Here is a 54,205-nt window from a genome sequence, read left to right on the forward strand (position 1 = left end):
TTCCCTTTTCTTCCTCATCTTCCTCCTCCTTCTCTTTCTTCTGCCTTTCCTTCTCTTCCTCCTTCTCATTCTTTTTTTTTCAACTGTCTTTCCTTCTCTTCCTCCTAATCTTTATTCTTTCTTTGCATTTCCCTCTCCTCCTCCTCATTAATTTGCCTTTTCTTCCTTTGCTTTTCATTCTCCTCCTCAATCTTCCTTTGCCTTTCCCTCTCCTCCTTTTTCTTCGTTTGCCTTTTCTTCTTTTGCTTTTCATTATCCTACTCATTTCTTTGATTTTCCTTCTCTTCGTCATACTTCTTCTTATTTTTATTCTTATTATTTAGTTCTTTCTCATCCTTCTTCCTTTTCTCTTCAGCTTCAATATCTGGTGGATAATGCTCTGCATTATACAATTCCAACGCCTTGTCCTTGTCTTTATCATTCTCAATATTCATTATATTTTGATACCTTTCATAACGCTCATATATATGGGATTGGCAGATAGTTTCTCCAATAGTCATCCCATTGAACGACAAGGGGTTTATTGTCTTATGAGCTTTAGTCATTGCTAGCCTGCATAACACATTAATTTAACCATATCATTATATGTTACAATCGCCTCTCAAAGTATATAATATTGCAAATTATCCCATTCGTTAAACAATCACCAACATTACAAATCATCGTAATATTTGACTTCATAAGTAAACATTGTTGTAAGATTTAACAAACTTAAGTACAAATCAAGGTAACTTCATAAATACACATCGCTAATGCTTTAAATGTATAAATTGTTGCTGGTTCAAACTTATAAATCGTTGTAGAAATTGCAACCTTCATAAGTACATATCGTCGAAACGTTTGGGATTCATAAGTAAACATTATTGTACGATTTAGCAAACTTAAGTACAAACAGTGGTAACTTCATTAAATCGTTACTGCTTCAAACATATAAATCGTTGTTGCATCAAACATACAAATCGCTATTGCATTAAATGTATAAATTATTACTGCATTCCAACATATAAATCATTATAGAAATTTAGCTTTCATAAGTACACATCGTTGTAATGCTTAGTTTTCATAAGAACAAATCACACTAATTGTTTTTCGACTTCCAGAAGGTGGATATGTACAAATCGATTTGTTTCATTATGAAAATAGGTCTTATTTGGCATGAATAGTACAACTAGTTGTAAGATTTAACATTCAAATTTACAAATCGATTTGTTGAGATAACAAAACCTTAGACGAAACTCACTGAAACTCCATGAGTTTTGGTAATTCGACAGTGGAGGAGAAACACCCAGAAAGTAGATGCAGCCGATGGTGGCAACAATGCTCCAATTGCGCAGACGACAATAAAGGGTGTTTCGACGACAACAGACAACAACAAGGGTGCTCTGACGACAACATACAACATCAAATGGTGCATCATGAGAGGGAACTCTTGTTGCAAGAAATGGTGCAAACATTAAGAGCTTAGGACGAAAATGAAACGTTTGGACTTTGAAGAGTTAACATTATCCTCCCTTTTCTGGATGGATGATATTTTTATCATTTTTTCGAACCAGTGTTTCACTTTTCTAGATGGAGGATCTTGATCCGTCGTTTCACTTTTCTAGATAGAGGATATTTTTGTCCTTCTCTTAAACCATCGTTTCATGGTGAAAAGGGTACTTAAGTCTTTGCAATCACACCGAGCTCCGACACTAAGTGACGCCGATACACACGGGGATACAAGCCCCACATTCTTATATACATGGCGCTCATTCGCCCCCCCGAACTTTGCATGTCATTGCGACATAGACCATGAGTTCCAACTTATAAGCATCACAAGTTCGAAACCCAAGGGTGGCATCTCTTCCCTAAGGGCAAAGCTGGGTGGCATGGTCAGTAGGGGTGGCAAAACCTGACACGACTCCCCAACCCGACTCTTAGGCAGGTTTGGGTTGGGCTTAAACTAACCCGTTTAATAAACGGGTCGACCCGCCTAACCCGTTTATTAAACGGGTTAGGTTCATGTTAGGGGTATGCCAACCCGACCTGCCAATCCGTCCGCCAACCCGTTTACCCGTCCCAACCCGTTTATTAAAGGGGTTGACGGGTCGTGTCGGGTTACCCATTTAATAAACGGGCCAGGTTCGTGTTTGCCACAGCCGACCCGTTTAATAAATGGGTTCGGTTTCAGGTTGAGGTATGCTGACCCGATTGCCACCCCTAATCGTCGGTAGTCAGGACCCACAAGGGTTTTTACCAACCCAAAACCAGTCAATATGCAGTCTAGGATGGAATAGTTTTTTCTCTAAAAAAAAAACAAGTTTGACTTTTGCGCTTCCCAAAACAGCTTCCCTACGTTCCCACAAAATTCAGGCAACCATGGGGTTGGGCAACCAAGCAACCATGGGGTTGGGCAACCAAACGCCCGTCATAACTTGGGGGAAACTGGAAAGGATTGAATAACAATATGACGATGACCAACACGTATATAGAAACAGTGTTTGAGGGACCCACAATTTGTGTGAGGCGTTGCGGACGACGACCAACTCACCACGGAACCTCTTTCCATGTATATACTACAGTCTCAGGGGTTAAATAAATACGTTCTCCCTCACGCGGCATGCTTTCCCGCTCTCCTGGCTGGTTGGTTTCTTTCCTTATAGTGAGAATTGGGGTCGTCTTTGAGTAAGATAAGACGAAAAAAAGAGAGCCATGGCTGCTGCTTCGAGGCTGAAGCCCGTGGCTGCGATGATCGCAGTGGCGGCAGCGGGGACGGCGGGCGCGGTGGCGCTGCAGCGCGACGAGAAGGGCGTGGTGGAGAGCGATCGAGGGGAGAGGGCGAGCGCCCTGGAGAGCGTTAGGAATCGGATTCAGTCCGCCGACGGGATCGTCCCCAGCAGGGAGGTTCAAGTGGCCTCGCTCATGGGCAGCAGCCGGATCAATCCGCTCGACATTCTCGTCGTCGGAGGTGGTGCCACCGGGTGCGGCGTCGCCCTAGACGCCGCCTCCAGGGGCCTCCGCGTCGGCCTCGTCGAGAGGGAGGATTTCTCCTCGGGGACCTCGTCCAGATCCACCAAGTTGATCCATGGAGGTCCGGTGTACTTTGCTTTGATAGTTGATCATGCTCCGTTTTGTGTTTTTTTTTTCCAAGGAAAATTGGAATTCGCATGTTGATCTCTCCTCGATGATTCTTCGCAACGTGTTTCTCCCCCTTTTCGTTTTGAATTATAGCATGTTTTGCTTCGTGTTTGGAGCATCGAGGCCAATTCTCTCCGTTTGGTTTATTGGGCACATGAGTATTGATTCTTACTGGGTCCGTGTTGATTGAATTTCAGAATTTTGGCTGCTTTAAATGCTTTACATGATGTGCCTATTATTGTATGGAAGATTAAGAAGAGGAAAGAAAAAGAACAAGATGGTATCATAGACAATCTCTTTCTCCATTACTAGAAACTCGAAATCCTGCATTCTGATATAAGTAATCATAGCTCTTGATTTTGCTGCATATTGGCAGCAAATAGCTTCTTTTACCTGATGGCAAGTTGACAAGCAAATTCACACCCACTAGGGAAGTTACTGTCTGGTTGTCGCGGGAAGTTGCTTTTTAGTAGTTGGGGAGAGGGCTAAACTTGTTTGGCACGTATATACAGACTCCTATAAATACAGAAGGGCAGGGGCGTAGCTAGGATTCATGTGAGGGGGGGGCAAACAGTGGTGTAGAAAAAAAAATTATTTGTGTGATAGTCGGGGGTTTGGGGGCAGCGCCCCCGAAAATTTTTTTTTTGAGATAAAATAAAAAATGGCTACAATTATTAATAAAAATCTATTTCATATGGACAAATCAAACTATTTGCTGCAGTAAAGGCTGGGCTAGGACTGGGCTGGGCTAAAAAATGGATAAAAATCTATTTCATATGGAATCAGGGCAGGGCTAGGACTGGGCTTTTAAAAAAAAAAAAAATTTAACTGTTTGGGGAGGCAGGACTGGGCTACAGCCCAGTCCTGCCCCCCCTAGCTACGCCCCTGCAGAAGGGCATTATATTTAATTTTATTAATTTTCTTTGTGCATATATATAGTAATTGTAGCGCAGTGAATGAGACTAAACTTATCACTTAGAAACAATTATTTTGCTCAATTCAATTGATGAATTTTCTAGTGTTATGTCGTATCGTGGAAAGAACTATTGGTGAGGTATCTTGATGCTATGCGAGATGAGTTACTTGATGTCTAGTCCTAAAAAATAAGCGAATGACAAAATTTTATGCAATTATGACTTGGCAATTTGTTTGTTGTCTTTGTCACTGAGAACTCTTTATATTTGTTTAATAATGCAAAGTTTTTAGCTGTTCTGTGATTTGTTCAGGTGTACGCTATTTGGAGAAAGCTGTATTCAATCTTGATTATGGACAACTTAGGCTTGTTTTCCATGCCCTTGAAGAGCGTAAAAAAGTTATCGAGAACGCTCGACACCTGTGCCAACCTTTGCCATGCATGACTCCATGTTTTAGCTGGTTTGATGTGGTGTACTATTGGTCGGGGTTAAAATTATATGATTTGGTTGCTGGTCCCCGCATGCTGCATCTATCTCGATTCTATTCAGCCAATGAGTCAGTGGAGCTGTTTCCTACTCTTGCAAGGAAGGGTCACAGTGGAAACTTGAAAGGAACAGTTGTGTATTATGATGGACAGATGAATGACTCTAGACTGAATGTTGGGTTAGCTTGTACTGCTGCTTTGGCTGGTGCGGCAGTACTTAACCATGCAGAGGCAATTTCATTTCATAAAGATGTGGTTTCTGAGCGGATAACTGGTGCTCGCATTCGAGACAATCTAACAGGTGCAATGAGATTTTTGCATGAAATAACGTCAAATGGTGCATATCATTCTAATTGAGAAGCCAACTCTTTTGCTCCATTGGTTCAAGTTGATCTACACAACTTCAAATTAATGAAATCATTGTATTTTACTTTGCATTTGTTTATCCAGTGCCCTTGTTTCCTTTTTCTAGGCCATTCAACAATATTATTATTAGGAGGTAACAATTTCCTATCTAACAACTAATTTCTTGTTGCAATTAGTAAAATAGTGGAATAGGAAAAAGATTTTTTTTTTAACACTGTGGTAGTTGACCTACACAACTGCAAATTGGAGAATATTATTTTATTTTACTTCCTTTGAATTTTAATATGGGCTAGTGTCCTTGATTCTTTTTTTTTCCTAATTGCTGTTCAGCATATATTTTGTTTGAGCATTCCCTAAAGAAAGCAATTTACCATTAAACACTATTGTTATTATTATTATTATTAGGAGGTTACAAGTTCATGCGTAACAACTAATTTGATATTGGAATTAGGAAAATATGGTACTAGGAAAAATATTTTAATTTTTTGGCGCTGTTGTATATTAAGAAATGCTAATCATCATGATATAATACCTTTAAAATTGTTTGGAAAGTGATTGCAATAACATTGCAATATAAGATATACTTTGAATATCCATAGAAAAAATAACAACATTATAGGAATAATACTTTTCAGTTCCCGTAAGCCTACATACAAATGCTGGAGAGTTTGGATTGTAATAATTTGAACTGAGATATCAAACAAGATTTTATGAGAACTCTATGGTTTGACCATATGACTTTGTTGCAAATATATTGATCTTTCTAAGTGCTCGTGCAGAATAGTTATAGTTGGTCTCAAACTGTGTTATTCTTTTATGAAACTCTAATTTTTTCTTTTAGTTATATGAACAAATTGAGTGCCTTCATAAAATGGAGCGGGTTGGTCAAATTCTATGCATAAAACATGGAGCGGGTTGGAACAAATTGAGTGCCTTTACTTGGGCACATCACATAATTTACATAAAACAAAAAAATAAAAAGAATAAAAATACACAGTCGGCCCCTAATGGGCTGATACCTATTACAATGTAAAGTGACCTGAATGACCTTGATGGGTATTCCGGTTTATATATATATATATATATATATACATACATACATACATACAAATATATATATTAGAGGGCTAATCTTAACACTCTAAATTGTGAAAGCTGTCATTTTGTCCAAGGAACTTCTGTTGCTTTTTTTTTCTTAAGTTCTTCAGATGCATGTTTTGATGTCAAAGTGAATATATTTTGTCTTGGTAGGAAGGTATTATTCCACACCTCTCCCAGTAGGGCTTCATTTTTACATGTCTTCATATTGCTCACCTTATTTAATAATTTAATCCCAAATTACATGTATGATCAAAGCAATGTCTTGGCTGGTATCTATTAGTAGTTAACGTGACCTATTGTGATCGTTACGTGGATGTTTTCTGATTTTTGAGTTTGTGCAATGTTTCCTTGTGCATCATTTCAGAATTGAGTGTTTCATATCAACTTTTTGATGCCTTTAGCAACTAAAACTCTCTCCTGCATTTGTTATGGTCCTTACCTTCTGACAGTACTTCAGGCAAAGAGTTTGATGTATATGCAAAAGTCATTGTAAATGCGGCTGGGCCATTTTGTGATTCTGTTCGGAAAATGGCTGATAAAGATGCAACACCAATGATATGTCCTAGCAGTGGAGTGCATATAATTCTTCCTGATTATTATTCTCCTGAAGGAATGGGCCTAATTGTTCCCAAAACTAAAGATGGTCGTGTGGTGTTTATGCTACCATGGTTGGGACGAACACTTGCAGGAACAACCGACTCCAGTACTACAATAACAATGCTTCCAGAACCACATGAAGATGAGATACAGTTTATTCTAGATGCTATCTGTGATTACCTTAATGTAAAGGTGCATATAACATAGTCCAATCTGTGATTACCTTTTCATGTTTAATTCACAAATCATGAACTTTCTGTTTCTATGTTATAATGTTTAAAAGGAACCCCTTCTTTTTTACTTCCACATGTGATTCAGTAATCTTTTTCGCATGAGTTGAACTAATTTTGTGTTACGGGTTTTTATATGCATAGTTTCATTTCAACTGCTATAGTGTGAGCACAGGATTCTTCCCTTGTTCTTTTTTCACATTTTCTTCTTTTTCTGTTTCTGTTCAAGAAAATGCAACTAATTATTTTCCTAGTGTTAGAAGTAAAATAATAGGATGTAAACACGTAGAATGACATTATGGATTCCACATAAAACTTAGAGGAGATAAACTTTGACTTACATCTTTTATTGTTTAAAGAGAAAGCAGTAAGCTGTTCCTTACATTGTTTATTAACTTTTGTTTCTAGCTTTGTTATAACACTTTCATTTCTTTGTTCCTATAAAGAAACAAGAATCTTCCAAACACACAAAATATGTCCTTCAAGGATCCAAGAGAAGAAGAAGTGTCCATAAAAGGGCACACTACCAAAACCCACACAAGGGGTATTCACAAGAACACTTAAAAAATAAATATTTTATTCACCCACTAAAATTCTAGAAGCATACATTTGAAGAGGGGATGGCCCCTATTTATATACATGAGATGAGAGGGAAAAGGAGACTCAAATAGAGTCATTGGAGCTAGTCCAATGACTATTTGTAGCCGTTGGATTAGCTCCAACGGCTCCAAGACTAGACAACTTTTAGTTGACTTGTCAGCCTATCTAGTTCAAACTGAACTAGATACAGAAAATAATAAAATAAAAATAAGAAATGATATATATATATATATATATATGTTATATACATATTTACATATGTACATTTTAACACTCCTTAAACTTATGGTACAATAACTGAAAGTTTGTCTAAAAGAAAGTGATATCTGGGAGCAGTGAGAGGTTTGATAAAGAAATCTACTAACTGATATTCAAAGGTCACATAAGGCAGATCTATAGTCCCATGAAGATACTCATCTCGAATATAGTGACAATCTATTTCAATATGTTTAGTCCGTTCATGAAAAGTGTGATTGCTGGCAATATAGATCGCACTCTTGTTATCACAACATATGTGTGAGGCATCAATTATTTGAACTCCCGTATCAATCAACAACCTTCTGAGTTAGACCACCTCCGTTGTTGTAGTTGTCATTGTTTGATATTCAGCTTCAGTTGATGAAAGAGAAACCTTATGTTGCTTCTTACATCACCACGAAATTAGTGATTCACTTAAAAACACACAAAAACCAGTGGTTGAGTGTTTGTTATTGGGATCACCTCCCCAGTCAGTATTAGTGTAAGCAATTAAATCTAGTGAAGATGAAGCAGACAAAAAGTTCAATAAATTTTTAATATATCTAATAATACATAGAACTGCTCCCATGTTAACAGAAGTATGAGCGTGTTGAAATTGACTAGTTGTGTGTACAACGCGTGTTATATCAGGTCTAATAATTGAAAGATAAGAGAGTGCTCCAATGAGTTGACTGTAAGGAGTAGGATCTTCAAGAGTTTTTTCATCATCGATTTGCATTTTGGTGTTGGCAATCTCAGGAGTATCAACTTTTTTATCATCCGTGATTCTAGACTTGGAAACAATATCAAAAGCAAACTTAGATTGAGATAACAAGTACCCTCTAGGAGATTAAGCAACTTCAAATTCTAGAAAATATTTCAAGAGTCCTAAATCAATCATTTCAAAATATTTTTTGAGATTTTTTTTAAAACTCCATGTTTGTCTCCTCTGGTGATGATCATATCGTCCACATAGATAAGTATGATAATAATACTTGCATTAGAAATCTTAATAAACACGATAGCATCAGTCAAGCAAGATCTGAATCCAAAATCAATCATAACATGAGTAAACTTGTCATACAAAGCTTTTGTTGCTTGCTTAAGGCCATAAAAAACCTTTTTTAGACGAAGAGCTTTACCCTTAAGAACATTTATACTAGGAGGTGCCTCCATATAGTCTTCTTCAACTAAGTTTCTATTAAGAAAATCATTTTTAATATCCATTTGAAATATACACCATTTTCTAATCGAAGCGAAGGCTACTAGAGTCCTAATAGTGGTCATTCTGGCAACTGGTGCAAAAGTTTCCTCGTAGTCTATGCCATATTCCTAGGAATAACCTTTAACAACCAATCTTTCAAGAGTTCTATCACTCTTGGTTTTGATTTTATATACCCACTTGCAACCTATAGGTTTCTTTCCTTGTGGGACATCTTGGATGATCCAAGTATTAGCCATTTTTAAAGCTTCTAACTTTATTCTCATAGCCTCGATTCACTCAGAATGTTCTTTGGCTTAAGCATAGGTTGAAGGTTTTATATATAAGTGAATTAATGCAATGGATGCTTTACATTTTGGGGAAACAGACTCATAGGATACTTTTCAGGTAGAGATCCTATTGAACTTTAGATTGTTTAGCATACTTTTCTAGTGCACATGGGTGATTAGGATCCTTGCGTCTGGAATACTGCAAATAGTTTTGGTTCCTATGGGAATTCTCTTTGTTAATTATAAAATCATTATCAAGATTACACTCATCGATTATATCAATACCATAATCAAGATCACATTCATGATTACGTTTTTCATAATTTGGAATCAAATAAAATAAAAATGAATACTTAGTTACTTCCTCAACTTTTTCAAAATCAAAGAAACTTTTCCTTTTTAAAAAGGACATATTTCTTGAAACATACAACTTTCTACTTTTGGGATCAAAGCACCGATAGGCGATAGCCTTTTTTGGTTATCCGCATAACCTAAAAAGGCACAGGAAATAGCCCGAGGGGAGATTTTATCATTTATGTTAGTAAAAACAAAACATTTACATCAAAAAATTCTCAATCTAGAGTAATTGGGAGTTAATTTAAAAAAGTTTTTCAATTGCTGTTATGTTTTTCAGAGAAGAAGATGACACTCTATTAATAAGATATGTGACATTTAAGGCTGCTTCAACCCAAAAATCCTTTGGTACTTAATTTGCTATTAGTAAAGTTCTGGTTGTTTCTATAATGTGTTTGTATTTTCATTCAGCCAAACCATTTTGTTGTGGTGTGTGAGGACAAGATTTTTTTATGTGTGATGCCATGCAGGTTTAGATAATTTTTAAATTCTTTTGATAAAAATTCTTTCCCTAAATTAGTACAAAAAATAGAAATGTCATTTTTAAACTTATTTTTGACTAAGTTATGAAATATTTGAAAATATAAAAAGACTTCAGATTTATGCTTGAGGAAGTAAATCCAAGAATGTCTAGAGAAATCATCAACAAAAATCACATAGTAAGCATATCCACCTTTGGACACAACTAGTGTTGACCCCCAGACATCTGAATGTATTAACTCAAGTGGTCTAGAGAAAATAAAAGTTTTTTCATGGAATGGTAATCTCTTCATTTTACCAAGAATACAGTAGTTACATTTGAATTTTTTAGAGTTACAATTTTTTTTCAAATTTAGAAAGTATTGAATTTTGGATACATTAGGATGGCCAAGTCGTTTGTGCCATAAATCCAAATAAATCTTTTGAACATTGTAACAAAATGGATCGTTGGTTATTTCCAAAAAATCCATGTAGTAGAGGCCTCCTTATCTATGGCCTTCCCCAATCAGTTTTCCTGACTGACGATGTTGCACCCAACAACCATCATAAGAGAAGGAGTCATTACATCCGTAGTCAAATATTTGAGAAACAGACAAAAGATTTAAATTTAATTTATGAATATACATTACTTTTGGAATAATAAACCTTTAAAAATCTTACAAAGTATTTTCAAAATTTCCAATTTCTTTTATTTCAAGATATGTACCATCGACTGTAAAAACATTTGATATGCTTGAATTAATATGACATTCGGATAAAATGTTGTGATTGAGGGTCATATGAAAAGAAACACCAAAGTCAAGAAGCCAAAGAGTTTTACTGAGATTGGAAAAGGAAGAAACCACAACTCCACTTGAAGAAGATGCACCTTTAAGTAAATATTGGAGCATCTCCATAAGTTGTGACATAGATATGGGTTCATCATGAGATTTGTTATTTTCACTTGATTCTTGAGTCAATTCAATCGCCACCTTCTTTTCTTCTTTCTTTCTAAATCTAGGACATTGAGGTTTAGTGTGTCCGGGCTGATAATTGTGACAAATAAATTTTTTCTTGTCATATTCATTGCCTTGTTTCCAATAAGGCTTCTTATCATAGCCATTTTCTTCCTTACAATGAGGTGGCGTGTAAGGACTTATGTAGTTTTCGGGCCTAGAGACAGCTAAAACAGAGTCGTCTTCATTTTTCAAAGAATGCTCTTGTAGCCTATTCTCTTCCATACTCAACTCTTCAATAGTGTCAACAATAAAAGGAAATTTTCCTCTATTGATGAGCCAAGACACAATCTTAGTATGCCCCATTCTTCACACTTTCAACTTTTTCTCATAACTAGCTAGTGTTTTAATCTTCTCACTATTAGAATCATTTGTAAAACCTGTATTGAGAGAAAGAGAGAAGAATAAAAGAAGAGGGGTTGCGACTATCACGATTTGAAATCGTGACCTAAAGACATATATTTATATGTTTTGGTATACAGAATGGATCTGAGTCTGGTATAATATCCAGACCCAGAATACAATGTACACTAGAACCCATATGGACCCGGGTCGGGTATATGATACAACTTTTTCACCTCCTCTCAAGTTGATCATGGTTTTGAACCATGAACAACTTGCCTTTAAGCATCCAAAAGCGATCTTTTGTCAAGCCCGTTGTAAAAATGTCTGCAACTTGTCTTTCAGTATTAACAAATTCAGGCTCGATCTCTTTTTCTTCAATTTTTTGTCTCACAAAATGTTGGTCGATCTCAATATGCTTAGCGCGACTGTGATGTACTGGATTAAATGACATATTGAAAGCACTTTGATTGTCACACAACAAGGTAGACAAAGCGATCGTTTCTCCCACTTCAGTTAGTAAATGCCTGACCCATGTGACTTCGGCAGTAGCGGCAACCATGGATCTATACTCAGCTTCAGTGCTTGATCTAGCAACAACCTTTTGTTTTTGACTACTCCAAGAGACTAAGTTTCTTCCAATAAAGACACAATATCTTGACATAGACCTTCGTTCATCAGGATCTCCTGCCCAGTCTGCATCACAATATACAGTAAGTTCACGCACATCCTTGCCAGACGACTATGAAGAATATATCAACCCATCTCCAATGCTCCCTTTCAGATATCTGAGTATCCTCTACGTGGTGCATGCATAAATTGAGACACTTGATTGACTGAATAAACAATATCAGGTCGAGTAAAAGTGTGGTACTGCAACATCCCTATTAGACTGCGGTACCTGGTGGGGTCCTCACACAGATCTCCATCATGAGTACTTAATTTTTGGTGGAGCACACTTGGAGTTGCCAAAGGTTTGTAGTCTTTCATACCTGCCTTGTTGAGAACATCGATTGTATACTTGTGCTAAGTGAGAGTCAAGCCATGAGCCTGACTATCGACTTCTATACCAAGAAAATAGCGCAAGGCTCCGAGATCTTTTATTTTGAACCTTTGACCTAATAGTTTTTTCACTTCTTTGATGTGATCTTCAAAGTTTTCTGTGATAACAATATCATCAACATAAATTAATAATAAAGTGATCACATTCTGACTTCTAAAAATGAATAATGAGTGATCCAGTAGAGAGCGTGAAAATCCATGCTTTTGAATCTCAAGGGAGAAGCTGTCAAACCAAGAACGAGAGGCTTGTTTTAGGCCATAGATAGCTCTTTTTATTCTGCACACATGTGTTTTACAATTTTGCTCTTGATATCCAGGGGGTTGTTCCATGTAGACTTCCTACTTCAAATCCCCATGCAAGAATGCATTTTTTACATCAAGCTGACTCAGCTTTCATCCATGTTCAACAACCAAAGAAAGAATAATTCAGAGTTCCCATTCGCACCACAGGGCTGAAGGTCTCATCATAGTCTTGCCCTGCTTCTTGAGTGAACCCTTTTGCCACCGGTCTTGCCTTGTATCGTTCAAGGTTCCATCTTATTTATACTTTATTTTGTAGACCCATTTGCATCCGACAACATTTTTGTTAGGTGGTCTAGGAATGATTTCCAAGGTTCAACATTCATGTAAGGCTTGCATTTCATAATTCATGGCTTCTACCCATTTGGTAGAAGTGGCTGCCTGATAGTACCTAGTAGGTTCATCTTCCTTATTCAGGGTAGTTAAAAAGAATTGAAAATCCAAGGAGAAATTTATAGCTGACCCACCTATCAATAGGATGTCACATGCGATTGGATCTTCTGACCTCAAGAGTATGAGAGGAAGTAGGTGCAACTGCTGAGGTGTGATTTGAAAGGTCTGACGCTGTCATTCTCTGTCTAGTATAGCAAATGCCCTTGTATCTGCCCGATACAGATGGTATTTTTTCCCCATTCTGTGATCCTGATGTGCCAATAGTCTCGGGCATTTCTTTCCCCATTCTGTGATCCTGATGTGCCCACAACTTGGAGAATAGACTTTATTGGAAATAGCAAAAAGTTCTGAATTCAGTCAAGGGTAATAAACTTCGGTGGTGGTAGGGGACATATCCGTTGTTCCAGCTTTGTGATTAAAATTTTGTTCATCGAAGATAACATTTCTTGAGATTCTGATACGTCTGTTGGCGGGATCATAACACCTATATCCTTTGTAGTCGTCTGCATATCCCACAAATCTACACTTCTGAGCCTTGTTCTGAAACTTGTTTCTCAGGGACCGATCAATGTGCACATAACAAACACATCCGAAGGCACGCAAATCACGATAACTAAGATGAGCTCCAAAAAAACAGTAATAAGAAGACTTATTTTCCAGAACAACCATAGGCAATTTATTTATCACATATACGACAGAATGAAAAGTTTCTGTCCACAGATTGATGGGAAGATTGCTGTCATGGAGCATACTCATGGCACTTTCAACGATATGCCTGTGTTTTCGCTAAGCAATCCCATTTTGTTGAGGGGTGTGTGGACATGACACCCTTCTTCCTATCCTATTATTTTGAAGAAAAGAAATAAAGTTACTAGATGAGAACTCCCCACCTCCATCACATTAGAAGAATTGAATGGACTTAGAGAATTGATGTTTTACTAAGGAAAAAAAAATTTGAAACAAAAGAAAAACTTTTGACTTATTTTTTATGAAATATATCCAGGTGTATCGAGAGTAGCTATCAACAAAGATTATGTGGTATTTGCTTCCAGATCCAGAGGCAATTGGGGCAGGTCCCCATACATTAGAACATATTACCTCAAAAGGCTTTGAAGCTCTCTTATTAATAGAGTGAAAAGGCAATACATGACTTTTGCATAAAAGACAACTGAAACACTTCTGACTTTTCTCATCCACATTGAGACTTTCTTTTGGAATAAGATTATTAGAAACAAGTTTCTCAATAAAATGACTCCCACAATGTCCTAATCGACTGTACCATAAGAAAGACTTATTAAATTCAGAAATACTAAAAACATTTGCTGAAGAGAAGGAACATGACTCTAATGAAGACTTCAAATCCAGATGAGTAGGGCGGACGGGATGACATAGAGCTTCTTCAAAGACATACATATTGCCTCCTCTTTTTCCTTCAACGAATGTTTCCCTCGTGCGAAGGTACTTGACCTGCACAGAGAAGGGAGCGAATTCGACTGAAGCATGATTATCATCAACAAGTTTAGAAACAGAGACAATATTTTTCTTGATATTGGGAGCATGAAGGACATCAAAAAGTTCAAGAGTAGAACGTGATATGGGAATGACAGATTTTCCAACATGGGAAACAAGATGGTAGGATCCATCTCGAGTGACAATTTTACTTTTGCCAAAATAAGGAATAGGTTTAGAAAGTTTACCTGCATCGCCAATCACGTGAGTAGCTACCCCTGAGTTAACGAACCAGGTGCCTTGATCATTCTACTTTAATTTCAATTCTGACAAGGTGGATATCAACAAATCTCTAATCTCTCCACTGTCTCCGATATTGTTAGACTTTCTTTTTGGTTTTGTCTGTGGAGTCTTTCTTTTATTTTCAGGATTGTGCCAACAATTTGCCTTGATATGCCCTCTTTTGTTACAAAGGAAGCAAGTGTGAATAGATCTTTGTCTCTGAGCATGAGTCAACATATTTGGGGTGTGAAGCAATCCACGTCCTCAGTGTTCATTTCGCCCTTGTCCCCCTTGCCCTCGTCCTCGACCATAAGTTACCCCTGTGGCAAAAACTTTTTGGGAATTTGTATAAGCATGAGTTTCTTCAGAAAATCCCTTCAGAGTCATTTCATACTGAATTAATTTAGCTTGCAACTCATCAAAAGTAGGAAGGGCAGGTAGACACAGTAGTGAAGTGGCGATCTTATTGTAGTCGGATCCCAATCCACTCAAAATTTGTTGCACCATATCACTGTCACTCACTGCACATCCTATAATTGCAAGTTGGTCTGTGATAGTCTTCATCTTGTTTAGATATTCCATGATTGTCATGAAATCTTTTTTCAGCAACTGAAATTCTCTCTTGAGAAAAACCATCATCGCCTGTGAAACTTGTGAATACGTCTGAACCAATCTCTCCCAAAGTTGCAGGGCTGTACAATTGTCGGGGATTGCAACAAGAACCTCTTGAGACAAGGTAGAAGTGATGTATGCAACTACTGATTGATCTTTTCTTTTCCAGTTGAGGTATTCTGCGTTTTTGACATACACAATTGAACTTGCCCTTTTATCATCTTTGAAGCTTGCGTTGCTTTAGCTCCCATATCTGCTAGCAATCGTCTGAGCCAAACAACCTCCATAGTGGTGGTTGCCATGGCTCTGTATTCAGCTTCGGTGGAGGAAAGAGAGACTTTCTGCTGCTTCTTGCACCTCCACGAAATTAAGGTTTCACCTAGGAACACACAAAAACAAGTAGTTGAGTGTCTATTATTGGGATCACCTCCACAGTCAGCATCAGTATATGCAATTTAATTTAATGAAGATGAAGCAGACAAGAAGAGTCCTCGTGAAAGAGAGGATTTTAAGTATCTAATAATACGCAAAATTGCTCCCATGTGCACGGAGGTGGGAGCATGCTGAAACTGACTGGCTGTATGAACCACATGAGTTATATCTGGTCTAGTAATGGAAAGATAAGAAAGAGCTCCAACAAGCTGTCTATAAGGAGTAAGATCATCAAGAAGTTCTCCATCATCAATTTTCATTTTAACATTGACAACTTCTGGAGTGTCTACTTTCTTATCATCTGTAATTCCAGACCTGAAAACGATATCAAGAGCAAATTTAGATTGAGATATCAAATACCTCCGAGGGGAATAAGCAACTTCAATGCCTAAAAACTATCTTAATAAACCTAAGTCAGTCATTTCAAAGTAAGTTTTAAGAAGAGATTTGATATTTGCAACTCCCTGTTTGTCGCCTCCGGTGATGATCATATCGTCCACATAGAGAAGAAGAATAATGATGCCTGCATCAAATTTCTTAACAAACAAAGCAGTGTCAGTTAAACAAGGTTGAAAACCAATATAAAGCATAACATGACTAAATCGGTCATACCAGGCTTTTGGAGCCTGTTTAAGACCATAAAGAGCTTTTTCTAGACGAAGAACTTTACCCTTAGGGATACTAATACCAGGTGGGGCTTCCATGTATACTTCTTCAACGAGATTTCCATTCAGGAACGCATTTTTGACATCTAATTAAAAGATAGGCCATGTTCTAATAGAGGCCAAGGCTATTAAAGTTTTAACAGTGGTCATACGGGCCACAGGAGCAAATGTTTCTTCATAATCGATGCCATACTCTTGGGCATATCCTTTTGCTACTAAATGGGCCTTATATCTTTCCAGGGTCCCATCACTTTTGGTTTTGACTTTGTATACCCACCTACAACCTATAGGTTTTTTACCCGGAGGGATATCTTGTATCGTCCAAGTATTGGCCTTTTCTAGTGCATCCAATTCTATTTTCTTGGCTTCTATCCATTCTATATGATTTTTGGCTTGAGAATAGGATGATGGTTCAACATATGATTGTATTAATGTAATGGCGGCCCTATACGTGGGTGAAAAAGATTCATAAGACACAATTTTTTCTGGAGGTTTAGAGATTCTAGACGTTCTTCTAGGTGAGACTTCAGAGTATTTTTGTAATGCACATGGAAAATTTTGCTCTCTACGTCTTGAATATTGTAGACTAACATCCCTATGGATTTGCTCTTCATTATCATCATTTTCAACAACAATAGGACTTTGATCATTGTCAAGGTCACATCCAACATCACATTCATTGGATTTTGAAGTTGGATCAATTAAAAACGAGTATTCAGTGACATCCTTGGATTTTTCAAATTCAAAGAAGCTTTCTTTTTCCAAAAAAGATACATTTCTTGACACATATAATTTGTCATTTTGAAAATCGAAACACCTGTAGCCTTTTTGATTATCAGCATATCCTAAAAAGGCACATGAGATTGCACGAGGAGAGAGTTTGTCATTTCTGTTGGTGAAAACAAAACATTTGCATCCAAAGACTCTTAATCTAGAATAATCTGGAGTTAAATTAACAAGCTTTTCTATTGGAGTTGTATTCTTTAATGAGGAAGATGGCATCCTATTAATGAGGTAGGTGGCAGTTAGGACCGCTTCAGCCCAAAAACTTTTTGGAACTTGATTTGCAATTAGCAATGTCCTAGTAGTTTCCATAATGTGCCGATGTTTGCGTTCGGCTAGGCCATTCTGTTGTGGAGTGTGTGGACATGATCTTTGATGTGTAATACCATGTAAATTGAGATAGTCTTTGAATTCGTTGAACATAAATTCTCCCCCTGAATCAGTGTGAAAAACAGAAATATCATTTTGAAACTTATTTTTAACCATTTTATGAAATATTTGGAAGTTAGTAAAGACATCAGATTTATGTTTAAGAAAATAAATCCAAGTATGTCTAGAAAAGTCATCAACAAAAATGACATAATATGTATAACCACCTTTGGAAATAACTGGTGCGGGGCCCCAAACATCCGAATGTATTAACTCAAGTGGTCGTGAGAAAACAAAAGTTCTACTAAGAAATGGTAACCTTTTCATTTTGCCAAGAATGCAGTCTTTACAAGAAAAATTTTCAGAATTACAAATTTTTTCCAAACTTGGAAAATATTGAATTTTAGACATATGAGGATGGCCAAACCTTTTGTGCCATAAATCCAATTCTAATTTCTAAATATTATAACAAAATGCATTCTTGGGTAATTCCAAAAAGTCCATGTAATAAAGTCCTCCTTCTCTATGGCCTTCCCCAATCAGCTTCCCTGACTGGCGATCCTGTACCCAACAACCATGAGAAGAGAAGAAAATATTACATCCATAATCAGATATTTGCGAGACAGATACGAGATTCAAATTAAGTTTAGGGATATATCTAACTTCTGGGATAAAAAATCTTTTGGATTTTTGAAGATTTTCAAAACATCCTATTCCTTTTACTTCAAGAGATGTGCCATCGACTGTAAAAATCTTTGACACACTTGAGTTATTTTTAAGACATTCAGATAGACTATTAACATTTGGGGTCATATGAAAAGAAGCGCCAGAATCTAAAAGCCAAGGAAAGTTACCTGGACCGGAGAAAGATGCAACTGCCGCTCCAATTGAGGCTTCGGTTGAGGAGGATACCCCTTTGAGAAGAGGTTGAAGGATTTCCATCAGTTGAGCCATAGACATAGGTGCATCTTGATCTTTTGACTCAGATTCAACAGATGCAACTCTTTTTTTCTTCTCTTCTTTTTAACTTTGGACATTGAGGCCTGTAGTGCCCCGGTTCATGACAATGATGACAAATAACTTTTCTTTTTTCAAAGTCGCCGTTTTGCTTTCCAAAATGAGGCGGCTTGTAAGTACGAGTATGATTCCCCGATCTAGATACAGCTAAAACGGAGTCATCATCAACTTTTGGAGTACTTTTTCTAAGTCTATTTTCCTCCATAGTGAGCTCTTCTATAGTATCAACAATAGAAGGAATTTTTCCACGATGTAAAAGGGCCGATTTGGTGGATTCAAACTCCGGCCTTAGACCATTCACAAATTGATAGAAATGTTCCATATCGAGTTGCTTTTGGCGAAGCTCGATATCTTCGGCACAATGCCATTTGGGCTCAAGAAGAGCCAACTCTTCCCAAAGTTCGGACAACTCATTATAATATTCTCGAATAGTTTTATCTTTTTGAGTCATTGTCCGAACTTTATCTTGTAAATTGCATACATGTGCAATATCTTTAAGGGAATACATGTTTTTGAGGCATTCCCAAGCCTTATCGGCATGCTCAAACTTAGCTAGACTAGAGCATTTTTTAATGTCTATGCTATTGATGAGCCATGACATAATTTTTGCATGCCCTATCCTCCATTCTTTCCATTTCTTTTCATAAGTGGCTAACGCCTTACTCTTCTCTTCTTCCATTAGAGGAACCTCTTTATCACCCTCTTTCTTGGTAAGAGATAGTTTAGGTTCCAAATCGGAACCATCCACTATACCCCATAAACCTTTTCCCCAAATGTGGTGCTTCATAATCGAAGCCCACATTACATAGTTAGTATCATTTAGCTTCATAGGAATGATGGTGATCTTATCATTGTCATCCATCTTTTACAAAGGTAAGAGAGGAATAAATAAGAGGAGAGAGAGAGAAAAATAAAAAGAAAAGAAAAAGAGTAGACAAAGGAATAAGAGAGGATACAAAACCAAAATTTTTTGTAGCACAAGTTCGCCTTTCTTCAAACAAATCTTCTTGAGCCAAGAACAAGGTGATGAAACACCTTTTGTAAATGTGGCACGGAAATCGAGGCGGAAGCACTTTAAGATCTAAGGATTTCGTAGCTTTAATACCATGTAATGAAATGGTGGTCTTCAACAAATGCACGAATAACTCACAAACAAGTGTCTATTGGAGACACTACAAGCATGACCCTTGAAAGGGTATAAAAGGAAGAACACTTGAAAAATAAATAATACTTTATTCATGAACAAAATGCTTAAGAAGCATAGTGGTTTACATTGAAGGGGTTCACCCCTATATATACAAAAAAGTGGAAGAGAGAGGAGAGCTCATTTTGAGCTCTCCAAAAGAGACGTTGGACTTCCAACGTCTCTTAATATAGCTGTTGGACTACAGTCCAACAACATTTATTATTATAGCTGTTGGACTATAGTCCAACAGCATTTATTATAGCTGTTGGACTACAGTCCAACAACTATTTGCACAGTCAAGTTCCAACAGGAACTTGACTGGATCAAATATCTAGTTTCTATTGAACTAGATGCTAAAAAGAAAATAAAAAAAAATAGAAAAAGAAAATAATAAAAGGAAATCTAATAATATTAAATTATATATATATATATATATTACAGTTTACATTTTAACAGTATTCACAAAAACACTTAAAAAATAAATATTTTATTCACCTACTAAAATGCAAGAAGCATACATTTGAAGAGGGGATGACCCCTATTTATATACATGAGATGAGAGGGAAAAGGAGACTCAAATAGAGTCGTTGGAGCTAGACTAGCTCCAACGGCTCCAAGACTAGTCAACTTTTAGTTGACTAGTCAGCCTTTCTAGTTCAAACTGAACTAGATACAAAAAATAATAAAATAAAAATAAGAAATGGAAAAAATATATATGTTATATACATATTTACATATATACATTTTAGCAGTTCCATTTGTCAATAATGTGGTTTTTATTTCATATAAGGAGTTTTCTTCAAGTTGGATGTACAAATTTTCAGATGTAAAAAGTTATGTTACAGATGGACTATGTTGTTGTGGAGATACATTTATGATCTTGCCTCGGTGCCAGACTTCCGCAAAAGTGGTTCAATGTCTATCATTGCTCAATATAATGACAGAGATATTCATGCAAGGCATATAACTTCAATTTGATGTCTGCCATGCTTATGGTGATTTCTTCCTTTTGAGCTATGGTTTCTAGTGGACATAAAAGGGCTGATATATCAGATGGAATCATGGATGCTTTTCTTAATGGAAAATGATTGAAGTTCACATATAACCGCTATTTTTTTTCTTACTGAACTTTTTTAGAAGAATGGCCTGTATGCTTCACTTTTGTTTATTTTTCATGACGAGCTTCATTGAGGTATTTTATCCATTAGTGAAACTCCATGCGATGACACTTTTTTCTTGGTTGAAGCCTTAACTTTTATCTTTAGCTAATTCTTGGTTGTTTGTTAAGACAAGAATCTGTTGGTGAACGGTTTGTTTGGCTAATGTGAAAATCTTCAATTGCATTGATATTGGAGATGTATGAAGCAACAAAAAGTCTGCGATGATGGGGCTTGGTAACTAGATTTATGAGTTTAGGGTGGCAGTATAATGATTGTACCTTCACCTCCCAATCTGTGAAAGAATGTTGCCTGGTTTATATGTGGAACTGGATATCATGTATGGAATTAGATGAACATAACTTCTGGCATCTCTTTCATTTTAACAAGCATGTCACACATTAATTCTACAAGTTAAGCCTCAAAAAAGGATTCAACTGATTTATCGGCCATGGTGGTGAGAAAGTTGTTCGCAGGTAGCTGTGTAAGCTGATATGCATATGTGCAATAAAAAAGCATACAGGCTTCTATTCTACTTGCATATGCACATACATAGGTACATTTATAAGCAAACAATCTAAATGGATGTGAACAAAACACAGTTTTACACATCAATTGATCATTGCCATGTGTCAACTGAAATAATTTATTGAGTATTTCAGTAACAATTTTACCTTGTTCATGTTTATTGGTTTTCTCACTTCAGTTGATATTTTTGGGAAAGTTTCAATTGGGACTAGTAAATGTCAAAACCAACATAATTATTCCTATTTATGCATTTATTTTAAATTAAATTGATATATTTTTATGGTGCTCCCCAGACAATTCTTGCTTTCTCTCACTCCATTCTCCTAGTCTGGAACTAATCCTGCTTCTACACTAGGTACCTAAGGGCGGCAGATGATTGATGAGGTTGATTAAGATTTCATGTCCATAATCTTGTTACTGTAGGTTGATTTCAATATTGATATGGCCAAAAGTGAGTAACTTCTAAAATATTATGTTGTTGAAAATGTGCTGCTTTTACTCATTATGATATTCTGTTTTCTGTTCTTCCATCTGAATAAAGAAAAAAATAGAAATAATAGTGATAAAAATTGAGTACGTAGATATAACTTGTTGGAAATGCATTTCAGCTTAATGTTATTATTTTTCTTCTTCTGTCAACTTTTTGAAATGCATTTCAGCTTAATACTCCTATTATTTTTCATCTTTTGGCTTCTTGTTTCGCCCAGTTTTGGTATGTTTAAATATTGCTGGTTTTCATATTCAGTTATATTTTGACAAACACACAACACTTCACATTTTTTTGATAGGCAAGCTGGGGTTAGGCAGACGCCCCCCCGCCCCCCATTTGTACAAGGTACTATTGGGTTTTGAACTTGCAACGTCCCAACACAAGTTAACTTGCACTAACAGCTCCTACCAAACAATCAGAGCCCCCATTGGTAAATGAAGAATTCAAAGAGAGAACAACACTTTACATTGCATTAAATGAATCTTAGAAAGTATTCTGTGCCATTTTCTAAAAAGTTCATCAACCATTATCTGAAGGTTTATGGTCCCTATGCTGCTAGATTTCTGTTCATCACCTGCATGTTTTCTTGGGAAGCTTCTCCATTGGCTAGGATGTAATAGGTCTCTTGGAAAGACAAACCTCATGCGAGTGGTTGTTTGTATGGTGATTTTCTTTGAAGTGCATACCTGATACAGATGATTCTGAAGTACTATACTTGAAACTTAGTTATGCTGTACTAGTCATTTTAGGACAAATTTTCACTTGTATTTTGAGTTCTTTTTGAAGCGTGAAAATGGTTTTCTGTTGGAAAACTCAAAAATTTTAGGTACGGAGAATAGATATTCTTTCTGCTTGGAGTGGTATTCGACCATTGGCCATTGATCCATCAGCCCAAAACACTGAGAGCATTTCTAGGGATCATGTTGTGCGTGAAGATTATCCTGGTTTGGTCACCATTACTGGAGGAAAGTGGACAACATACCGAAGGTATGATTTTTTTAATGTGCTAAGGCAATTACCCCACATGCTTTAGTGATATCTTTCTTTTATGCTAGGTTTCTCATCAGAGTACAACAACATTGCAGTTACTTTTCATTTACATCTCTCACTATATCACTTATTTGGTCATTGCTAAGGACTACCAACAATTACAAACACATTCATTAAAAGTAAAAAACATAGACTTTAATATGTAATATGTAAGGATTCAAAATGTGCTAAGAAGAAATTCACAAGTTATTTTAAATTTATGATCAACTTAAGTGGTTGTTGGTTGTAAATAAGTCTATTTTGTATAGGTTGATACGTTGGTGATCTTTTCTCTACAACTAATGATACCATGTAATGAAGTGGATTGAATCCGATACACATGCAAGAACACACTTTCAATCAAGTAAAAATACTTGATTGAATCACGAAACCACCCACACAAGGGTCTACAAACTTGTTATTGTATAGAAGCACTCAAGAATGAGTTAAAAATACAAGGCCACAAGAGGCCAATTTATAATACAATGGAACCAATGGGGTGCAACTCAATATGGTTGTTGGGGCTGCACTCAACAGTCATAAATATAGCTGTTGGGGCAGCTCCAACAGCTATATGGAGTTGTCCCATCAAATCTGAAAAAGACAAAAAAGGTAAAAAAAGAAAAAGACAAAAATAAATACATGAAATAAAATGCAGAAATGTCAGCCCCTAATGGGCTGACACCTATTACAGAGAAAAGACCGAAATACCCCTAATGGGTATTTCAATTAACAATAAACACATATATACATATACATGTATATATACATATATATACACGTATATGTATATCTTAATATCCCCCCTCAAACTCATGGTGCAACAACCGAGAGTTTGCCAAGTAGGAAGTGAAATTTGGGTGAAGGAAGTGCTTTGGTGAAGAAGTATGCGAGTTGATACTCTGATGGAACATAAGGCAGTGTGATAGTCTTCCGCAGAAATTCTTCTCGAACATAGTGGCAATCCATTTCAATGTGTTTTGTCCTCTCATGAAACGTATGATTGCTCGCGATATATACAACACTCTTGCTGTCACAACATAATCTGGAAGGTTCTGTGGTGTGAATTCCCAAATCCTCTAGTAGTTGTCGCAACCATACTAACTCAGACGTAGTCATTGCCATGACGCGATACTCAGCTTCAGTTGAGGAGAGAGACACCTTCTGTTGCTTCTTGCATCGCCAGGAGATTAGGGAGTCACCTACAAAAACACAAAAACCAGTAGTTGAGCGTCTATCATTCACATCCCCTCCTCAATCAAAATCTGAGTATGCAATGACTTCTAATGAGGAAGAAGATGATAAAAATAATCCATGACTTATAGAATTCTTAATATATCTAATAATTCTCATTACAGCACTCATATGTACTGTAGTGGGAGCACGCTGAAATTGACTGATAGAGTGAATAACATGAGAGATATCAGGACGAGTAATAGAAAGGTAGGACAGAGCTCCAATAATTTGTTTGTATGGGGTTGGATCTTGCAGAGATTCTCTATCATTCTTCTTCATTTTTGCATTTATGACCTCTGGAGTGTCAACCCGTTTTTCATCTGAGATTCCTGATCTCTCTATGATCTCTGCGGCATACTTAGTCTGTGACAAAAAATAACCACGAGGTGAGTAAACTACTTCAAGCACATCTTTGATATGGTTTACTCCCTGCCTATGTCACATGGGTGCGGATGTGGGGATTCAGCACTTCCAAAAAAAACGGGTGCGGGAGTGCGGTAGGGGCAAAAATGTAAATATATATATATATATATATCATGTATAGTGTATATGTATAAATGTATGGTAGCTGTTAAGGTCCATGACATTTATGCCCAACTTACTTTTTACCATTTTTTTTATCTTATATGGTTGTCCCCAAAGATGAAAGTGATGAGTTGTGGAGCCTGATTCGTTGTTTTTGCCCTTGCAGGAAGGGGGGTCCAGGGGCTCCCCCCGGCGCGGGTCCCGCTGCGCGGTCTAGGGGGGCCGCCTCTGGTGGGGGGTTATAGGGGGGCAGCGCCCCCCCCCCCCCCCCCCCCAAAGATTTTTTTTAAATTCCGCAGCCCATTTCATAGGGCATTTTTTTTTAAAAAAAAAATCCAAAAAAAAAAATGAACAAAAATGACCTTGGGTGCGTTAAACGCACCTAGGGTCGGGTTGACCGCACCCGCACCCGCGTCGAGTCACATCGATGCGGGTGTGGCACCTTGCTAGCCGAATCCCTGTGACATAGCTCCCTGCTTATCACCTCCTGTGATTATCATATCATCTACATAAAGCAACAGTATAACCATCCCTGCATTGGAAGACTTAACAAACAATGCAGTGTCAGTAAAACAAGATTTAAAATGCAGTTGAGTCATCAGATTACTAAGTCTATCATACCAAACTTTGGGAGCTTGTTTTAACCCATACAAGGCTTTTCGTAGACGAAGAGTTTTCCCATGTGATAAATTCAAACCTGGTGGAGGATCCATGTAGACCTCCTCATCCAGATTACCATTTAAAAAGGCATTTTTCACATCCATTTGAAAAATTGACCATTTTTTGATTGATGCTATAGAGATGAAAGTTCTGACACTCATCATTCGAGCAACTGGGGCAAAGGTCTCATCATAGTCAATTCCACTTTATATTTTTTCAATGTCCCATCCCATTTGGTTTTGATTTTGTAAACCCATCTACATCCTATAGTTTTCCTTTTTTTAGGTAATGTTTGAATTTCCCAAGTTTTTGCCTTTTCTAATGCTTTTAATTTATCGTTCATGGATTTAACCCATTGTTGATGATTTTTAGCTTCATAGTAGGATGATGGTTCAAAATATGAGTGTATGGCCATTAAGCATGCTCGGTATCTTGGTTCAAAGGAATCATAGGATACAAATCTACTAGGGGCTTTTGAAATTCTTACCGATTTTCTAATACTAGCAGAATCAATATCTTGATTTTGAGAATATTTTTCTAAAGCACATGGTGGGTTCCCTTCGGTCCACCTAGTATATGTTTGTATGTTACTATGGGATGGGTCGATATTGTTAAGATTATTGTCTATATTTTCACTTGCATCATGAGAGTCAGAGTCTTCATGTACACTTTCATGCTCATTATGAAGATTTTCATACCCTTCATGTTCATTGATGAGATAAAAAAGAAATGAATAATCATATTTTCTTGGGTTTTTTCCTTGCTAAAACCATCTTCATTTTCAAGAAATGTAACATTTTGTGAAACATATAATTTGTCCCTTTCCCTGTCATAACATCTATATCCTTTTTGATTTTCGGCATAGCCCCCCAAAACATAAGAGATTGCTTTTGGGGAATGTTTGTCGTTCTTATGGGTAAGAACAAAACACTTACATCCAAAGACTCTCAATCTTTTATAATCGGGAGGGGGGGGAGGGATTTTAATCAATTTTTCAATAGGGGATATATTTTCAATAGCTTTTGAGGGCATTCTATTTATCAAATAGACTGCCGTAAGAGCAACTTCGGCCCAAAACATTTTTGGAACATTTTTTGATACAAGAAGTGTTCTAGCGGTCTCAACAATATGTCTATGCTTTCTTTCAGCTACTCCATTTTGTTGAGGAGTGTAAGGGCAATATTTTTGATGAATGATGCCATTTGAATCAAGAAAATTTTTAAATTCTTTTGATACAAATTTCTCCCTAGAATCGGATCTAAAAATTTGAATATTGGTTTTGAATTGAGTCTTTACGTAATAGAAAAATCTTTTAAAACAATCAAGTACTTCTGACTTTTGCTTAAGAAAAAAGATCCAAGAATGTCTACTATAATCATCTATAAATATAACATAGTAAGATACCCCGCCTTTAGATATAACTGGATCCGGTCCCCATACATCCGAATGTACTAACTCAAATGGATTTTTGAATATAAATTGTCTTTGCCCAAAAGGTAAAGCTTTCATTTTGCCAAGAATGCAATCTTCACAAACCAAATTCTTTTCTTTATAATAAGTAAGAAATAAAAACAAGTGTAATTTGGTCACACTAGGATGTCCTAGTCTTTTGTGCCAATTTTCTATATCTTTCTTTTCCACAAAATTACAAAAATATTGTTTTGATAACTTAAGATTGTCCATTACATAGAGATCTCCTCTTCTATGGCCTTGCCCAATCAATTTCCCGGACTGGAGATCCTGTATTAAACAATCATTAGAAGAAAATAAAACTTTACAACCATGATTCGTAATTTGTGAAACCGATAAAAGGTTCAAATTTAATTTTGGCACAACCCTAATATTTGGTATGTGAAAGTTTGATTGTTTTTGAAAGATTCCAACACTTTTGATTTTTAAGTATGTTTCGTCGGCGGTTGAAACATAAGAATCATTTGAGTTAGAATGACATTCAGATAATATTGACTCATTTGGAGTCATATGAAAAGAGGCACCAGAGTCCAAGATCCAAGAAGTCTTACCTGGGTCACCACTTGTGGATACGGCCGCTCTAAAAAAGGAAGAAGCTTGAGTTTTGAACATTGGTTGTAGCGCCTTCATTAATTGAGCTAAAGATAGGGAGCCAATGCATTTGGAGTTGTCAACATCATTCCTTTCCACCGAAGCAACTTTCTTATCATCTCGGTGATCTTCTTTCTTTCTTTTTGAACAAAACTTCTTGATGTGTCCCGGGTTCATAACAATGATAGCATATGATTTTGCCACCTTTTTTGTCATTCCTCTCATAGTTATTAGGATTTCTCCCATTCTCATTTTTCACAAAGTGAGGAGGTTTATAACTCCTAGTATGATTACCGAGCTTTGACATAGCAAGCATGGTTTCTTCATCCTTTGAAGTGGATGGCTTCTTCAATCTATTTTCTTTCATAGTCAATTCTTCAAGAGTTTCGACTATGGATGGCACACCTCCTCTATGAAGGAGAGCTGATTTAGTTCCCTCAAATTCGAGCCTAAGCCCATTCACAAATTGGTAGAAATGCTCCGTTTTAATTTGATTTTCACGGAGTTTTATATCTTAAGGACAATGCCATTTTGGCTCAAGAAGAGCCAATTCATCCCAAAGGAGAGAAAGTGCATTGTAATATTCTCTAATACTCATTTCTCCTTGGGTCATGATTCTCACATTGTTTTGGACATTGCATATGTGTGCAATATCTTTAAAACTATACATGTCTTTAAGATATTTTCATGCATCACTAGCGAAATCAAATTTCACTAAACTAGAACATTTGTGGATGTCCACACTATTGATGAGCCATCCAATTATTTTGGAGTGGCCCATCCTCCACTCTTTTCATTTTTTCTCGTAATCGGAAACGACTTTACCCATTTCCTCTCCTTGAAGAGCAACCTCTTTCCCATTCTCATTTTTTGTAAGAATGAGCTTGGGTTCTCTTTTGGTACCGTCCACAAAACCCCATAATCCCTTTTCCCATATTTTGTGTTTAACTATGGATGCCCACATTACATAGTTTGTATCGTTTAGGCGTACGGGAATGGAGACCATTACCTCTCTTTCATTCTCCATTTCCTTACAAGGCTAAGAGAAAGGGTAGATAATGAAGAAGAAAGAAAAAAAACTGAAATACGTGTACTTATTTGAGAGATGACACGCTTCCCATTACAACAATCCTCGATTTGTTGTATCCCCTAAGCATATGATTCTCATCTTGATATTATCACGAACTTTCTTCAAAAAACTTGCCTTTGGACCACCAAAGCTCTGATACCATGTAATGAAGTGGATTGAATCTGATACACATGCAAGAACACACTTTCAATCAAGTAAAAATACTTGATTGAATCACGAAACTATCCACACAAGGGTCTACAAACTTGTTATTGCATAGAAGCACTCAAGAATGAGTTCGGAATACAAGGCCACAAGAGGCCAATTTATAATACAATGGAGCCAATGAGGTGCAGCTCAATATGGCTGTTGTGGCTGCACTCAACAGTCATAAATATAGCTGTTGGGGCAGCTCCAACAGCTATATGGAGTTGTCCCATCAAATCTGAAAAAGACAAAAAGGTAAAAAAAGAAAAAGACAAAAATAAATACATGAAATAAAATGCAGAAATGTCAACCCCTAATGGGCTGACACCTATTACAGAGAAAAGACCGAAGTATCCCTAATGGGTATTTCAGTTAACAATAAACACATATATACATATACATGTATATACATGTATATGTATATCTTAACATTTATGTCATTTCTATCAGTTGCTATTGAACAATACTATTTAAAATACCACTACTTTTGAAGCTTGGCTGACAATTTTTTTTTGTGTTCCCAAATACTAAAGTAATCACTGTAGTCATCTATGGCAATTAATTGGTGGAGGCGTTGACTATAAGAGAGAAATGGTGAAGATGGAGATCCTAGAGGAAGTAGGGCAGCAATTGACCTTGTGTGTTGTTCCGATATTCAAGTATATGATGTGACAATTCTCATTACAGGTTCATAGCTCATAAAATAGGATTGACAAAGAGTACAGAAAACTCTATATTGAGTTTGGTATTGAACAATTCTTTGCATGCATCTCTTGCTTTAGATACTCTATTTTTATCCCTTGAATTATCAACCTGGGTTTTTCTCATGCTCTCATTCATGTCATAATAATTCAGATGCCACCTTAAGGCTTTCCATCTCAATTAGGAGGTTTCTTTCCAATGCATACAGTTGCCATCGACTTTACAAAGCTCTAATGGGGCATTTAGTGTTCTAAATGGCTGGCTATAACAATGGAACATGATATTGCAGAAATTCTCTACAAATGCATCCTTCCCCCTTAACCATCCAAGGACAACTGTAAACATGAGATCCAACTTCTATTTTTGAGATGATACTAGTTTCCTACTATGGTCTGGTGTATTCTTGCATAATTGACAAACACCTTTCATTCATGCTCATGTAATGAGGTGATAACCCTGCCTATTCTTTGCCTGCAAAAGCTACTTTGCACTGCCCATTATCTGGCCATGTTGCAAAATTATGTTTATGAGGTGTTCACGTTATTGATAAAGGACCTCCATTTATCTGTACTATGATGACATATGAGACTGCATGTTAAAACATGAGATTTAAGTCTGATGATCGGGTGACTCCTCGGTTCCACTCCCCCAATACATAGAGTTGTGCAGGAAGTCACTGTTATGAAATGGTACGGATTCCAGTGCACTTTGTGATGAACTCTAAGAATCAAAACATTATACATTTGGACACATAGTGAATGAATAACTCTATTCATAATGGACATTAAAAATACAAAAGGAAAATTACATTGGTGAATGAATAACACTATCCAATATCCATAATTGACACTAAAAATACAAAAAGAAATTTACATTTAATCCTCATTGCAAATACACTCAACACACAAGCCTAATACTATTCATCACTCTCTCAACCCTTACACATTCACACACACCCTTATTTACATAGGATTAAGAGAAAAAAGTAGAGAGAAGAAGAAGAGTGAAAATGAGAGGGGAAGTCCACTCTCATTAAGGAATTTGAGAGAGCTCCCAACGGCTAGAATTCTAGCCGTTGAGAGCAAGTCAAACTGGCTTTGACTTGACTCTCAACATATATATTATATATATTTACAATATATAATATATATTATTATAATATATACATAATATTTATTTTTATATATATATTAAACAATATATATATATATATATGTATATATATACTTATATAAAATGTTACATTAATCTTAACACCCCCCCTTAAACTTACAATGACTTACTGTAACTTTGCAAATACAAGCTAAGAACCCCATTACATTTGACTTTAATAAGTACTTCTATTCGTTGTTTCCTTGAATGGTGCTCTTGATCTTCAAACATATGCTCTGAGCCGGTCTCTAAGATTTTTAATATCATTAAAGCTTGAGAACTCAAAAACGTGCATTCTTTAAAGTCAATACACATATTAATACTACATAAACAAAAATATTATGGCAATAGTTGCATTTGATTTTCACTCATTACTTGAGTACCCCATGCCATGCTGTATCATCTGATGTCATCTTTGTTGGAGGAGTTGTAGGGGGCAGTGCCCCTCGAGGCAATTTTTTTTTAGATAGTAGCTTTGTAATTTTACTCATAATAAAGATTTTTTACCTTAACATATTTTCTTGAGTGAAAAATGGTGGAAATGCATTTTCTTTACCTTAACCTACTTTGGGTGAAAAAAAAAGTGAAAATGCACTTCTAATGGCTTCTAGACAAATGGAGAAATTGACCCTCAAAAGGTATTTAAAACCTAAAATAAAATTTTTTTTAGCTCTTTAAAGTGCATCGAAGTTGTATCGTACGATACGACACGCTACAGGGGTGTATCATATGATATATCTGATACGGGTATGATACACACTCGTATCACGATATGAGTCTGTATCATATCATAAACTTCAAAAGTAACAATATGTATCATATCGTATCATACAATACGGACAACCTTGGTTTTAACTGTAGTCATCCTAGCAACTGGGCAAAGGTTTCTTCATAATCTATTCCATACTCTTGGGAGTATCCATTGTCAACTAACCTAGCTTTGTACCTTTTAAGAGGTCCATCACTCTCGGTTTTTATCTTATATACTCATCGACTACCTATGAGTTTCTTTCTTAGGGGTATATCTTGGACATTCCAAGTATTCGTCTTTTCTCAAACATCTAATTCTACCCTCACGGCTTCTACACATTCAAGATGTTTCTTTGCTTCAACATAGTTTGAGGGTTCTATATAGGAATGTATCAATGCAACCTAAGCTTGATACTTAGGTGAAAATGACTCATAGGACACAAAATTTTCTGGTGGTTTTGATTCTCTAATGACCTTGTAGTTTGTATTTCTGCATAATTATTAGTATATTTTTCAAGGGCACATGGATGTTCAGAATTACTACTCTTGGAATATTGGATACAATTTTGATCTCAAGATTGTTCTTTACTTATCTCATTATTATGAGATTCTTCTTCACTCACTGTATAATTTCTGATTTTCTGATCCTCATCACGATCATCATCATAATCATCAAACTTTAGAATTAGATCAAACAGAAAAGACTACTCAGTTATTTTTTTAGGATTTTAAAAATCATTTTTTTTCTAAGGACATTTCTTGAAACATACAATTTTCTATTTTTAAAGTAAAAGCATCTATAGCCTTTTTGGTTATTTGCATATCCCAAGGAGTAGCACGAGGAGAAAGTTTATTATTTTTATCAGTGTAAACAAAGCGTTTGCTCCTAAAAACTCTTAATATGGAATAATCAGAGATCAATTTAAAAAGTTTTTCAACTGGTGATATATATTTTTAAGGAAACAAATGGTATTATGCTAATAAGCTAAACTGTAGTTAATGTGGCTTCGGCCCAAAATTCTTTAGGTACTTGATTTGAAATAAGCATAGTTGTGGTTTCTATAATATGTCTATGTTTTTTTTCGGCCAAGCCATTTTGTTGTGTAGTGTAGGAACACGATTTTTTATGTGTAATACCATTTGAGTCTAGGTAATCTTTAAATTCTTTTGATAAAGAAAGATAGAGACTTGTTTGAGATTTATTTTTAACCAAATTATAAAATATTTGAAAGTATGAAAAAACTTTAGATTTGTGTTTAAGAAAATAAATCTATGTGTGTTTAGTAAAATCATCAACAAAACATACATAATATGCAAACCCACCTTTAGATATAACAGGTGCTTGGCCCCAAACATTTAAATGCACTAACTCAAGTGGTTAAATAGAAACAAAAGTTCTTTCTTGAAAGGGCAATCTTTTCATTTTGCCAAGAATACAATCTTCACATGTAAAATTTTCAAGATTAAAAAAAATTTCCATATTTGAAAATTGTTGGATTTTGGATACATTAGGATGGCCAAATCTTTTATGCCATAAATCCAAATCCAGTTTCTGAACATTATAACAAAAATTATTCTTGGCTATTTCCAAAAAATCCATGTAATATAAGCCTTCTCTATAACCTTCTCTAATCAACTTTCCTGACTAGCGATCCTGTACTCGACAACCAATAGAAGAGAATTAAACATTATACCTATGGTCAGATAATTGATGGATAGATAAAAGATTTAGGTTTAATTTGGGAATATATCTAATTTTTGGAATAGATAACTTTTTTGAAATATTTTAGAAATTTCTGATTCCCTTTATCTCAAGAGATGTTCTCTCAATAGTAAATTTTTTTGACCAACTTGAATTATGATATTAAGATAAAAAATCACCATTTGGTGTCGTATGAAATGAGACACTTGAGTTAAGAAGCCAAAGAAATTTATTGGGGTCAGAGGTACCAACAGAAGAGACCGCAACTTTGATTGATGAAGCTCCTTTGAGTAGAGGTTGAAGTGCTTCTACGAGTTTCAAGGACATGCTCCCAATAGATGATTCTTGTGTAGCTTTGAGCTCACTTGACTCTTGAGTAACGGAGGCTACCTTTTTCTCATAAGGCCTCTTTAGTTTAGGACAATATGTCTTGACATGTCCCGATTCATGACAATAATAACAAATAATTTATTTCTTCTCAAACTCATTGTCTTACTTTTTATAGTTTGGTCTCCTATAATGTGGTGGTTTGTAATTATGGACATAGTTTCCTGACTTAGAAATGGCTAGGACAAAATCATTATCTTTAGACATCTTCTTTTTTAGTCTATTTTCTTGCACATTTAGCTCTTTAATAGTATCTTCAATAGAAGGGGCTTTCCCTCTATGAAGAAGAGCCGATTTGGTACTCAAACTCTGGTCTTAGACCATTAATAAATTGATAGAAGTGCTCCTCATCAATTTGTTTTTGGCGGAGTTCTATGTCTTCGGGACAATGCTATCTAGACTCAAGAAGAGCCAACTCATTCCAAAGATTGGACAACTCACTAAAGTATTCTCTAATACTTTTCTCTCCTTGAGTCATAATACTTATTTTGTCTTGTAAATTGCATATGTTTGCAATGTCTTTAAAAGAGTATCCCATGCCTGGTTTGCATGTTCAAATTTCGCTAGACTCAAGCACTTTTTGATGTCAACACTACTAATGTCCCAAAACATGATCTTTGCATGCTCTATTTTCCACTCTTTATATTTTTTCTCGTATTGGTTTTCTTAAGATGTACCTTTTTTTTTCCTTCTACCTTAGTATGAATTAGCTTGGGTTCGGAATCAGACCCATCCATTAATCCCCAAAACCCTTTCTCCTATATGAACCCATGTTACATAGTTTGTGTCATTGAACTTGATGGGTTTCATGGTGACATTATCATTGTCATCCATGTTTACAAGGGCTAAACAGAGTAAAAAGAAGATAGAGAGAAGGGAAAAAACTAGGAGAGAGAGGAAAACAAAAAGGATCACAAATACTTTTACCACCAAGAGGGCACTTCCAATGAAGAACACGAACACACGAGCACTCCACCACCAAGAGAGCATCTCCAATGAACAGCACGAACACTCCTCCTCAAAGTGAGTACCACAATCTCACGAATACTTAAATGGACTTGTAAAAGGAACTTTATCTCAAAATCTTGAAGGGAACACTTCCCAATGCACCAAAAGATTAGCTTGATCTCCCGGCTCTAATACCATGAAAGGCAACAAGGTCTTCCAAGAGATATTCACCAAAACAATGACACTGAAAGAGTTCTACCAAAGAACCAAAAGAACATTCACAAGCCACAAAATGGACTCATAGACAAACACCCACTAAAGGAGCAAACACAAAAAATAAAAAATAATATTTTATTGATCAAGACCATGCATACATGATAGTGGGGTTTTACCCCATATTTATACACGAGAGAGGGGGCTCAAGAGAGAGTCGTTGGGGGTCCAACGGCCCTCTAGGTTGACTAGTCAACTGATGTTGACTAGTCCTCTCTTAACCAAAAAGAATGGAAAAAGAAAACTAGAAAAAGGAAAACTAATCCTATCATAACTCTAGTTACACATTAATATATATATATATATATATATATATATATATATATACATTTTTTAACAACCTTGTGTTATGTTTTATAGCTGTTAGATGAAAGAAGCGTTCCTGTCCTTGAATCTTCCTTCTTTGCAAACCTTTCTTTTACTGATGAACTTTTCTTAAGGCTTTGGCATTCTCCTGAAAGTATCATCTGTAATACAAGCTGGTTCTCATGCGCGTCAGTTGATAGGTGCATCACTATCTTTTCAGTAGATTGGAGTTAAAAACACTATCTTCTGTTCACACATTGGGTCTTCTAGCTGCTTTTCTGATAGCCATAAAGGGCAATGGAAGCAACTACACTAGTATGCAATATTAACAGAGGATAGAAAAAATACCTAAGATTTTTTCTTTTCAAGAGTAAATGGCACTCGATGTGCCCTTTCCCTTTGGTACTAAGCTGCACTGTCTTATTAAGAGGTAAAACCTCAATTGCCTCTTCAGTTTTGCTTGCTTCAAGTACCTTTCATTTTAGTTGATGTGAGTTTCGTCACTTTTACAACCACACCATCACTACCAAAGTTCTTAAATAATTTTTAATAAGTTTGATCCATATCTGATGACTTCTGCTATTCGTTGCATGGCAGGATGAATTCTTCATGCAATCTTGTAAGTATATCTGCTAAACTTTGTCGATGTAAATGACAACATTGAAAATACTATGCGAAGTGTTTCTAGGTTCCAGAAAGTTTCATGGACTCCACCACTGTGCCAACTTTAAAAGACAATGAAATTTGCAATGTTTTAACGTTCATCGATGGTCAGCAAGTATGATTGTTCTAATGATGATCCTGCACGTATTTCGTGTTTATCTCACAGGCAATTTTAAGAAACCACACAAATTGACGTGGGTTACGGGTGTAGTTCTGGCTGTATCGACTGCATCCTTTGGTGTAACTGGTTATTCTTTACCTTGGGACCAAATTGGTTATTGGGCAGTCAAAATTGTAACTGGCATACCTGAGGCTATCCCTGTAGTGGGATCACCTTTGATAGAGTTATTAGGCGGAAGTGCTAGCGTGGGTCAATCGACTCAATCCACTTTGACCCGTTTTTATAGTTTACACACTTTTGTATTACCTCTTCTTACTGCCGTATTTATGTTAATGCACTTCTCAATGATACGTAAGCAAGGTATCACAATAGTGTCTTGCATTGAATTTTGGATTACGTGAGTGCCAGCTAGTCTGTTTTGATACTGCACTTCATGCACTGTTTTTTGGTTTCTTTGAGGTTTTGATCTGTAATTTTTAATAGTTAGAATATTATTTTATGATACTATTCTTTGACATATATTCTTCAATTCACTGCCAAGAATTCAATGCCTTCTTTTGATGTGTTTTCCCCTTGGTTCTTTGAATGTCTTTGGAAGACTTTCCCTTGGTTTAGTGTATGTTATCCCTCACCCTGTTGTGTTCGCTTTCAGCATGGCAGAGGATGCAGTTAATTTAGCTATAAAAGCTGGGAAATTGAATCCATCAAATTCTTGTGTTACCCGTAATCTTCACATTATTGGTGGAGATGGCTATGATCCTGCATCATTTACTGTGCTTGCCCAACAATACACACGCATGAAGAAGACATCCTCTGGAAAAATTGTTCCAGGGGTGATTGACAGTGCTGTGGCTAAGCATTTGTCACATGCGTATGGCACAATGGCAGAAAGGGTAGCAAGTATAGCACAGGTTGGTTTGTCTCTATGTGTGTATTCAGTTAATTTTAAAAAAATTGCAATAAATACTCATACTGACTTGTCAAAGATGTCCACAATGTCATTTGTGTGATGTTCCTGATTAAAGTTGATGGCTTCTCATCATTTATGGTGCATAATTAGTTATTTTTATCTTCATGGTGATATGGCCAAGGTTATTTTATCATTTAAATTGTGCTTTTATGTTAAATAGCACGCCTGACAAGCTTGTTCGCATGTGTCGAGTGTGAGGGTTTGTACTTGTCACCATGTTTTAAAGTGATTTGTGATTTCTGTGCACATGATTAGTTGTCCTTTATCAGAATAAGAGGGAAATAAAAGCATTATGTTAGTCTCAGATGTCATATGATGGGAAGATCATGCATCCTTTCATTCAGTTCTTGTGAAAAATCTCGGGAAGTTTGTGAATGCTTAAAAAATTAAAATGAGAATCTTTCTCTTGAAAGCTATCAAACACAGTGCTAACCAACTCTTTTGATCAATCTTGTAGAATGAAAATCTGGGCAAGGGGCTTGCTCATGGATACCCTTTCCTAGAGGCTGAGGTGGCATACTGTGCTCGGAATGAGTACTGTGAATCTGCCATTGACTTTATTGCTAGAAGAAGCCGCCTTGCTTTCCTTGACACTGATGCTGCTGGCCGAGCATTGCCGCGCGTAATTGAGATACTGGCTGACGAGCACAAGTGGGATAAGGCACGGCGGAGGCAAGAATTGCAGAATGCCAGGGCCTTCTTAGAAACCTTTAAGTCCTCTAAAAATGCACAGTTACGTGATGGAAAGAATACAGGTTACTAATCTCCACCAAACTGCTTGATACATAAACAAGTAAACCAATTTAAATTTTAAATGTTCCAATGTACCTTCTTCAGTGCTTTACTGGATCGCAAAAGAAAAAGTGATTTTTTTTTTGAAAGGCAAGCTGGGGTTAGGCGGACCCCTACCAGAACATCTGCCCCATGTGTCTGAGGGGTTGGATCCTGGGTCTTCAGCTTGACACAGGACCCCGCTTACCACATGGGATACCACCTCGGTGGTTAAAAAAAAAAGTGATTCTTCACCTCATCTCCATAGTCCATTTCTGAAGTAAATAATGGAGAATGTTCTTGTTTTTTTTTTTCCAACTCATCAAACTTTGGAGGGTACATTGAAGTTGGATACAAACACCATTTTTTTATGCAAAAATCTGTTAATTATGGTTCTGTATGGGAAAACATTGTGTTCTTGTCTAGAGAACTCTATGGTGGAATCACTACCAGATATGTTTCTCAGCATCTTTTGATATTCATGTTTAAATAAGGTTGTATATCATTCAAATTAGAAGCAAAGATGTTTTGGTTGTGTTCTGTTCTTATGTGTTCTCTCTCTAAGGGCCTGCCTTAATATTCTTTTCCATGATCGCTAGTCACCATTTCCTCATATGCCTCTCTGTCCGATGTAAATGGCTTATATGATTTTTATCACGTTTTATTACTTTTATGTCAACTATTATAGGACAATCTTTGCCAGATATCATAGTCACAAATCTCGTTCTCGAGAAGCTCTGCTTGCGGAAAATCTGATGATATTTTAAAAAATTTGTTTTTTCTCAGAAAAAATCAGGAAAATGTTTGGACAAATGAAATTTATAAAACATAAAATATAAATAATATAGAAAACCCAAAACCGGTTTTATCGTGATAAAAACGTGATATTAAAAAATATCACAAATTTTATGGCATTATATCGGCCTTAGAAAACTTGCAATAAAATTGTGAGTTTGAAAAATATGCCGATATTTGTGACTATGCCGGATGAGAGAGAGTGTATTTCTGCTTGAAATTACTTCAGGTATGGTTTTTGCTATCCAAATCAATCAAGTCCTGCTTAAATCAGTCCTGGACTCGGTATGGGCATCTCAACATCAGATTCTGATAAGTTTTGTCTTGATGCGGATCAGGTCCAACCTGTTGACTATGTGGCAGCACCAATATTTTTTTTGGAAGTGACTGTAGACAAATATGATGCATTTTTTGAAATGCCTCCAAAATTTTTGCTATTCTCATGTTCAAAATCACAAATACTTAACTTCATTATAACCTTTTTAACCCTTGCATGTGTGGAATTGACGAAGTTTGAGTGATATATTCTTTCGTTTTTTGGGTAACTCTAACTCTCACTTAAAAGGAGTTTCACATGTTTTTTCTTTGAGACATCATTAAGGTAACATAAAATTATGTGCAAACTTTGTGTTAATCTCGAACTTCGGAACATCACACATGTTATGAACATACTTAATTTTATGCACCTCTTGTTATTCTCAAACTTCAAAACATCACACATACCTGATGAAGTTCGCACATATGTTACGAACTTCATGAGTATAAAAACTGAAACACTGTACTCTAGGGATTTTTTTGCATAAATTTTTAGGATTCTATATGGTTCCCAACCAGTGGTCCCCAATCTGCTTCTCGGTGGTGACTTTTTTGACAAAAATTCATTGTCGAGTATTCTGAAATCATCGGCGATGTTTTTTTTTAAGTACATACTTAACGACTGAACAATTATTATTTTTTAAAAATGATCATACTGTATGTGTAATTTGGTGTGATTTTCTAAAAACCCTTTAATTTTTTATATTCTCTCGATATTCAAAATCACAAATACCCAACATTGTTAGGGCACTTTTACCCTTCACAACTACGAATTTAAGCATTTTTTATATAAAATTGTACCGTCAATCAAATATGTCTAACACCCACTTAAATCCAAAATGGCAGGGTTTTTTTTTATACGAATTTAGACCTCACAAACTCGCATAAATTTATTTACGAAATCTAGGTGAAACCGAAACCACCAAAATCACAAATATCATATTCTTTCGCATATACATTAATATTTCACAAAAATATATTTGTGAAACACTTACCACTAATTTTGTAAATATCTTACTTTTCACATATATTGAACGCGCTTGCAGGAAGTTATTTGTGTATCTCCAGATATCACAAATATCGTTCTTAAATATTTGCAAAATTATGACAAATATGCAAAAAAAAATATTTTTTGCCAATTTCTTGAATCATATATAAACCCATTGTAGACTGTCGCATATAGCAACCCAAATAATAATGAATGTAAGAAAATAGACATTCAAATGATTTGAAAACATATAAACAATGATATAATATACAAATAATTAAAGAGTGTTTTTAGTTGGAACATTCAAATCATTTAAAGTGCAAGAAGAGTGGTTTTAGTTTAAACATTCAACAATGGTTTCAATTTTATATTTAAGTCATTTAAACATTCAATCAATGACATTATAAATAAATGAATGACAAACAAATAACTCTATATAAAAATTCATTCATAGAAACATTCAAATGACATTATATACAAATCAATGATTTAGTCAATTAGTTACACTCAGGTTCTTCTTCGAATATATACAAAAAAACAAAAAAGAATCAAATGAATTTCTACTGTTGAGGATTTGTGATTGTTGTGATCATAGCTCCTCCATGGCCATATTTGTGTTCTCCAGAAAGCCAGCTTGAGTACATGCCATATTCTGCAGCATACGAATTTCTTCAAGTACCAGAGTCAACTTTTCTTCCGATCCACTCACGCTCTTTATGTTTCCCTCCAACTTTCTTCTCCCCCTGAAAGACCCTTTTTATTATTGAAGAACATGCAACATACTGGATGGCTAAAAAATCATTATTAGTGGCACATTCCATGGACGACAAGCCGGTGTCTTCGTCGTATCTAGGGCCCTTCAATAGACATGTGCTCTCATATTCAAACTTGTATAACAATGATTAACAAAGATTAATACACAATATGTATAAGAATAACTACAAATAAAAAAAATAGGTATAATGAATGAATAAATACCTTCAACAACACCAATATCCCGGTAAGGTTTTTTCTTCCACTCTTTGTGTTACTCAAACTTGCATATATGTATGCAAGTGTGGTGACTCCCCTATGCATATTGATTGACGCGATCTTGGTCTTGCAATAGTTCGATGTACGATGCATGAATTGACTTCCTATCAGTGTCGATGAATAAGCATGAGCCAAAGAAGTAAAACAAAAATACTCATACCATCTTGTCCACCTTAATGCCACCCACCCCTCCAGCACACGCTAGTTTTACTTTTATCCTCCTTGCCTTACTAGGGTCATGGTAGCTCCTAAGTCATGAAAACTTGATCTTATCGGCTTTGAACATATCATTATTTGCTTGCAAATAAATATCACACAAGTGCTTGAAATTTCCTCACTGCTATCCACTAACTGGCTTCCTATGACACTTCAGTCCGGTTATTGGTGCCACGTCCTCTAACGTGATGGTCATCTCAAGATCTTCAAAATGTATTGGTAGTCGGATTTCAAAACTGCACAACGGCCTCTAAGAGGGGGTGACTAATGTTTCATGTTGTGATCTTCAAGAATTTGCGAAAATGCATTCGATCCAACAACTCCTTTGCTTCCTCTCTGTTAGTATTAAAAATCATTGGTGTGCATGGTTCTAGTAGAACCGATGCATGCAAGATGTTGTCTCTTCAAAAGCAACCGGCTGAGAATCCAGAATCCAAATTAATTTTACTCAAATGAGTCAATTTCAATGAATTCATGTAATATATATATAATAAAATTAGTCAATTGCAATGAATTTCTATATTTTCACACATACATAACAAACTAATCAATTGCATTCATATTTAGTAGCAATATATATATATATATATATATATATATATATCAATTTAATCAATAAAAATAGTCAATTATGATCAATTTCTATATTTTGCTTACATACACGACAAACTAATCAATTACATTCATATATAGTAACAATATATATATTTATATATTAATTCAATCAATGAAATCAGTTAATTATAATGAATTTTTATATTTTGCACACATTGATTAAATTAAGATATATATATCTCAATTTAATCAAAGAAATAAGTCAATTATAATAAATTTATACATTTTGCACACATATATGACAAGCTAATCAATTGCATTCATATATAGTATCAATTTAATAGATGAAATCAGTCAATTACAAAGAATTTCTATATTTTACACACATACATAACAAATTAATTAATTGAATTCATGTATAGTTGCAATATATATTATCACAATTTAATCAATAAATCAGTCAACTACAATAAATTTTTACATTTTGCACACGTACATGACAAACTAATCAATTACATTAAGGTATAGTAGCAATATATATATATATATATCAAGTTAATCAATGAAATAAGTCAATTGTAATAAATTTTTACCTGTCCACGAGCACCAGACCTTCTTCCCCATTACAACCTCTTCGACTTTGCATGCACTTTCTCCTGTGCATGAAGAGCAACATCGGACCCTTGAGCGGTGTTCGCATTTGACCCAGCCTCATGACCCTCACTTACATCTACTTCCTGAAGAGGGTCCATATTAACATCAACCCCTTGGTCAGGTACTTACCCCGCCCTTTCACCACTGCCACTACAGGTGGCCGCATCTCCAGCTTCATTTATCTTGGCATTGAAATTAGTAACAACTTCATTGCCAGCCAATAGGTTAACATCTCCCTCCTTAGATGTTTTTGGGATGGGAGACAAGGTTGTGCCTATAAATTACTTAACCTTTTCTATACATTCTACCTTAGATACGAGCAACTTTGAAATTTGTTGTAACGCCCCAACTTTTTATAGTAAAAATTTTGGGTTAATTTTTTTTTTTGAAATAGCGGAAGTGCGAAAAATACAAGTCGGGCACATTACAGGGTAAAACAGAGAAGTACTAAACATACCATTCATTAATTGAAACATTAATGTCATTAATTACATCCCATAACAGAAATGTAAATCTACTAATCAGAGTTCAAACAGAAAACACTGAAAAACTGAGATCTCTTGACTACTTCCAAATGCGACGCCACGATGCTCCATTTATGCATTGCCTGAAAAACATTTAAAGCAGAAGGGTCAGACTCCCCTGTCTGCGTAAGAAGCATTATATTTATATGTGGTGCTCAGTGACCTGTGTACAAATATGATGCTTCTACTGCAGATATAACTAGCATGGAAGTTTATAACATTCTAAGAAGATGATTATGCTTTCTAATTCATGATACAGTGCAAAAGATGACTGAACTAGAGGTATATTTATCCACATTAGTACAAGCTGTAGATTCCACAAGTTTTACTAAAGTCAACTCAACAGAATGTAATTCTTCAGAGATAAGTTTCTAGTCAACTTAAATTATTTAATGCTTATCTTACTTTTACCCTGTGGGTACGCACAGGCATAGACCTCGTAGCGGACCGAGACCATACGGGGGTCTATTATTTAATAACCCGTATGACTAGCCGTACGGATATCCAAAGGGGACGGTAAGTGACCGAGAGAGAACTCCTCAGTGGCTAGAACAAAAATTAGGATGCACCCTGTACTTCTGCAGAAGACTTGGATCTACCATCTAGGACATACTGGTAGTTCTGGTCCCCTAACTTCGTGGACTGGGGACCGGGTGAGACGCCTAGCTCTCACAAGAACAAGAATGTCCACGAAGCTTGTACCACCTACCCTATCCAAGGTAGACCATGGGTCCAGTAACATACACCATCTTTCAGGTGTACCCAGAGCCCTGGGAAACCAGTAACATACCATTTTCAGGTATACCCAGAATCCAACATATTTAATTTATGTGTATAAATTTTCATTCTTGTTTGTTTGGATCCAGTAACATACATCTTCTTTCAGATGTACCCAGAACCCTGGGAAACCAGTAACATATACCATCTTTCAGGTATACCCAGAATCCCACATATTTAATTTATATGTGTATAAATTTTCATTCTTATTTGTTTGGATCCAGTAACATACATCTTCTTTCAGATGTACCCAGAACCCTGGAAAACCAGTAACATATACCATCTTTCAGGTATACCCAGAATCCCATATTTAGGTTATGTGTGCATATTTTTAATTTTATTTATTCTTATGTGTAAGTCATTGCACCACAAGGGATTTTCAAAAACCCCAATTCATACTCAGGTTGATCTTAGTATATGCACATTACCCATCGAATGCCTCAAAGACACCAACCACAATTTCTCATAATTCTGGTTCAACTTTGTGTCGAGTACTTAAACATTCGGCATTTTTCAGTTTTATTTATGAGTTCGAGTGTACGTTTCGTACCCCCATTGGTTATGCCGCAACATGGCATTATCCAACTTTATCAGGCGTGTTCCATGTATTGGACATAATCCTAAAGTCCATATGTGAATCACATATTTAGTTTACCATCAAAACTATTTTCTTCATAGATATTTCAATTGAATTTCACCCAAAAAGTCTTTAGAAAACTTTTCTAAAAGAACCCTTCACGAAAATCATTTCAGAAAACTCTTTACTCAATTTTTCATGTTTATTAGTCGACCAATAGGCTCACCAGTCGACCAACCTTTTTGGCTTCAAATCTTCTAAGCAAAACGTTATTTTTTTGTAAAATTAGTCGACCGGACAGAATGTCTGTTTTCTGGAAAAATTTAGCAGCAGTCGACTGAAGGGTTTATCAGTCGACTGATCATAAAATTAGTCGACCGGACAGAATGTCCGTTTTCTGGAAAAATTTAGCAGCAGTCGACTAAAGGGTTTATCAGTCGACTGATCATAAAATTAGTCGACCGAAAGTTTTATCAGTCGACGGGACAGAATGTCCGTGTTCTGGAAAAATTTAGCAGCAGTCGACTGAAGGGTTTATCAGTCGACTGAACAGAATATCAATTTTCTGAAAATTTTAGCATCCGTCGACTGAAGGTTTTATCAGTCGACTGATCAGAATATCTGTTTTCTGGAAATTTTTTAGCATCAGTCGACTGAACAGAATGTCTGTTTCTTGGAAATTTTAGCAGCAGTTGACTAAAGGTTTTATCAGTCGACTGAACATATTATCGGTCGACTAACTATTGTCCCAGTCGAATAATTTTGCCGTTTTTCTGTAACTTTTAAAAGAGTGTATCTTTTTATTTTTCAAACATTTTGATCATTCTAAAAGGACTGTTTTGCCACCCCTTTCATCCTCAATGTATGGAATCTTTCAACTATAGATATGAGTGCATTCCACACTAAAAAACATCGAATCCAATCAAATTACCCAAAAGGAATGATATATCTTTATTTTACCATGATGTGAAATAGCAATCACGTATACATAACTTTAGACTTGATTAAAACCATTCAATCTACAAAGTATGAAAGGTGTATTGAACAAGAAAATACAACCAAACAATAATTTTATGAATAATAATCCGAGGTACTTAAGGTTCCACGCCATTTGCCTACTTTATTTTTTTTCGATCTTGAATCCGTCATGGCTAACACCCACAACAAAAATATATGCATTTTCCTACATAGATTCGAACTGTAGGTTTTGATATGAGTACTACATATCATCAGGCATACACATAGGAACATAATGCCCTTACAAAGAACACCACAGTGCCCCAACGTTGGCCAAGGGTGAGAACCATGGGCTGAACCCCTACATATTAACCTATTGGCGAGTAGGTGTTTCAACTCATGCCACCTGGGTTTCGAGGCCCTAAATATACCTACATATAGGTGGTGCTTGTCGCGTAAACTCCATGATATTGCAACATAGATGTGCAACAAGGCATCGACCACTTACATACAAATAGCAATGCTCCTTACCTCTTTGGAGTTTCACGACGGCAAGACTGCAACCCCTTCTCTTCGTTAGAGCGGCACCCCACGTCGATAATGGATGTTCACGCGTTCAGCAAGGGAGATCCACACAGTCCAACAATGGAGGTCGACCACCACCGTGTGTGTGTGTGTGTGTGTGTGTGTGAGAGAGAGAGAGAGAGAGAGAGAGAGAGAGAGAGAGAGAGAGAGAGAGAGACGTCTAATGTAACTCCTTACCAAAAATCTCTCATTTAACTCCTCTATCTAGGGGGAAGTTACCAAATTTTCAAAGCATTAAATCTTCACCCAAATCTCACGTTTTTGGTGGGTGATGTTTATTTCCAACAATGCCCCCTCCTCTCTTTGGCATGATTTCCTCTAACTTCCCTCACTATTTGCTTTATGGGTATTCCTCTTCGATGTCACCTGGGATTCTCCTCAATCCTTGGTAGAGCTAGATGAAAAAGGCCAAAAATTTAAGCTTAACATAATCCCACATTTTTACCCTTTTCACCAAGGTAGAAATAATCACTTTCATGAAAAAATTAATTTGTGCACAGGGGATTTTGAACTTGGGTGGTGGTATCACACACCGTGTGTCCTACCACAACACCACACCATCACTTGGTGTTTACTTTTGCAGAAAATTCTCTTTAGGTCACAATGGAACATTTTTCCTTGTTGATAGATTCCTTTCGTTTTCATATGAATTTTTCACCCGTTTGGTCTAAACTTGCACTCGCTTACTCTAATCATGTTTCGGATCTCACGTTATCATTCTGAAACCATCAGGTTTCCCATTGGGCCCCGTAAGTCGGGTCAGATCATCGGATCTCGCCAAGATCCGAATCCAAAACCACTTTGTGAGAGTTTGTTATCGGTTTCGTTCTAGAAACCACAAGTCATAAAAATTGTACTGCCTAACTTAAAATCTTACAGTTTCACATAACTGCTCCCTTTAATTCATTTAGAATTTCATAAATTTCACGGGTTTTAGATCCTTCCCCTCTAAAAAGAAATTTCGTCCGCGAAATTTGTAATACATATCAATCAAACAATTGTGGGTATTTGTCCTTCATTGCTGCTTCCGGTTCCCACGTGCATTCTTCTAAACCATGATGTCTCCATCTCACTTTGACTAATGTGATGATCTTATTTCGTATCACCCGCTCACTACGATCCACGATTTCAATCGGTCTCTCTTCTACGGTCAGATCTTCTTGCACACTGATGTCCTCGAACTGAATCACGTGTGACGGATCTTGAATGTATTTTCTCAACATTGATACGTGAAATACATTATGAATCTTGGCAAGTTGAGATGGTAACTCAACTCGATAAGCAATTTCGTCGATCCGCTCCAATATCGGGAAAGGTCCGACATATCTAGGACTCAACTTTCCCTTCTTTCCGAATCTGAAAACGCTCTTGGTCGGCGATACCTTGACAAACACTGCATCTCCCACTTCGAAACTAAGCTCTCTGCGTCGCTGATCCGCATAGCTTTTCTGTCGACTCTGTGCTGCTCTAAGTCGATCTCGTATCTTCTGTATTTGTTCAGTGTAATGTTGAAGTACCATTGGTGACTCAACTTTTCTTTCGCCAACTTCATCCCAATATACTGGTGACCTACAAGGCCGCCCATACAGTGCTTCGAAGGGCGCCATGCCAATACTCGCATGGTAGCTATTATTGTAGGCGAACTCAGCTAGTACCACGTGAGCATCCCATTCGCCTTTCCAATCCAACATGCAGGCACGTAGCATGTCCTTCAGTGTCTGTGTGGTCCTTTCTGACTGTCCATCGGTTTGTGGATGAAAGGCAGTGCTGAACTTCAACTTAGTTCCCAATGCCTTTTGTAACTGCCCCCACAGTCGTGAGGTAAACCGAGGGTCTCTATCAGATATGATCGAGACAGGCACCCCATGTAGTCGTACTATCTCCTGGATATACAAGTCGGTCAAGCTCTCAAGTTACTGATTCTTCCTCATCGGTAGGAAATGTGCTGACTTAGTGAGTCGGTCAACCACTACCCAAATAGAGTCATGGTTCTTTCGGGTTCGCGGTAACCCCAACACAAAATCCATCGTGATATGTTCCTATTTCCATTGAGGAATTTCCATCAGCTGCATCGTTCCTCCTGGCCTTTGATGCTCGATTTTGATTTGTTGACAAGTCAAGCACTTTGCGACGTATCTAGAATGATAGCAAAAATTAGCATAATTCTGTTCTTATATCATAGAAAGAACAACCTAATTAGAACACATAAATTTTTCTCGTGAATTGGTTACCTTGCAACATCGCGCTTCATACCATTCCACTAGTACCAGTATTGAAGATCTTTGAACATCTTGGTACTGCCCGGGTGAATGGTATACTTGCTCTTATGTGCCTCTCCCAATAACTCTTCTCTGGTCTCTGGATCACTCGGTACCCATAATCGATCCTTAAACCATATACTTCCATCCTCCTTGCGCTGGAAAGCAATGTCTTCCTGCAACGCCAATGCCTCCATCTTCTCGTACTGCGAGTCTTCTTTTTGCTTAATCATGATCCGCTCTCGTAGTTCTGATCATACAGTCAGGCTAGACAGCCTAAGTACGCCTGGATCATCGGAGAAAGGTCTCCATTCTGTGAACTTAGAAATCATCTTCCATCCAAGATTTACCAGGCTAGAAAGATTTCCTCCAGCCTTACGACTAAGGGCATCAGCAACAACATTTGCTTTCCCTGGATGGTACGAGATTGTAAATTCGTAGTCCTTGATGAACTCGAGCCACCTTCTTTGTCGCATATTAAGTTCCTTCTGAGAAAATAGATACTTCAAGCTCTTGTGATCAGTGAAGACTTCGAACTGCTCTCCATATAGATAATGTTTCCAAACCTTTAAAGCAAAAACCACAGCCGCCAACTCCAGGTCGTGAGTGGGGTAATTCCTCTCATGAATCTTCAGTTGTTGTGATGCATAGGCAATGACCTTGCCGTGCTGCATCAGTACACACCCCAATCCAGTACCAGAAGCGTCCGTGTACACCACGAATCCCCCGCTTCCAGACGGTAAGGCTAACACTGGAGCTGTGGTAAGCTTAGCTTTAAGGGTTTGAAAACTTTCTTCACTTTTCTCATTCCATTCAAACTTTACCCCTTTTCGTAGAAGCTTTGTCATTGGCATAGCGATTCGTGAGAAGTCTTGGATGAATCGCCTATAGTAGCCTGCTAATCCTAGGAAGCTTCGAATTTCGCTGACATTCCTTGGTTGTGACCAATTCATCACAGCTTCAACCTTGGCGGGATCTACTGAAACTTCATCCTTCGAGACTACGTGTCCAAGGAACATGACTTCTTCAAGCCAAAATTCGCATTTCGAGAACTTGGCATATAACTGATGTGTCCGAAGGGTTTCTAAAACGATTTTCAGATGTTCTTTGTGTTTCTCCACATTTTCTGAGTATATCAGTATGTCATCAATGAAGATAATGACGAAGGAGTCCAGGTATGACCTGAATACCCGATTCATCAAATCCATGAATGCCGCAGGAGCATTCGTGAGTCCAAATGGCATCACCACAAACTCAAAATGCCCATATCTGGTTCGAAATGCTGACTTTGGGATATCTTCATCTTTTATTCTCAACTGGTGATAACCTGACCTCAAATCAATTTTTGAAAAGACCTTTGCTCTTTTCAATTGATCAAATAGGTCCTCGATATGAGGTAGAGGGTATTTGTTCTTCACAGTTGCTTGGTTCAACATTGTATAGTCTATGCATAGTCTTATAGACCCGTCCTTCTTTTTCACGAACAGGACCGGTGCTCCCCATGGAGATGTACTCGGTCGTTCAAAACCACGCTCCATCAGTTCTTGCAACTGCTTCTTCAGTTCTTCCAACTCTGCTGGTGCCATCCGATAAGGTGCTCTTGATATTGGCTTTGTACCTGGCATCAGTTCAATCCCAAACTCGACTTCCCGCTGAGGAGGAAGTCCAGGAAGTTCTTCTGGGAATACATCGACAAAATCGGGGACAATTTCCAAATCCTCAAGAGGAGTTAGTTTTGCTTCACCTCCGATCATACTAACCAGGAAAGTCATATCTCCCCGACGGAGATACTTTTGGGCCTTGAGGGTCAAAATAACCCTTTTCTTGATTCCAGGCTTTGCTAATCGAAATTCCACTTCCAGCATATCCGGTCGAGACAGAATTACTTTTCCTTCTCTATAGAGGACTCTAGCATAGTGTTCAAAGAGCCAATCCATACCCAGTATGACATCGTATTCGGTCATATCGAGTATGATTAGGTTAGCAGGTAAGTTGTGTTCTCCTAAAATAACTTCTACTTCTGGCATATAGTTCACACAAACTTCATTGAATCCTATAGGGTTATACACTACTAGTTCTTGATTCAATGATTCTGTGGGGATTCTAAGTTGTTTTGCAAAATATAAAGAAATAAAGGAATGAGAAGCTCCACAGTCAAATAAGACAAGGGCAGCTTGGCCCGAAACAAGCACGGTACCTTTCACAAGGTCCCCCTTCTCCAGTTGGTCAGCTGTAGTAGCATACACACGTCCAGCTACGCGTTGTGGAGCCGCATGAGGCTGTGGTGGTGCACGATGTTGTTGTGGCTGCTGTCCTCCAGTGCCGCGCCGTGCATCATCGGCCAGCTTCTTCCGACACTCCTTAATGTAGTGCCCCATCTTTCCACAGTAGAGACATCCTCCTGTCTCACGGGGACATTGTTGTCCGGGGTGAAAGCGATTGCACTTCTGACACCTTTGATTTTGTCCTGGCATGTGTCGGGTACCTCCATCATGCCTTGGTTTCTTAGTTTGATGGTTGAAACGTTTTCCACCAAACCTCTTCTTGAACTCGGGTTTCTGAACCCCCGTTCTGTTCTTTTGCGACTTTTGCCCCTCCTTCCAGTCATCGTCGAGGAGAGTCGCAACCTGAATGGCTTCGTCAAGGTTCTTTGGCCCTCGAGTATACAGACGGTTCCTCAGGCCCATCTTCAAGCCTCGAGCAAACTTCATTGCCCGATCCTCGTTCAATGTGTACACGTTTGGGCAATAGCATTCCAAACTGTGGAACTTAGTGATGTACTCGGCGATGGACATCTCACTCTGCTGTAGGTCCAAGAACTCCTGCATTTTCTTCGCCTTCTCGTGCCTTGAAAAGTAGGCAGCGTTAAAAACCTCTACGAACTCCGTCCAAGATACAGGACCATCCTGGAACTTGACTGCCCTGGTGGTTTCCCACCATTTTTCAGCATGATCCTTGAGACGATATGTCCCAAAGTCCACCCGACGCTCCTCGGGCACTTCCAGTACACGGAAGATACGTTCGATCTCCCGGATCCAACTCTCAGCAGCTTCTGGATCCGTCTTTCCAGAGAAAGCAAAAGGATCCATGTCCATAGATTTCTTGTAGGTCATAGTCCCACCGTTTGTACTCTTCTCATGGGCCACATGTTGTAGATTGTCACCCATCTGCTGCATTGTTGTAGCTTGCTGGCCTACTACTTCGGCCAGGTTATATAGTGTTTCCATAATATCGTTGCAACGATTTGCCCACGCCATCTATTTGAGCAAATAAAATTCATTATAACCTGAGCTAAGATTTTGCGAATTAATCGTACGCACTCATATGTTTCTTGTTTCTACATTACAAAACAACTTTTCTACATACTTACAGAGTCATCGCGGTCGCTGGAAGAGCCAAGATCTCAGATTGTTCAGTCCTGCTCTGATACAAAAGCTGTAACGCCCCAACTTTTTATAGTAAAAATTTTGGGTTAATTTTTTTTTTTTTGAAATAGCGGAAGTGCGAAAAATACAAGTCGGGCGCATTACAGGATAAAACAGAGAAGTACTAAACATACCATTCATTAATTGAAACATTAATGTCATTAATTACATCCCATAACAGAAATGTAAATCTACTAATCAGAGTTCAAACAGAAAACACTGAAAAACTGAGATCGTTTGACTACTTCCAAATGCGACGCCACGATGCTCCATTTATGACTTGCCTGAAAAACATTTAAAGCAGAAGGGTCAGACTCCCTTGTCTGCGTAAGAAGCATTATATTTATATATGGTGCTCAGTGACCTGTGTACAAATATGATGCTTCTACTGCAGATATAACTAGCATGGAAGTTTATAACATTCTAAGAAGATGATTATTCTTTCTAATTCATGATACAATGCAAAAGATGACTGAACAAGAAGTATATTTATCCACATTAGTACAAGCTGTAGATTCCACAAGTTTTACTAATGTCAACTCAACAGAATGTAATTCTTCAGAGATAAGTTTCTAGTCAACTTAAATTATTTAATGCTTATCTTACTTTTACCCTGTGGGTACGCACAGACATAGACCTCGTAGCGGACCGAGACCATACGGGGGTCTATTATTTAATAACCCGTATGACTAGCCGTACGGATATCCAAAGGGGACGGTAAGTGACCGAGAGAGAACTCCTCAGTGGCTAGAACAAAAATTAGGATGCACCCTGTACTTCTGCAGAAGACTTGGATCTACCACCTAAGACATACTGGTAGTCCTGGTCCCCTAACTTCGTGGACTGGGGACCGGGTGAGACGCCCAGCTCTCACAAGAACAAGAATGTCCACGAAGCTTGTACCACCTACCCTCTCCAAGGTAGACCATGGGTCCAGTAACATACACCATCTTTCAGGTGTACCCAGAGCCCTGAGAAACCAGTAACATATACCATTTTCAGGTATACCCAGAATCCAACATATTTAATTTATATGTATACAAATTTTCATTCTTGTTTGTTTGGATCCAGTAACATACATCTTCTTTCAGATGTACCCAGAACCCTGAAAAACCAGTAACATATACCATCTTTCAGGTATACCCAGAATCCCATATTTAGGTTATGTGTGCATATTTTTAATTTTATTTATTCTTATGTGCAAGTCATTGCACCACAAGGGATTTTCAAAAACCCAAATTCATACTCAGGTTGATCTTAGTATATGCACATTACCCATCGAATGCCTCAAAGACACCAACCACAATTTCTCATAATTCTGGTTCAACTTTGTGTCGAGTACTTAAACATTCGGCATTTTTCAGTTTTGTTTATGAGCTCGAGTGTACGTTCCGTACCCCATTGGTTATGCCGCAACATGGCATTATCCAACTTTATCATGTGTGTTCCATGTATTGGACATAATCCTAAAGTCCATATGTGAATCACATATTTAGTTTACCATCAAAACTATTTCCTTTATAGATATTTCATTTGCATTTCACCCAAAAAGTCTTTAGAAAAACTTTTCTAAAAGAACCCTTCACGAAAATCATTTTAGAAAACTTTTTACTCAATTTTTCATGTTTATTAGTCGACTAATAGGCTCACCGGTCGACCAACCTTTTTGGCTTCAAATCTTCTAAGCAAAACGTTATTTTTTTGTAAAATTAGTCGACCGGATAGAATGTCTGTTTTCTAGAAAAATTTAGCAGCAGTCGACTGAAGGGTTTATCAGTCGACTGATCATAAAATTAGTCGACCGGACAGAATGTCCGTTTTCTGGAAAAATTTAGCAGCAGTCGACTGAAGGGTTTATCAGTCGACTGATCATAAAATTAGTCGACCGAAAGTTTTATGAGTCGATCGGACAGAATGTTCATTTTCTGGAAAAATTTTGCAGCAGTCGACTGAAGGGTTTATCAGTCGACTGAACAGAATATCAATTTTCTGAAAATTTTAGCGTCCGTCGACTGAAGGTTTTATCAGTCGATTGATAAGAATATCTGTTTTCTGGAAAAATTTGAGCATCAGTCGACTGAACAGAATGTCTGTTTCTTGGAAATTTTAGCAGCAGTTGACTAAAGGTTTTATCAGTCGACTGAACATATTATCAGTCGACTAACTATTGTCCCAGTCGACTAATTTTGCCGTTTTTTTGTAACTTTTAAAAGGGCGTATCATTTTATTTTCCAAACAATTTGATTATTCTAAATGGACTGTTTTGCCACCCCTTTCATCCTCAATGTATGAAATCTTTCAACTATAGATATGAGTGCATTCCACACTCAAAAACATTGAATCCAATCGAATTACCCAATAGGAATGATATATCTTTATTTTACCATGATGTGAAATAGCAATCACGTATACATAACTTCAGACTTGATTAAAACCATTCAATCTACAAAGTATGAAAGGTGTATTGAACAAGAAAATACAACCAAACATTAATTTCATGAATAATAATCCGAGGTACTTAAGGTTCCACGCCATTTGCCTACTTTATTTTTGTTTCGATCTTGAATCCGTCATGGCTAACACCCACAACAAAAATATATGCATTTTCCTACATAGATTCGAACTGTAGGTTTTGATATGAGTACTACATATCACCAGGCATACACATAGAAACATAATGCCCTTACAAAGAACACCACAGTGCCCCAACGTTGGCCAAGGGTGAGAACCATGGGCTGAACCCCTACATATTAACCTATTGGAGAGTAGGTGTTTCAACTCATGCCACCTGGGTTTCGAGGCCCTAAATATACCTACATATAGGTGGTGCTTGTCGCGTAAACTCCATGATATTGCAACATAGATGTGCAACAAGGCATCCACCACTTACATACAAATAGCAATGCTCCTTACCTCTTTGGAGTTTCACGACGGCAAGACTGCAACCCCTTCTCTTTGTTAGAGCGGCACTCCACGTCGAT

At 36.9% G+C, this 54,205-nt stretch overlaps 1 protein-coding gene across 1 annotated transcript; it reads left to right on the forward strand.

Annotated features, from left to right (window-relative positions):
• Positions 1-2,586: 2,586 nt before the first annotated feature.
• On the forward strand, positions 2,587-38,112 carry LOC149813445 (glycerol-3-phosphate dehydrogenase SDP6, mitochondrial-like). Its single transcript, XM_089992213.1, has 6 exons — positions 2,587-3,070; positions 4,344-4,817; positions 6,441-6,772; positions 22,861-23,021; positions 36,478-36,736; positions 37,253-38,112. Exons 1-6 carry the CDS (start codon positions 2,692-2,694, stop codon positions 37,556-37,558), a joined length of 1,911 nt encoding a protein of 636 aa, XP_089848339.1. The 5' UTR covers positions 2,587-2,691; the 3' UTR covers positions 37,559-38,112.
• Positions 38,113-54,205: the final 16,093 nt, after the last annotated feature.

The sequence above is a fragment of the Nuphar pumila genome, chromosome 16 (genome assembly GCF_984573655.1).
Source record: "Nuphar pumila chromosome 16, dmNupPumi1.hap1.1, whole genome shotgun sequence".
NCBI lineage: Eukaryota > Viridiplantae > Streptophyta > Magnoliopsida > Nymphaeales > Nymphaeaceae > Nuphar > Nuphar pumila.

Bases quoted from the DNA above. Each gene is read 5' to 3' on its own strand.
- LOC149813445 (XM_089992213.1), top strand. From the start codon at position 2,692: ATGGCTGCTGCTTCGAGGCTGAAGCCCGTGGCTGCGATGATCGCAGTG. The intron at 4,818-6,440 runs GTGCAATGAGAT...ACAGTACTTCAG, and splicing joins CATTCGAGACAATCTAACAG to GCAAAGAGTTTGATGTATAT. The intron at 36,737-37,252 runs GTTGGTTTGTCT...TCAATCTTGTAG, and splicing joins GGGTAGCAAGTATAGCACAG to AATGAAAATCTGGGCAAGGG.